General features: G+C 39.8%; 1 protein-coding gene and 1 non-coding gene across 3 annotated transcripts; one reads left to right on the top strand and one right to left on the bottom strand.

The window, feature by feature from the left end:
- Window positions 1–21,768: 21,768 nt before the first annotated feature.
- TRNAI-UAU (transfer RNA isoleucine (anticodon UAU)) lies at window positions 21,769–21,863 on the bottom strand. The gene is made up of 2 exons: window positions 21,826–21,863; window positions 21,769–21,804 (listed from the first exon to the last, which is right to left on the bottom strand). It is a non-coding gene; the product is annotated as a tRNA-Ile (tRNA).
- A 5,875-nt stretch (window positions 21,864–27,738) lies between these two features.
- On the top strand, window positions 27,739–69,338 carry HAAO (3-hydroxyanthranilate 3,4-dioxygenase). Of its 2 annotated transcripts, XR_010070250.1 has the most exons (12): window positions 27,739–27,893; window positions 31,920–31,998; window positions 41,147–41,230; window positions 42,860–42,966; window positions 45,881–45,970; window positions 46,645–46,688; window positions 57,674–57,819; window positions 58,975–59,043; window positions 60,214–60,296; window positions 61,710–62,445; window positions 62,747–62,773; window positions 68,480–69,338. XR_010070250.1 is itself a non-coding variant. In XM_063328580.1 (10 exons), exons 1-10 carry the CDS (start codon window positions 27,739–27,741, stop codon window positions 61,786–61,788), a joined length of 936 nt encoding a protein of 311 aa, XP_063184650.1. In that variant the 3' UTR covers window positions 61,789–65,054. The 2 variants fall into 2 exon arrangements, 1 of the variants encoding a protein (XP_063184650.1); XM_063328580.1 differs by lacking the exon at window positions 68,480–69,338 and having other exon boundaries at window positions 61,710–65,054.
- The last annotated feature ends 2,751 nt before the right edge of the window (window positions 69,339–72,089 follow it).

Raw genomic sequence — 72,089 nt, 5'->3', positions numbered from 1 at the left:
GTTTTAACTAGATGTCCCTTTCTTTCTTTTAATTCCTCCAGCTACCTTAGGCCAGTCTCCTCCTTGCATCAGTTCTACGTCTAAGTTGATAAAATATTTGTTCTTCATTTTGCTTCTTCTTTTGCAGTCTGCATCCAATATAGAGAAATATTACAAAAGAAACTAGCATGGTGCTTGTGGCATAAATTTGGCTTGTGGCTGCATTTTCAACACTTCACTTTTTCAAGTAAAACAGAGATATAGGTGCAACTTTGTCTGACTTTCATAGCAAAGACGATCACTCCAACGAAGAGCTTTTTTTTTATGTTGAAATGCATAAGAAAATTAATATTACAGGCTGAGAAAATACTTATTGTCTGTCCCTCTGTTTTCCATCAGATTAGCAGCAAGTCTGACTGAGTTAAAGAGTCTGCATTGTCCATAATTTCTCTGGGATAACTGCATTACAGTCAATAGGGTTGTGCCAGAGAAAGAGAAGCACCAGTTCTCCACAAATATAGAGCATATTTCAGAACATGGTGTTCCGAAAGATGATAGGGAAGTAAAATTTGAATCTACATCAGCTTGCTCTGCTTTGGTCAGACCAATTTGTCTGTAAAGAGCATCGCTTTCATTTCTTCCCAGCACTAAAAAGATACAGTACAGCCGTACTGTAAACTCAACCCAATCCACAGCTGACATGACTAGGAACACTTTGAATTCTTGTCCATATTATTACAAGCTTTATTTTTACACATATATACTTAATAAATACAGAGATATTACTCTCTACTCTATTGCATCAAAACACAGTATCAGACTATTCTCCAAAAGACAGTTTCACATTTTTTCTTCATTGATCTTTTCTTTCTATCTATATCCAGAAACCTTAGAGCAGACAGGTATTGACAACTACTGTACAAGGGCCAGAGATTCCAGTTGGTACTAAAAAACTTCAAATGTGGGCGCTGTCGACTGCTCAGGGCACCCTCAACTTTCACAAACTTTGAGACTTTGGAGATCTTGTATTTGAGATGTGCATTTACTTGCAATTAGAGGAACTACCATCTTATATCTGTGGAGGTGACTTGCACCAGTGCCACTGCTCTTTGACTGTGGCACACACGGGCGCCTAGGGAGAACACAGACCAAAGGAGCAGCATTTGTGGCCAGACGATGGAACATTAGCCATATACATTAACCCATGCTGCTGGGTCTCTCTCTCTTAAGGATATCTGAGTGGTAGCTCACTGACCCACCAGCACAGCAGAGTACTGTGCTTACTCCACTGTTGAGAGAGGCTATACTAAGGCACCCTGTTCTGTAGAGAGGCTATACTAAGGAAACCTGTTCTGTAGGAAGACCAGGCACTGAGGTCCAAAGTCAGTGCGAATAGCCACGTGGCAGTTCCTTGCCAACACTTACATGTTCAACACAGGACCATTAACTAGCTTGCAGAGTTTATAAAATAAATCCAAATTAACAGGGAAATTAACTTAGGGAAATAAAGAAAAAAAGAGTTATTAATGAGACCAACATCCTGTTAACTCTATTTCATCTCAGTAAAGCAGTTTGTTAGATGCTCTGCTGAGCTTTCCACAGAATACCTCCAGTGGATGCAGAAACCAGAAACATGACCTCCCAGGCTTTCCAGCAGAATTTTCCATGAATTTGAGTTTTGGACATCACTAGGCTCATTACTGAAAAGATACTAGCCAGAAAGACTGTACAGTATTGGCATTACCATAAAACAGAAATGCGAAAATAAGTTTTGCTTGGAGTCATATGAGGGAAGGGGGAAAAAACCAAAAGACTGGAAACCAGAACATTCTGTAATTGTAACTGGAGGATTTTGGAAAGAAAACAATTCGGAAAAGAAACTCTAATCCCATCATGATCATTCTCTCATAGAAGCTGAAGAAATTGCTTTCTGTAAAAATAAACAGAAATGAACATTTCTGTATAGGCCATAAATGCCAGAACATTGAAGAAACAACTTTAATTTTGTAAGGACTGAAAGGATAAGTAATAAGTTGGCAGGGCTACTTAGACATTTGTGAACTCTCATAAATATTACCTACCACAAGTCTAAATCACTGCCAGCTCTGGCTTATATTAGCCTATTTTAATATCTTACCAACTCCTCTGCCAGAGGATAACTGACCTTTTAAAGATTTTCTTCTAGTGTGTACAAGATAGTGTCAAGGAAATGGTTATCAGTTCTCTGAGAGACTGGAAGCGTACGAATTTCATTTCTAATCTTTTGGATGGACCATTACCTCAAATCATGATTTATTAGCTTTTTAAGAGCTTTTTACATTGATAAAATTCAACATAAAACTAAATGTTTTAGAGTAATAAGTCTTGCAACGAGTACCACTGTCCACAGAATAGATGAGCAGGCATTGGCTTTATTAAAGTTGTATTACAGATTACCTAGAATAATAAACTTGTATAATAGTGGTCTCCACTTTGCAGCTAGATTCTATTTGCTAAGGGAAGATGACTGGCGTACACACACACAAATCTATATGGATTCAAATATATACTGCACCCCCACCAATTTAGACTAAAATTAAGCAGTATGATAGAACTTGAGTCATCAGCTCTGTTTCCTTTTCTGAATTTTCAAACTATGTACCAGTATACCTGAACTGTCTGAGAAAAAGAACCACAAAACAAACATACAGAAAAGACATATTTTAAGACCACCATACACCAGGTTGCAGAGCACATCCATCAACAAATCCAGTAGCATGCATTGAGAGTATAAAAATGGCTGCGTGTTGTTTAGGATTCTCTACCAGAAGAGGAGAAAAATGTGACTTGGAAACAAGAGTATGTGTCTGGATCTTGGGAAGTTGCTTTAATTCTGTTGGAAAAAATCACAGAATCGGGAGGGACCTCTAGAGATCATCTAGTCTAACTCCCCTGCTAGAGCAGGATTGCCTAGAGCACATCACTCAGGACTGCATCCAGGCGAGCCTTGAAAATCTCCAGAGAAGGGGACTCCACAACCTCCCTGGGCAGCCTGTTCCAGTGCTCTGTCACCCTCATCGTAAAGAAGTTTTTCCGTGTATTTGAACAGAACTTCCTATGTTCTAACTTGTGCCTGTTGCCCCTCGTCCTGTCACTGGGAACCAATGAAAAGAGTCTGGCTCCATCCTCCTTCAACCCACCCTTTAGATACTTGTATGCCACAATAAGGTCTCCCCTCAGCCTTCTCTTCTCCAGGCTAAAGAGTCCCAGCTCTCCCAGCCTTTCCTCATAAGGGAGATGCTCCAGTCCCTCAATCATCTTAGTTGCCCTATGCTGGACCCGCTCCAGTAGTTCCCTGTCCCTCTTGAACTGGGGGGCCCAAAACTGGATGCAGTGTCCCAGTTGTGGCCTCACCACTGCAGAGTAGAGGGGGAGAATGACCTCCTTCGACCTACTGGCCACACTCTTCCCTATGCAGCCCAGGATTCCATTGGCCTTTTTGGCAACAAGGGCACATTGTTGGCTCACGGACACATAATAATCCCAGTCAAATAAGCACAAATAAGCACATAATAATCCCAGTCAAATAAGAAGATGTAGTTTTCCTCTTAAAGCCATATGGTAAAGTAAAAAAATAAATAAAATAAATTGTAGGTTAGCCCCCATATGTTTCCCTATCTGCAGCAGAGGCCTGTGGCAAACGCAGGAGTTACACAGCAATCACTGTTGCATCCATTTTGATTTCTAACTGCAGAGAGAGAAGACTGATACTCAGAACAGAAAAGCTCCGCAGCTTCTCTGAAGGCCAGCTGGATCTGCCTGCTTCACTAAAGCAGAAGAGAGTCCCTACTTCTATTTCTGAGAAAGCTTTGGCTCTGTAGATGTGTGCAGCCACAAGATTTGTTGGGGCTTCAGATCTGCGTATCTTTCCATAGTACCACTTCCCCTTGTCCATTTCCAAATTAAATGTCAGAACTAAACATCAAAACTGTCATGGGGGTGGCATAATGCTCTTTTGTTTGCCAAGGAACATATTCCTTAAGGTTTATGGAGGGGTTCTGTTGTTGCTGTTTTCAATTAAAGGGAAAGGTAAAATGGTTGCTACCCCAAGCAGTTATTAGATGGCAATGGCTTAAAATTTTATATATGTGAAAAAGGAATACAGAATGAATTGCAATGAGGGTTGGAAGTAGTACAATTATAAGAAGGTTCTCTACACAATGATTTACTTTGATGCAACTGGGGGGTGTGGGGGTGGTAAAAAAGAAGTCAGCCCCAGAGTAGTATCTACTATTACAAATTCACCATCCCAATTTACAATTTCACTATTAAGATAAGCTTTAAAGTTCCCATATCTTACAAGGATAGCAGTGTAGGCATAGCCTCATATTTCTACAGAGTCCTAATGATAAGAGTTTCAGATTGCCTGAATTTAGATATGAGACACGTGGCTTTATTAAGACTTTAAAACAAATAGTCTAGATATTAAAACCACCACATTAAAATGCAGGGCTAAACAAGTTCCAGAGCAATTCACTTTAAATACATGCTCCCTGCTTTCATGCTACACAACTGAGTTAACAGAGTGCTCCAGCTTCTCATTTAGAAGCTGAGTCTTCATAAAAATGCTTTCCTGCTAGTAACTGGGATGTTTCAGAAGATACAAGCAGTCATCCAACTAAAACTTTAAAGACCCTATGTTTCTAGAGTGATAAATATTACTTTTGTTATTCCTATCCCCACTGCAACTTTTATGTACAACTGCAGATTGCAGCATAAAACTTAAAGATTTTAAAAGTGTAGTAAGAAAAAAAAATCCTGCATTGAAGCAAATACTGTATTTTACAATGCTTGTTCTGTTCTTTCCCAGAAAAGTTTAATATGCTTAATATCTGACTTCAAAGAAACAAAGATCCCTTTGCTTTCTCCCCCCTGCCTATCAGCAAGAAGGGAATATTATGTCTTTATTTTGAAGGGATGCTATAAGATAAATCTGTGAAATATTTGTGGGATGTTACAGCAGTGAGCTAACAGAGCCAACGCATAGAAAATGTCCGCAGATAAGACAAGAGGACCACAGAAACAAGCCTGACCTACTGCGTTAGCTGGAAGTTAACACTTAAAAGTTGATCCAGTCCATGTGGTTATCTCTTTTTCTATTTGAAACATGAAACACTCCTATGCTTCACCTCTCATTGAGAGTGAAACAAAGACCATTTCTGTACACAGCACCAGAGTCCCAACCAGACCCCTCCATCGGTGATGACTATAACTTTTCTTACTGCAGATGAAACAGGGTAAGTCATTTCCTTGATTCCACCAAACTTAAGAGTAGAACATGGATGTTTTAAGAATCCTTTAGATTTCCTCATTCTATAACAAATGAACTGATGTTATTTATATGTTACATCATGACTTCATGCTATTACACTGAACAGTAATCCTGGAAAGTCACAACTGTACTGGATACTACGCATCCCACTTGATAAAGGTGTAACATGTCTCCTCAGCTTTCCCACGTACAGCCTCTCCTCCATTCCCAAACAGAAACTGTACACCTTTTCATGTGTCAGAACCCTTCCTCACACTACAACAGCTACCTCCTCATTACCACCCCTGTCTCAAGCATCATCTCTGCTCCAGAGGTACAAGCTGGCCCCGCTTACAGACATTATCTAATCAGTCACGTTCCCCCACGTATTTAATTTTGAAGCCTAACACTTCCCATACACATGCAGGTGCCTGGCCTTAGGTACCCAAAAGCTTGGCTGCTTTTACCAGCTGTACCAGTCCAACTACTGGGACATAACATCTGTCTACAAATCTTGTCTTTCCTCTTCGTGTCCTTAAACAGCTTTTGCCAAACACACACCACACCACAACAAAAAAATCCCAGAACACCATGATTTACTCTCTCTGGAAAGATAGAACAGATTTTGAATTTTGTGAATGTACTTGTCCGATTTCAGTATGTTAAAGGTATGTAAAGTAACTAGCCCAGTTCATGGTTTTAGCAGCTATAAGGATCTCTCCTTTTTCCAAACGCTGGAGACAGTCTTCCTAGCAGGCTTTTAAAAGTCTTATTCTGAAGTAGTAGTGTTGGTTATACAGGTCAGGAAATCATTTCTTTAGGCAAGTTTCAAAGTACACCAGGACTGAGATGCTTTGAAAGCCAGTCCGCTAGCTGACTTTGTCCCACTTTGAAAACAAAAGCAACTCTTTAGAAAGCACTTTCTTAAAGCTGTTAATCCTTTAAAAAGAAACAATTCTTAAATTATCCGCCCCATAAAAGCAAACAACAGAGCCCAAGGGAGTCTTTCTGAATGGTTTACATAGCTATTTGAATAGGTCCCTTCTAAAATGTATACAATATGCAAATAACTATTACAGAGCTGTAACACATGAAAAAACATCTTTTATTCTGTTTTCTTCAACATGTAAATGAAGACCACTTACTTCGTATTCAGGAAACAGGCAACAATGACATATAATCGACTAAGAAGATATTTAGCAAACAAAGATCAAACTCATTGCCTTCAGAATTGGAGGCTTATTTGCTATGAAAAAAACCACACTACAAATTAATTAATTGGGAGTATTAAAAAGGAAACTGGCGGCATCTCCTGTCACACTGAGAATACATAACCTCTACATGCTGAACCACTGATGTTCCACATTCAGTTACACACCCAGAACTAACTACCCGCAAGGTATGATGAGTATCATCTAAAGTCATCTGGATCAGTCCTTAATTACTACATCAACCATATCAGCTGCAGCAGGGACTTCAGGAACTGATAGATTCACACATCACACACATTTTCACAGTAAGAGTTGCTCGGCATCTCAGAGAGAAGCCAGATTATTTAAGCAGTTTATAATATCCTCTGGAAGACCAGAGTCACAAAATCCAGTATTTCTTTAAAATATGAAAACATGGTCATTCGAGCAGACCAGAAGCAAGTGTGCCATTCAATCCTGAAAAAGCACAGATAAGCGCATATTGCGGATGAGGAAGATTAAAATAATCTTTAAGATTTTTATCTCAAATTCAGGACACACTCTACAGTGTTACTGAAGTGACACCAGGAATTAATGAATCACTAAGCCTATCGTTACTGTGGTGCAACTTTTCTTGATATAAAATGCTGTTGCAAAACCAGAGCAATAGAACATGGAAGACATTCTTCCAGACAAAATTCCAGCAGCAGAAGCTGCCCAAAGTAGCTGCCCTCCCCAGAACTGCTCATTCCAACACAGCAAAGGAAGAGAGTCCGGATAGCTGGAAGGACAAGTCTCTCAAAGCGAAACCTGACTTTTGCAGTTGGTTGGGAGCTTTTCCGGTTCATTGGTTTGGTTTTGGTGTTCTTTTGTTTGTTCGGTTTTTTTTTTTTAAGGATCATTTGTGTCTTATTTTTTAAAAAAATAATTTGTGCAACACACTGAAATTATCTGTGAATGCTGTTTTAGGAGTGACTTATCTCACAAACTTAATACCCAAAGAGACATGGGAGATTGATTGTCTGGTTTGATTCCAAGACCAAAAAACTCCTGACAGTTATTTGGCTTTCTGAAAGATCTTTGGAAGGGCAGATACAGTTAAGAGGTTCTCTCCCCCCACCCCTCCCTGCTTTGCTCCCTTGCATGAGAATACAACAATACTATGCCTTTAACTGTAGAGAGCAGAAAGTAAAGGATGACTCTACTCAAAGTATCCAAAATCTTCACACTGAAGCTTTAAAATGTGACCAAAATGAAAGATAATTAATAATATCTTTTCACAGTATACGCACACAGGCAAGTGAACCCTAGTCTCTCAATGCACCGTTAAAGGACAAAATACTAAGTTTGCTGATCTTTTCAAAGTAGTTCCTCCTGCAACATTAACCAAGCTTTTTTGTTTGTTTTGCATTTTGTTTTAAACAGGCTTATGCAAGCTCCATTTAACCATTGATGAAGACAGGAAATTAATTCCAATTCTTATTACTCTGCTCAAGTTGCAACGGAAGTCCAGGTAGGCCACAAAGTCCCTTGCCACAGATTTATACTACATAACACGCAACTTTTGTTCACTAATACCTTTACGTGGTTTGAAAAAAAAAAAAAAGTGCATTAAACTGCTCTGACCACCAGACCATGTTCTGAGGATGTGACTAGTACAGGGGAGCCCGCTCAATTCAAAATACCAATTCCCATGCTGTTGATATTCCTGAAATTCTCCCATTCAAGTGAAATTTGCATGTGCTTAATTTGTTCCAGAATACTGAGATGATCACTTACTGACAGAGTATAGCTGAACAACTATTCATTTATCTCAGCAAAACAGTCTGGTACCTGCAATATTCTACTTTGATGTCAGAAAACAGAATAATTCTAAATTTTCATTGTGGTGCACTTGCGTGACAGAAGGCATAATTGTACCAGAGTGAAACCCAAATGATTCAGCCTGAACTTTGGTTTTACTGATACTATTACTTTGTCCTGCAGGGAGGGGGGGGGGGGGGGGGAAGGACAGGGAAAGGATGAAGGCTTCTTCATTCACTCTGAAGCCAAACTCTGAAGTAGGTGCATAAAGCTTCCTAAAGATACCACTAATTTAAATTGATGTCCAGATACTTGCTTCTACCCAGCAGTTGCAGGGGCATAATCTGCAAGAGAAGTATGTTTTTTAACCTCTTTCTGAATGGCTGCAATGGTTGACCTAGTTTCCATTTATTATTGCCTTGTGTTTTGTGTTGCCATTTACATGAGCACTAGTGGTGGTAATGCAGTACTCTCAAAGGGCACCTTGTGTCAAACCTAAGACTAGTCTTATATTCTCCCTATGAGAATACATAAAAAAATGAAATCTTTTATACTGTTTAGGATTACATATATATAGTAGTACATCACAGGCAGACGTCTATCTGGAACTAGAAGGTTTGTTTCTGAAGAGGTCTCTGAAGTCAGCTCTTTCCTTTAGCAGCAGGAAGAGCTTTCATTTCATCTTACTGGAACTCCCGTGAATCAACGGGGGAGCTAGGGCGGGGGGGGAGAACCTCTCCAATTTTGCCATAATTGCTGTAAATTGACCAGATTGAATGTACAATCAAGCATGTGCTTTGTATACAATGCAATATTCTTAACTGAATTCCCACAGATAAAAATTAACTATTGCATCCGAACCTTTGAACACGGTCCAACAGTTGATAACTTTTAACAAGAGTATGTCCACTTGTACATCTGCCTAGTTATGGACTCTGGTGATCAGACTGCATGTTGTTTAAAAAGTATAGTACAAAAAGGACTAGAAAAGTCAGCATGTCTTTTTCTAAAGAAGGAATGAGGGAGTGTTCTAGTCTTAAAGACATAATATGCAGGAAGTCACTTACAGCCGTACACACATGGTTCCAGTTTTAACTCTTGCATCTTTGAGTGATTTGCTAGTACTTTTACAAATAAGAACACTTTTATCAAATAGCCTTCCTCTGTCTCAAAGCAATTACTTAAAGAGTTAACATAAAAGATTTGGATGTACTCGCATTGCTTTAGTATATTTTCTTATGCAGCACAATGGTATTTTCCATATGGAAGCCCCGACTCTGAAACAATACACAATTATCATAATCCACTAAGACCTGTATTTCAAAACATTTTAGAAGTGGTTTTGGATTACTTCTTAGCTGTCAGCCTCCTACCAGCCCAAGTAATAGAGTTGCAAAACCACTGCTGGAAAAATGAAGTTACAGAGTGCAATGCTGCCATCTGCTGAAATTTGTGTGTCTTAATGGTCTAATTACTATTTCCACAGATTCAGCTATAGGCTTTTGAATACTCAAAGCTATTTAGACCTGTTTTATCTGACCAATTTGAGGAAGAGTAAAAAATATTGTTGGATCAAGCATTTGTGCATACAGATACAAGGTCAACTGTAGTCAAGTACAGTAGCTCTATTTTCCTCTAACCCAACACTTGGTAATAACCCACATTTCCACGTGTTGCGTACAGTGCAGCACCGCAGCCTTGCAGAAGGCTCCCCCTGTCAGCAGCAGGCCCCAAAAGTAATGTTTCATGCATAGTGACAACTCTAGAATAGGACATCCAAGCCTGCAGGTGCCTCTGGCTATGCACAAAGGAAAGCTGCATGTCACGGTGGACAGTGACATGTCCACATGTCCACCACCCCCCTCCAGCAGCTTGGGCTGGTGTTCCAGTTACCAGGGCTGCACCCAAGGGTGGCAGACATGTTGGAAAACTTAGGAGTCCATATTTTAATTGTTTTTTATTTGCCTGTATCTAGTCATGGAATAATGCGTTGTCTTCTCTTCTAAGTGATGGATATGGCCTGCTGTAATTGCCAAAATACATATCCAGTTTGCCAAGAAACAACATTTTTCATCTGTGGGCCAAACCAAAGTTGTTTGCATAGCAAAAGCCACTAAAGAAAAAAAAAGAACTCATGTGAAAGTACCACAATGTCATCTTCACTGTGACCTAGATTAGCTGTGGTAACTAAATTTAGGTACTCATACAGAGCTCTCACGTAGTATGGTCTGTCTTGCACAACCGCTACCAATGAAGCGGTCTGACATTCATGCTCTGTCCTCTACTGTTTGATTGGCACTTCTCAGATAAATGAGACTGAAGAGTTTATCCTAGTACAACACTTAAAGCACACACCAGATATTTTTCTTCCCATTTCATCAGTATAAATCTGAAATAACTCAGTTTAGCTGAGCAAACATGGATCTCAATTTCTGTTAGCATAAATAAATCAGGGATGCGAGCCACTGCACCAAGTTTAGTCACACATGGCTTTACCAGATACAGATGCTTAGCAGTACAAGCCTGATTTATCTATGCCTTGCACTGAAGTAAACAAGAACAGAATACCACTACTGTATTAGAATAGTAGTTAATAATCACTTTGAACAGATTGTAAGCAATCTAATGGGTCTCTTCTGTATACAGGAGGACAAACACACACATCAAATGAGGAGTGTTACACAGCCTGCCTCTCTGCTACCAACTCTCATTTCTTCAATAAAATCCATTGGAAAAAACTCAGCCTCAATCATATCATCTAATTTGGTGCAGCTCAACAGTATTATGGATTCATACCGCATCACTTACACTGATAAAGGAAACTGACGTCATCTACCTGGACTTGTGCAAAGCATTTGACAGTGTCCCACATGACATTCTTGTCTCTAAATTGGAGAGACGTGGATTTGACAAACGGACCACTCAGTGGACAAGGAATTGACTGGATGGCCACACTCAAACAGCTGTGGTCAACAGCTTTATGTCCAAGTGGTAACCAGTGACGAGTGGCATTCCTCAGAGGTCAGTACTGGGACAAGTACTATTTAACATCTTTGTTGGTGACATGGACAGTGGGATTGAGCACACCCTCAGCAAATTTGCCAACGACACCAAGCTCTGTGGCGCGATCGACACACTGGAGGGAAGGGATGCCATCCAGAGGGACCTGGACAGGCTTGAGAGGTGGGGCCATGCGAACCTCATGAAGTTCAACAAGGCCAAGTGCAAGGTCCTGCACCTGGGTCACAGCAACCCCAGGCATAAATACAGGCTGGGCAGAGAATGAATTGAGAGCAGCCCTGAGGAGAAGGGCTTGGGGGTGCTGGTGGATGAGAAGCTCAACATGAGCCAGCAATGTGTACTTGCAGCCCAGAAAGCCAACAGCATAAAGGCAAAAAAGCCTTTGCTCAGAGATTAAAACATTCACCTTTAGCTTAATTTCCGTATAGGATAAAGGCAGCCAAATTTTATGAAAAAAATTAAATGTTAGTCAAAAAAATTAGATGTAGTAAGCTGACATTTTACACTTAAGTTGATAATTTGTGAATGTTATGTTAACACAGACACAAGATGAAGAGAGTTTATCAGTAAAACAAGACACAAACAGAACGCGTGTGAAATGCAGTCATGGTGATACCAAAGACTTATTTACTCAGAGTAGCTCAAGAATACCCATTCAGTAAAGAACAGGCAAGAAGCATTTTTGCCAGATCACTCATGTTTACAATTCCAAGCCAAGGAAACAGTAAAGATACTAGATTTGATTACACAAGAAAGAAACAGAAACAGCTATTTTTCTCCACAGTGCAATGGGCAACACAAGCTTGAAGCTGGAGCCACCAGTGCTACAGGACAAAGGTTCTTAGGTCTGAAGCCACCTCAAGATTTCTTGTAGACTACCAGCATGGTTAGACTGATGCATGCTAACTTGAACTGAACGCTATCCACGACTTCACGGACCACTGATAGTCCGCAAACGTCAAGGAAACATCTGCCCTATCAAATCAAAAGATCACACGAAATCCAAGTGCAGGATGTACAGCATACAAGGAACTGCAACATTAAAACATAGGGCCAAGCTCTCCTATGATTTCAGTGGACGCAGTTCCACTAACAGTGGGCTTGGTGGGTTTTTTTTGTTTGTTTTTTAAAACCTCCCACAGAAGCCAAGCCAAATGGCTAAACGCTGCTACTACTAATGCTGCTAATATTCCTTCAGGATTATTTATTGAATGGGACAGCTAGGACCAGCATTTTCATAGCTTGTAATCAACTACAATTTTTGCCCCCCAGTCTTTCTGTATCAGGTATAATTTTCTATCAGGATATGACCTGTTAGTCGCCAACATGTGTTGTTCACATCTACTCTGAGATTATTACTTAGCCAATGCAAGTAAAATTGATAGATGTATTGTTCTTATTTCAACTGTACCCAAACCACAATTCTTATTGGAAACTTCTGGTCTAAGTTACTTTCCAAATTGACCCTTAAACTCCACTTTCTTATGTTGTCCAGCAGTCATTTAATGGAGTACGCTACAGAAATTTTCACCCCATTATCCCATGGATTAACTTCCAGAGAAAACAAGCAACCTAATAAGTAGAAATATTCCATAAAAAATTAAATACCGTCCAATTAGTATTTCAAACTAGCATTCACTGGAAACATCAAGGAACTGTAGTTTTCCAATTATCATACTGCACAAGGAAGCAATCTTGAAGCAACAGCTCACCATGGTTCACACCTGATCAATGCTGCTCGCCATTCTCCTCAACTCCTGGCACTACAGAAGTCACATACCAGTAATGCCCCTTCCCATTGTGAAATGCCCGGTACACATTAAGCCAAGGCAATCTAAACTCCAAGAGCAACTAAAAGATGCCCAAACTAGAGAAGTTACTGTGCTAGTGGTTGATCCTGCTATTTGCCTTAATTTGCACTCACTTGTGGAAGGGACCTGTTGATTTCTGAAGGTCCACCTCATTCCAAATGAAGCAAGCAGAAGCCAGATCACTCAGCCACAGTGCTAGCCAAACACTTATGTTGGGACTACCTTGGCTCTGTTTTTTGGCAGAACAGAAAAATATCATATCAAATGACATGCAAGAACATTGCTTAGGTGGCTCTCTATGTATAAAGTAGGAAACAAGCACTGCCTTATGTCAGCAGCCAAAACTATTTAAATACTAAACAAAATGCAAAGTGAAAGATGAGAAAAACAATTCAGTATAAAGAAGTTCTCTCCTTCTAGTGCATGATGAATCTATAGTCCAGTGACCGCAAAAAATAAACGCGACAAAAAACTTTTAAAAGTCAAGTCACAGACGTTTATTAGATCATCTACCAAAGCAGCATTACGCTGATTATATCCTCCAACCCAGCAGCCACAGAACAGAAAGTCCCCTCCAAAATGATGCCTGCCAAGCGCAGCAGTCTTCACATGATTTACTGGTCAGTGCACACACATACATACAAAGGAGATGATTATGCCCTTCTGATTTCAGGTGTCATCCAGGAGGAGCATTTCCACAGTTTTAGCTATGGATGTTCCAAACTGCTGCTGTTCTTCCCAGCAATTGTATTTTGTGGTCCTACTGCCATTTCCTTTACTATGTATGCATAAGCAGGAGGAGGCCTCTCTTTGGCCTGAATTATTTACGCTATAATTTGTGCTTCTGTTTTCAACTAGTATTTACCGATGAATCATGCCAAAAATCACACATACTGAATACTGCAGTGGGTAATACTTTAAAGCCCCATGAATTTCCTGGTTTCCTCACAGCCAGACATAAGCTTCCCATTACTTTGGGCCAATCCTTATCCTCTTATGGAACATGAAGCAAATTCACTGACATCAGTGAAAATGTACCCATTTGTATTATACATTAATACCACATTTCAAAAACAGCCACCTCCATCTTGGTTCCTTGACAGTTTGGCTTTTACTTTCAGAGGTATTTAGACGACAGAGGCTACTCCTGCAAGAATACTTCAAATCTATTACATTTGCAATAAGAGATCTGTTTGCTAGATATTCTTTGCAACATCCAGATGCTTAGAAGCAGGTAGACAAACATCAACATCAGGCAGGCATCCCTAAACAGCTCCTGAAAATTTGGCCAAGCGTCGTAAGAATCCTGTCAAAGGGCTATGATTATTAGGAACGTAAAAACAATGAGGCAAGTACCCTAATCCTCTAGTAACAAATCTGCCTTCAAACACAAAGACACACCATAGCACTCCTTCTACCCTTACTGATACAGAAGTCTCCAACTCCAAAAAAAAAAAATTGATTTCCATGGATACTACATGTTAAGAACTTAAGAATAACAACACAGCCACAACAAACATTTTCTTTATCATAATAAATAGCAGCAAGTATTTTTTTGGCTAGGTTACACTGCAGGCCCAGAATAGCTAAATGAGAATGACAGAGACAATTAGATACACCCATCAGTTACAGCAGCATTTTAAACAGATGTAGGCTACTACAGGCCTTGCAAACAGTTCAGTATTGGCAGTCAAATTCTCAAACCTATTAGGGACTTAAATACATATGCAAGCACCTTGCATGCTCTCGTGGCAGAGATTGTAGGTTGTTTGGTTGGACTCGATCTCAGAGGTCCTTTGCAACCATGAAGATTCTATGATTCTATAAATCTCAATAGATCTGAATTATTATTTTTTTTTTTAGGCATTTTTTTACTGGCATTGATTTCAGTGGGACACAGCCACCATGCTTAATTGACTTTGCAAGTCTTCAAGAAGGAACAAGCCCTCCTGAGGTGTTAGGGCTGGATCCAACAAAGGGCTTGGCCACTGAGTTGGCCCAAGCCACTACGACCTCACAGCCACCCATGTCAATGGAGCCCCCTCCTGAGCCCCCCGGGGAAGCGCAGCACCTTCTGCTGGAATCCCTGCCATTCCACAGGGATCTAAAGGAACACGTTTGCAGCTGCACTGAGACAAGGCGACTGGCAGAGATCTCACCCTGCAGTGTGAAACCCTTAGAGCACTTGAGCAAAGTGCTATCTATTGAGACTGAGCCCCTCCATGAGGGGGAAGGTGGGGCAGAAGCAAGGTCAGTAGAGAGAGGCAGAGCAGCCCAGAGCACGCAAAAAACAGTAACACCCCAAGCATGCATGGGGGCACTTAACAGACAACCCCCACTCACCTTGGCTGAAAGCACCCTCAAAATCCAGCACCAGTTTCCTATTTTCACTTCTGAGACATTTTCAAAACAACATATGAGTTTTTGCAAAACTGACAGAGGCATTTCCCAGGACCCAGCCCACTGGCAAAGCTTCATAAATTTGCATTATTAACAGCTTTTTAATATTAAATGGCCTTCATACATGCCTGTCACATGTCTGATGTGACTTTCCTTAAAGATAGAGGTGTTTACCTTTTCTTTAACATCTTAATTTTCAGCACTACTTACATGCTATTTAAAGGAAGAAGTTAGTGAAGTCAAGTGACTCTGAGACCATGCAAATAATTTTGGATGTTTATGTTTGTCGTTAATTTGACAGCCTCTCTTCACAAAACCAGAAAACCATCTAAGTCTCTAAGTCACACCATATAGCAACATGACCTGTAGCACAACTGCCTCTTAAGAATTATATACAGTCTTTTTGGTAGACAAATGTTTAAAAATTGTTGCTTTATCCTCCCCCATAATCTTCATACCTATAACTTCATAGTAAAATTTCTAGAAGTATTTCTTAGCACTACCATAAACCTGTATAACCGCGTATAAAGATCTCTCAACTAAAGCAGGCAGTACAGGCTCAATTGCCTCCTTCAAGGGAGCATCCCTCCTCCAAAATTTTTAATTACAGACTCTGTGACTATCCCCTGCCATTTCAGCCACTTCCCCAGCTTGTTCTTTCTCTGGGTCTGGTTTAGTTTGTTTTGCTATATTTTGAGACTTTTCCAAGGTTTCAAATATTTAGGCTTCACCAAAACTATTTGAAGAAACCAAGAGTCTTTTTCCACCTTAAAAGCAGAGCCTAACACAGCAAACTCAGCATAAGCAAGAAAATTAAGTGGGCACTAAATCCACTACTGATTGTCCATTTCCTTCCTTTTCCAAACCAGAAAGCTGAGCTCTCTAGCTCTCCCAACACCAGCTTCAATCCCTAGAGAGACCAAGGGGTCTCTTATATTGCCACACTAAAGTAACCACTCCAAACACAGAGAAGAAAACCCTGCCTCCTGAGATCACTCTTTGCTCAAGCAAAACGTACAGGCCAATTCACTTCGAACAGCAACTCCATCTTAGATTGGCTGGACTGGCTAACACTCATTTATTTTTCACTGACTTACGCAGCACATTTATATAGCTATAAGCCAGACAACCCAATTTATTTATTTATTTGTTTTTAAAGCTTCCTTACCTATGTTCTTCTATCTGCTCCCTTTGTTCCCTCCTCCTTTCCTTTCTCCCTCTCTTTTTCTTGCTCTCTCCTTGTAACATCCACATTCCCTGTTTCAGAGAGCAATGCACTAATTCTTTCTCATTTTTTGCTTGCTTTTTTACAGATCTTACGAAGTTATTCTCACTTCTTCTGTCAGTATGTCACCTTCACTTTTCAGCCCCTCTTTTCAGCAAGCAAACTTCCATGTGACCATCTGACTTCCCCCCACCCCCCTTACATTATCTTTCCCCTCACAAGAGCAGCATATTTCTATTTGGTTTAATAGAGTCCTTCCCCATGGTTTTCGAGCACCTACATTTTGGTTCCCCCCCCCCCCAGCTGCCGCTTCCAAGCCTAATGCCTCCATAGCACAGGCACCCTCAGAGGGAAGCAGCCGCCTGGGCTTCAGGAAACACTGCACAAAAACCTCTGACACCAGCTACTCTTTAAAAACTTTGTTCAGGAGAATCTAAACTGGGCCTGCTATACTGGCACTTGGACACAGTACTGAATTCATACAGACTTAAAAAACATGATACACCCCAAACACCTCGGTTACTCCAAACACAATTAATCAATAGATTTTAATTTCAGAAAGGTCCTCAAGTTGTTACATACAAAGACAAGGGGGGAACACAAAACAAGAACCAAAACGCATCTATACCTCCAGCGGACTTTGTTTTCCAAGCAACCCTTGGAATTTTTGCCTATTGTTCTCTGCTGTGCACAGCAGAGCATTCGGCAAGTGATTTCTATTTTTAGGATGTCTGGGAATGCTTTGCTTTAGTTTTTCTTTTTCGCTTGGCAGGACCACAGTGCCATCTATTGGAAAAGTCATGAAGAGCAGACTCTTTTTACTATTTGTAAAGTCAAGACTAAAAACATTTATTACTTTGGTTTAAAAACAATTAGGTAGGCCAAGTCTTTATCGTAGGCTTTTACAGGCATTTGTTAGGACATGCAAGCCCCAATATTATGGAAAGTTCCAGACTGATGCATTCAAAGAAACAAAAGTTGCCATACTTAGAAATAAACTCCAGGAAAGGCTATCCTGCATGAGCCTGTCTTTGATTCTACTAGATCCTACATTTGACATTCCAGTGGGACTCCCTGTTTGAGCAAGATCATATAGGGATAAACACAAAACCTGCTCCCTAACTTGATTACTATTAATCCTCTAAGATGAGGCAATAGCCAGATCTTTGTAAATCCTGCTTGCAGCAATAAGCAGCACACATACAAAGTTTCTCTGTGTCTATATGCAAGCCCTCTTTCTTTCCACAGTCAGCGAGAACTCAGAGCAGCCAGAATAAGCCCATAGAGTATGCACAGTCCATACTCAACATTAAATGAAGAGCAACACAAATTTTAAGAAGAGAGACCTTTTTAAAAGACTCTGAAAAGATTTCAGAGGAGCTAGGGAGATACAGGCCTGCAGCCATGCCACACCAGGCAAATTAATACAGAAATAAAGAACACAGCATAAGCTAGAAGAGGCAGGGCCCTAGATAAACTGGGCAGCATGGAGGACTCACCATGGGGAAACCTTTCTTCCTAAGGGCACTTCCAGGAGAACCCATGGCCTGTCCAAGCCCCTTGACAGCAGCCCCCAGGCTTCTCCCCTGGACACCTCCTAGGAGGACAATGATGAATGCCAGACAGTAGCTCAGAAAGAGAGCAACAAGGTCTGGCAGCTGGTTTTTCAAAAGGAAAACAAGGCACAGGTGAACCACGTTATTATTTGGGGAGGAGGCGGGAGGGGGAAGGAGAGGTGACCTCTCTCTAGATCACATTAGCCCAGCTGTCACTTGGCATCACTCACACGCAGGTGTTTTCTAAATACATCACCTGAGTACACGTAAGATTTAGAAAATACGACAGCACTCACACACGGACATTGGGAACTCTCCCATAACGGTGTAAAGGTATCTTTACACATACATATATTGGTATATCTACATATATAAATATACATGCGTAATATATAAGCCATTGCTAACTAGCATTAAAGCATGAACCAACAACTCAGGACCAAAAAGCCCAACAGCAAAACACCTTAGTGTAAACAAAAACATATATTTTCTTTTCATATGCCTGTAAGACACCTAGTTTTCAAGAAAGAGTTGCAAATGGAAGCAACAGCCCAGGGCACTCCACCCACTCAGAGCTGGAGAGGCCGCAACGGCGGCGCCATGGCAGCCCCAGCTCAGCTCCACGACAAGGACGGGCTCCTCGTACACCTGGGAGAAACCACTCCAAGGCCCAAACCTCGACCCCCTGCCCGGGCACGGCTGCTCCCCGCAGCAACCCCCTGGTGGAGGAAATAAAACAGGGGAAGGGAAGGAAATAAAACCTCAGCTCACCGTCAGAAAAGGACCTGGGGGTGTTGGTCCACAGCCGGCTGAATATGAGCCAGCAGCGTGCCCAGGTGGCCAAGAAGGCCAACAGCATCCTGGCCTGTGTCAGGAACAGTGTGGCCAGTGGGACTAGGGAAGTGATCGTCCCCCTGTACTTGGCACTGGTGAGGCCCCACCTTGAATTCTGTGTTCTGTTTTGGGCCCCTCGCTACAAGAAAGACATTGAGATTCTGGAGTGTGTCCAGAGAAGGGCAATGAAGGTGGCGAGGGGTCTGGAGCAAAAGTCTTACGAGGAGCAGCTGAAGAAACTGGAATTGTTTAGTCCGGGGGAGAGGAGGCTGAGGGAAGACCTTATTGCTTTCTACAACTACCTGAAAGGAGGTTGTAGAGAGTTGAGGGTCTGCCTCCTCTTCCAAGTAACAGGCAATAGGACAAGAGGAAATGGCCTCAAGTTGCACCAGGGGAGGTTTAGATTAGGTATTAGGAAAAGTTTTTTCACGGAAAGGGTTATCAAGCATTGGAACAGGCTGCCCAGGGCAGTGGTTGAGTCACCATCCCTGGAGGTATTTAAAAGACAGGTAGATGCGGTGCTGAGGGACATGGTCTAGTGGTGGCTTTGGCAGTGTTAGGTTGATGGTTGAACTCAATGATCTTAAAGGTCCCTTCCAACCTCGATGGTTCTATGATTCTCTAACATGGCACCCTTCAGGCTCTGTGAGGCCTCCCCAGGGTGGGGGCCGGAGGAGGCCCCTGCCCAGCTGCCCACCGTGAGGCCACAGGCACCCACACTGCTCCATGGGGGGGTGTCACGTCATCTTCTGTCACAGCCCTGCCTTCTTCGGGAAGCCCTCATGCTTTAGCAGGGGTTCACTTTATTTTGTAAGTACCCACTAGATAAATAGCATTCTTTTGTCATACAGGGATTTCTAGCAAATTCCCACAAATTGTCCTGATTTAGCACGATTTTCAGTGTGAAATCCCTACCTCAGAACATGTTTCCCTCAGGTGTCAGGCACAGGAGTCAGTCAGGAGGTAAGCCCTCTGTGGACGGACTGCAACAAGTGTCGCCTCACACAGTGATTTTGGTCTTTCTTTTTTCTTTTTCTTCCCCGCAGAAGCAAGACAAAAATCATCTTGGAGCGAGAGTAAAAGCCAAAGCGGGACCAAGGGGATGAAGGAGGTCTTGTGAAGAAGGCCCCAGTGCCGTGCAGCTCGCGCTGCTTGTCCCACCGGTTCTCTGGCACCGCGAGTCGCAAAAAAGCTGTAAACACAACGAACGACATCTGCTTCATGGTGCACCTTGTGTTTGGCACAAATTGCACAATCGCACACACCCCCCAGCACACCAAAGCAAGACCCCAAATGCAAAATGGTGGCTCCTCCTTGGGGAGGGAGCGCAGGAGCCTGGAGGCACACAGGGGAAGGGGGAGAGGCAGCAGGGAGCAGCACTGGCCTCGCTCAGTCCCTGAAAAAAGTGGTCTCTGGGTGGGCAATGGAGTCCCGCTCCCTCTGCTAGGTTTCGTTTTCCAGCTACACAAAAGCAGCATTTTCATTTTTTAGGATTTCCAGTAGCTCTGCAAATACACCTCCATACTGTCCATACCCCTCACCACTAGGACATGGCACTCCATCATGAAGAAGAAAACGCAAAACTCTGCAAGCAAAGGATGAATTTTGTTTGTCCTTCGATATATTACAGATGTCTCTTGTTGATTTCGACTTCCTTACGCTGATATGGCACACGCTTCAGGCATGACCGTACTGTCACCGAAATCAATGAAGTTAATGCACAATTCAGAGGGGACAAAGCGGTAACTAGAATAGGGAAGAAGTGGTAATTAAAAGCCTTGAAGTGGCACTTGGAGGAGTTAACACCTGCATACAGACATTAAGGGACTGATCTGGGCAACGAAGGGGCCTCTGGCTGCATGATCTCAAGGGTCTCACTGAACTTTTTAGTATAAATTTCACTGCTGCAATAGTAGATTAGATGTTAACACAGGTGTTCACAAGATCTGGGCCTAAACAAACGTTCCAGCAGTGTCCCCCAGCCTTCTTTTTCAGGAAGCTGTGCTCTTCCCGTGGCCCGGTTGCCTCTCCAGTTGTGAAAAGAAATCTGAAATTACTTGAATTATTTTCCTTCCTGCTGCGGCCTACACATTTGTGAAGCATTACCAAGGTAATGAGCCGTTGCAAAGACTGTCACCGCCAAAGGCAGCAAAGTAAAGGGGGAAGATTTTGTTACCTTTGTTAGTTGTAGGCAGCACCAGTCAGTATTTACAGTGCCCCACTTTAAGCGGCACAGTGTAAAATAACTATTACTTCCTACAAGTTCACACGAGCAGCTCTTCCCAGGAAAGCGCCCATTATTCCACACCGACGGGCTGCCCCGAACACACCGCACTTGGGTGGATACGCGAGTCCACACCCGTATCGCCAGATACAGCTTGAAGGCAGGCAGCCCCGTGCATGTTCTCACTCCGTCCGCTGCTGTGGCCGCCACCCGACACTTTTCACGGCGAGGCGCACACACCCCCCCCGCACCAAAAACCCCACGGCGCCGCCAACCGGCAGGCACCGACCCCTCGGGGCGGCGGGGTTCACGCGTGGGGGCCCACGCTGCCGCCAGGGCTGCATAATGTTTCCGTCAACTTTTTTTTTTTTTTTCCTTCCCGGAGAGAGCGGGCGAGTCCCAAAAAAGCCCGTTTTCGCTCCCAAAAAAGCTGTGTGCTCCAGGTGAGGCTCGAACTCACAACCTCGGCATTGCTCGGCTTTAGTACTGCTGTATAAGTACCGCGCGCTAACCGATTGCGCCACTGGAGCCCTGACACCAACTCCTCCCGAACGCTTTATCAAGCGCTGCCCCGGCCCCGCCGGGGGAAGGACGGGGCCCCACGCCGCCTGCGCCCCGCGCCGGGCAGCGACCCCGGGACGCCCCGCTTCTCTGCCCAGGGCCGCGCTCTCGTCGTTAGCGGCCGTTAACAGCGGCGCGGGGAGGGGGAGAAGGGGGTTGGCGGACGCTGCGCCCCCAAGCAGGGGAGGAAGGAGAGCGGCTGCGGTGCCCGGGAGAAAGCCCTGCCGCCCCGCCGGGCGGGCGGCCGCAGCGACGGCGGGCCGCGGCGGCGGGGAGAGCCCGGCCTCCGCCGCCGCCAGGGCGGGGCCTGCCGCGCCGGGCCGGGCCGGGCCGGGCGGAGAGCGCCGCCCGCTGCGCAGCCTCCGACCGGCTCCGGGCCGGGCCGCCGGGAACGGCGGGGGCTTCCCCTCCGCCCCTTCCACCCCCGGGCGTTGCTGGCGGGTGGAGCGGCCACCGCCGGGCCGTCGGCCGGGGACGAGGCGGGCAGGCCCTCGGCCGCAGGGCCAGCGGAACCGGGGCTGCTCACGGCCTTTGGTAAAAGGCATTAGCCGCTGGGTCCGCGAGATTCATCCTCACGGTGATTCACATCGGCGGGGAAATAACGCACCTGCCTGTCGTGCGCAGGTTCGAGGCAAGAGAGAAAAGCAGTTAAGTACTGCCAGTAAATTAAATCGTTATCCCTGTAGTATTTTGGGCTTTCAGTCCACTTGCTATTCCACCACCGTTGTGGTGGAATACGAGGGATGCCCTGGCACTTCCAAAACAAGTAGTACAGGTTAAAAAGAACCATACAAAATTATTTTTGCATGATGAATAGAAATAACCAGAAATATTGGGGTTTATCCCATGCAGACAATGCATTGAGGGCTGGCTTTACCTCCAACTGACTTCATTTCACTTCACTGTAGTAGAAATACTTTACTAAGTACAGACCGCTCATAATATAAAGGCGTCACATACGCAGAGTCTGAACTGCTTGTTTCAATACCTGAAGGTTTTGTCTTGCTGTTCCCTAAAATTCAAGGATGGAATCGGGTGTTCTGATATGAAAATGCTGAGTAGATCTAAAAGGCTAACATGACTCATACACAGAAACAGCACAGTGCATATATGAAGTACTGCATGCTCAGAAACACTTACTGGAAGAAAACACAGGTTTATGCACGTGTTTAAGTATACCGCTAACATGGATTTATTTTGCAGTCAGATCCTTCTTATCTTTACTTGGCAGGAAGATGGTAAACATAAGTGGCATCAGCAGCTATTTAAACCCAAGCAATGCCCCAACACTGTTACACAGTTGAGAAGGAGACATACTCGTTCTTTTTTTCCACCCGTGGTAAAGCACTGTCACCATATTTGCTTTCCCTAGACAGCTCTGTCAGGCTACTGACGTAAGTACTAGAGCATTTTCCTTTTTATGGCTACTTTACTGTGCAACAAGCACTGGGCATTTCATGACAGGGTGGGTGGTTGCAGAGGGTGCTACACAGTGGTTGGATTTCCCTCGTCTCTAAAAATGAACTACGGGTGGCCCAGCAGCAGGTGACAGGCCCTCAGCCAGTTTCAAGTAACAAGCACTGATCTCCCAACTACTTTTGGCAGATTGAGTGGCAGTTGTGTGTGACTTCATTACCTCCTCCGTCCACCTCTGATCCATAAATGAGCTGAAACCTTTTGAGAGTATTTTGAATGAAGAGAAGGTGCTCCTCGCTTGTCAAGGAAGTTGTTCTGCTGTTGGGCATTACTTAGAATACGTTTCAGTGGTATACACCATTGACAGGTGAAGTAACATGCAATTGCTGTATCTGACCGGTGAGGAAGGTAACTGGCATGGAGAAAAAGAGAAGTGACAGTTCATTTCGTAGAGAAATTTACCATCATCACATAGCTGGCATACAAGAAAACAGCAGCTGCCTTCATTATCCTTAGCAGTGCATCATTACACTAGAAAAAAAATATTCTATGCCACGCAAAGATTGCTGTGCACATAATTTCATCCAAACAAGTGCTTTTTTTGGCAAATACAAGAATGCCGGGAAGAATCAAAGCTGAAGCTGTGAACATACAGACAAGCTCTTTATTGCAGATTTAACCTTAGAGTCAGGCAAGAGGGAAGACTCAGAAAGTCTAATTTTGGTGTTTATATAGATGATAACTCACTGCTTGTTGTATTTTAATGAGCCTTCCCATAAAAGTAACATAGATAACGGTGAAGATTCTAGTAGTTTTTGTGGGATCTTTAACTCTTCTGTTGTGCTATGTGATTCACTTCCTGCTCATGTTTATCCTCACAGAGACTGAGGCCTTTGACAGTATGTTTATAGCAGTGAAATTTGGCCACGTGAATTAGTTTGTGGGAACATAACTGTGCTTGGGTTCAATAGTAGGTTTGTTACTGATTTGAATTTTTGTTTTCAGAAACTATATAGGGGTTTTTAAGATAAAAAAAGTACTTCATTTGTCATTGTTCTCGAAGAACAAACAGAAAAAGCACAGAATTGACCAAAAATTGGAAGCACGTTCAAACGGGTGAAATGGATTATTCAGTCATATCTATGCCTTTGTTTTTCCTTTTTTTCACAATATTAAAAAAAAAAAAAGGAAAAGATAAAACACAGAAGTTAAAGCTGTCCTAATGCAGCAGAAAGTTACATGCTTCCAGCTGCTTGCAGAATCTGCAGATTATCACATCAGTGTAGCTCCACTATTTTAACACCAATGTAGATAAATCAGTCTCTGCATTGCATATCACCAGATATCGAAATTATACTAAAAGGATTTTGTCCTCAAATTGCTCATGAGTGCAAACTTCCCCTGGTGAAGATTTTTCAGAATACTTCTTCGCACTAAGTATGAAAAAAACCTAAGTCTTAAGAGCCACTTTTCACAATGCTGTTTGCTTTCAAGAGTAGAATGGGCAGTGCAGAGCAGAGCAGGCAGCATCTGTGCTTGCTGGCTTTACAGTCTGTTTCCCTCATCCTTTCCCATGGGCTCTAGACCATTCTAGGTCTTTATCACCAGTTCTTTAGGTGAAAAAAAATGAATACAGGCAGTAATGGAAAAATGACCAAGTATCACTTTAATACAGATAAAAGTCCTGGGCAATGAACCTGAATACCTCTTCTGACTAGAAACACAATATTTAGCTTATGTGCTTTTTGTTAACGCATGCTGCTTGCTGAACACCAGCTAGTAAATTTAAGTCTCTAATAGGTCTGGTGGTTGAGAAAAGTAGAAAAATAGAGTAAGTGCTGTCCTCAAGTCAGTTTTTTCCGTTATCACTTTTTTCCTGCACCCTCAATGCAAAAGACGGATTATTTTTGTGTAGCAGTTTTGTGCTTCAGTAGCCTTGCACCTCTGTGGCCGCAAAAGCTGACAAATGAACTCCTTTTGCATAGAACTGAAAGTGAAAGGAGAAACCCCAGCTGCTGGAACAGGCTTTGATAGATGTGAAAAGTCATTGCAAAGTAGACTAGCAAGAAAAATCCAGGCCCCAGCCAGGTCACAAGGCATATGTATTTACTTGAGGTCTCACGGAGCCTGCAGTGCTGGCTCTTTTCTTTGCTTCTCCAGTACATTTCACAGAAATGGGGTTTCATGGCCCAGTACTTCCAGGCCACACACACCATTTCTCATTCCTCCTTAAAAAAACCCAATGTTCCCTTACACCTCTTATATGCATGGAGAGGCCATTAACTGCATTTTTCAAAACCTATTGATTTCAGAAGGTTGCAGAAAAATGCTACCCTGTGATAATAACCTCAGCTTCACTAATGGTGAATTTTATAAGTGAACTTCATTGGTTTCCTCCCTGAGTAGGTCTGGCTGTCGGGTTTTCATACCTCACTCTAGCCACCAAATGGATTTATCAGCCTGCAACTGAGATAGTTTTCTCTGCAGGTAATAGTACCTTGTATTCTGCCTAGTGGAAAAAGTGGAGACTAGGGATTAGAGTAGGGGTTGCGGACAATAGCCCTGCAGTGAAAACTGGCGCATTAATATTGTGGTGAACAAGGCTTGGCTCTGTCAATTCCAGGATCTGTTTCCTGCTGTGGCGTTGTAAAATCTCTTGGTTTTCATGGCCGACAAATGGAGCCCTGCTCTGCAATACATGTTAGTAATGATGAGATAAAACTTTTACAAAACCATGGTCATTAAAATAGAGTGCCTTCAGGTCTCCTGGTCCCACCAGGCTGGGTCACAATCCCCCAAGTGAAAGTTTATTTTAAGCAGAAGTTCTCTTTCCTTTGCAACTAAATAGTGTGCCAGCAGCTTACAGCACAAAAAGCACTGAAGTGTTCCTGTCTGTAGGTCCAAAAAGGCCTAAGGACTTTGCTATGCACTGGTGTCTCACTACAGCTATTCCAATGGCAGAATTTTTGTGTGCTAAATAATTATAACACACACACACACACACCCCCATGATTTGAGTGAAATAATAGTTACTTTGGGCTTATTTCAGAGGAAATTTTTGCCAGTGCATTGTGATGGTACTAACATAGTGGAACTGTAATCTGCATGTGGATCCTGTTATCCCAAAATAAAGGGATTTCTTTTGATCAATTATGTAATTAGTTTAAACTAAACTGCAAAGAAGCGATAGAGATGAAGGTAAAACAGGGTCACCCTTATACATACTGGAAATAGAGCATGATATGAGTTCAAACTCACACTCCATTGCTTTTTTCCATTGCAAAATTATAATGGTATAAGCTAAAGAACTCCTAAACTTGCACTGTCCCAGCGAACCGACCCTTCAGTCCAGCAGCTGCACTGCTCATGCGCAACCCATAAGGATGTACCACTCACTTTTAACAAATCATATTATAACCTTATACCCACACGCACTCACCCACTAAGCCCAGTGTAGAAGCAATTAGAAGATGAAGCTATGTCAAGAGCAACTGAAAAATGCAAAAATTTTTTAATGTCTTAGGCTTTTTTGTTTACCACCCGTTTCACGTGTTTCAAGTCTGAAAATAACACGTTTATACATTTTCTTATTAAAAAAATGGGGGTGGCAGGGAACAGAGTGAGCAATCCTGTAGGAACTATGTAAATGTTGAACAGAAACTACTGAGGGAATAAAGACTAATATGGATCTGGAACGTCTGGTGGGTCTCAGTTTCTTGTTTCCCTGATAATTTGATGGCAATATGCTGCACGTTCCCAAAGGGCATCACAGAAGCATGTTCTGCTCTCCAACAAGCCCTGCTGTAACATTGGCAGAGAGTGCATCAAATTACAATGAGCACTTACAGACAACTGCTTTTGGTCTTAGAAATGCAAAAGACATTTTTATTTTTGTTATCTGGCAGAAGATGATCCCAATATTTTCAAACACCACTTCCCCAAACATTCAGCTTAACAGGGTTGAGGGGAGGTGTGAAAAGGAAATGGGTCTCTATTCTCAAGCCTGAAACACCTGTATATAGTTATGCATGTATTAAAAAAACCCCCTTTTTTATATATATTATATGTAACTAAAATTTGAGCAACTGCTCCCAGCTTACATTTAGCTTTGAAACCTGTTTCTGCATTAGATTTCAAGAGTGTGCAAGCCCAAGTCTTGCCCATTTTTCTCTCAATTTATGTAAAAAGGCAATTTCTGTACAGAGGTAGCACATACTCCAGTTGATGCGTAAAAGAATTAAGAAACCTCCTTTGGGCAGAATGAGTCTCCGATGAAAATATATATTTTAAAAGCACTGGTCAATTATTAGCTAAACTGCTGGAGCATTAGTACTCTTTATGAAATAACCTTTGGCTGATGGACCGGTCCCCGTGGACGCTCAAGCCTGAAGACACCTCTTCTACCAGCCAATCCCCTGAGCTCTGGGCATGAAGTCACATGCAGTTTGCCCACGGAGAGAGCCCTCTGCAAACTTTCATATCTCTGTCAAAAGCTGGTGGACCATGGAGCTTCTTGTAAATGTAAGAAAATGGATAGAAGAAAACAAACCTGCCTTTTTGCCACCTGTGTGCAATAAGCTTATGTAAGTAAATGAAGATTTTTTTTTTTTTTAACTCAGTTCTCAGATATACGCAGATATTCTTAGTTATGAGGAAGCTGCTAAAATGCATAGATGGCAAAGATTAGTGAGGAACTGTAGTTCCTCTCAGACTGCGGTCAGAGTGCTGTTTCGAAACACAGAAAATGGTTGAAATCTCTTATGTAGTAACTCTGCAGAAGCTGTAAAGATAAACCTGAATACAACTCAAAGTCTCTTGTAGGCACACTTAGACTGAATTAAAGGAATTTGTGTCAGGCCCCGAGACAATAAACTCATAGAAATAAAAGGAGATGGCATCATATCCACAAATTGTAAGATTTAGCTAACAAATTAGTGCTACCAAATTACAACCTAAAACAGCTGCCAGAGCTGCTGAGAGTCATTCCAACATTGCAGAGGAGCCAAAGCTGCAAGAGCAACCAAAAACAGTAGGACATATCACTGAAAGATAAGGAGAAAGGGAAGGGCAGGAGCACTGGAGAAGCAGATTTCCAGGGCATTTCCAGAGCTGTCAAGGCAGGGTAGGACCCTCTGTTCATCGTGAGGCTGACAAGGCAGCGTTTCAGAGCACTGACTGGCACCTTAGAGCTACAAACCATATTCTGAATGAGACAGCTAATATAAGAAAAAAGCGTGGGCATTATGCAGTTGTATAGCATGCATGTTCTCAGTGTCAAAACTCAAGCAAATTCCAGTGTAGATGGTCCAACGTGTGGCACTTTCTAGTCACAACATTAATAAGGATTTGTCAGTGAAGTTGAGGACAATATACTTTGTCCAAAACCCTGTAAGCAGAAGCCTTTCATATGAAAGGATTCTTTGTAGAGAGCAATATAAACCCAGGTTTTATAAAGAAAATGGAAAGCATTTCTCTTTCTTGTAAATTTTTTTTTTTAAATTTTGCTTTGCAACTTAATCATTAAAAAAGCACCAAAGAATGTGCCGCTTGCCCGACTCTGAAGTGCTACCTCTAATCAAAAGCTGAATAGGCAGTACTGTAGCAGTGATATTAATTTCCATTCACAGGTTCAAGGGTTACTTTTGAAAGTAACGGTTGCAAGACAAAAATAAGGTAAAGGGTACATCCTTACTGAGATAACTGTGTTGAAACTACAGTTGTGTGTTTAACTAAGAAATTATGAGATTTGAATCACTACAATAGTTTCACAGTGGGAAAGAATGAGGAAAGTGTCTTCTCCTTATGAGTGTTTTAATTTCTTTCATTTTCAAAGTGGATTTAGGAAGCATTTTGTTAAGCGTAGCCATTTCTAAAGCTTAGCAATGATGGTGGTAAAATTTTAGTACTTTACAGTGTGTGTAATATTCATAGTTTTCTTTCTGCATCAGTAAGATGAACCTTCTTGTCACTAGTGCACTGTTTGCACCCCCTACCAGCAGTTCTGTGTAATCCTGAAGTAACTCTGGAACATGACCTGTGTCAGAGGTCAGACAGCCACCTAGATCGCTAAATACTCGGTGGTGACAAGTCTTCCCCATAAACACTGCAAGAAGCCACAGTGAAACAAGGAACAATTTTTTGTGATAAAAATTGCGTCGATTAAAAAAAATAATCCTTCTTCCACCGTAGCTTCAGCTTGTGAAGGAGAGGAAAGCCATCTACTATATGGATTCTGAGTCTCTCACCACTTGCTCCTGGTGCTATATGAATGTTTTTCAGGATTTTTCAAAAAGGTTTTAGGCGATTTTCCAAAAAGCGACTAATAGATTTCCACCATTTTTCCAACAGTTTTGATCCTTTATGTGCTGAGTAGAGATTTATAAGGCAATTTTTTCACTTCTGCGTCACTGGAAGGCAACCACCTCAAAACATTTAAGTAACTTATGATCCTGTGTTTCAAGAGAGAATTAATGGTTAAAATCTACATCTTACAGCAAATCAGTAGGACTTTTGGTGTCTAAATTTATTACGGCTTTCAAGCTTTTATTCAGTTGCATTCCATACACTTGAGAGAATCCAAAGTTTTAAATGCCTATTTGGGATTTCAAAACAAAACCTCAGTTCGTGAGTCACCACCTGTTTAAAGTTTTACGAGTCAAGAAAAGGATACAATGTAAGAGCTTTCATTAGATTTATTTTAATGACACTATCTTGCAAGTTTAAATGCCTTTTAACCTCAACAGTGAGCAATTAGTGCAAAATCCTGTGCAAGAACCCTTAACATAGCTGATTTTTACAGGGTAGCTGTGGCACTTTTAAAGCTCTTCTTTGAGTTCAGAATATGATGCTTACTATAAGGAGACCTAACTGTGGTCAAGGACTATCTGATTCTTCTTGGTCTTAAGGCATTTTTAAAAGGTTGCCTGCTGGCACCATTTCCTTTATGTGGTCAAGAAGAGAAGTGTAAGAATATATAAAACTTATTAGACCGCTGATTAGCACCTCATTCTAAAAACAGTGCAATCAAGTAATTTTCACACAGCTGAAACCATTATGATACTCTTAACTGCATTTTGGCAGTCCTAACTGAAACTGCTTTCCTTATGATTTTTCTTCTTAGCTTAAGGCAATTATTTTAAGCAGGCAACTTTATTTAGCAATATGGACAAACAAACCTATTGGCGTTCCTGCTTGTATTTCATAGCTGGAATTTTTTGATGGTGTCATTATATTAATGATAGGAATGATGAACACATAGTTAGTTGCCTGTTTATTATGTTATACCCAGCTAAACCCATAGGGTAGCAGAATTAATGGTAGATTTGCCAAACAAAAAGTTAAGCAACAATGATTTTTAGAGCAATATTTTAACTTTTAGTTATTGAACTAATAACAAAACTGTATGGGTTTCTATAAAAAATTTAACTGATCTTAACCATAGGCTACAAGATACTCATAGATTGCCTTTCTCTTATTTTATTCTCCAGTGTTGATTTTAATGCATTTCATTAATTAGCTATGTTATTACTGTTTTGGTCTTCCTGCCTTTCTTTAGTAGAAGTGTTCATTAATGCAGAAGTATTACAGTGCATTCTTGAAAACGAATATTAAATCTGCATGGTACAAACAGTTCTGATTTCGGTTCCTTATTTTAGGATACAGGCATGAAGCCAAGTGCTGTAATGTATACAGCTTCCTATGGTGAAAATAGTCAATTTAAGAGTTGTAATCTAATTTAATTCTTTAGACTTTTATTTGGCCAACTGATTTGTCACTGTTACTTGTTATTTCTGCTTTACTAGATCCTACTGTGTTGTTCATTATCATTTAAATACTCTTCAAAGTAAACATGATAATGATGGCAGATCAAATATACACGTTCAGCCATTCAAAATAGCTTCTCTCAGTTGAGGCTTATGAGGTGCTGACACAGAGGCACATTGTTCTTCCCCATGTTGCAGGGGAGGGTGGCTTTGCTGGTTTTGTGTTACTAGGATCTCGTTTGGGCTCTTAAAAGGGGCAGAGTTAAGATAAAGGGTCTGAATCTCCTTTTCTGAGTTAGCCACAACTGCAATGAAACCACCGTGTGTTGTTCCACCTTAGCAAAACCAGTATAAATAGAAGAGAAATTAGCTGATAATTCCTACCATCAGTATCCCTGGCAATTCTACCAATGGGGAAAAATGTATGTTTTTACCTTTGTTAACCTTTAAAAGTGTCTTACCTTTACAGAATCCTGATCTAATCAGCTCAGGTTGAAAAGACGTTTCCCTCTCATTCCTTTCACTTTACCTAGCATTCTTTATCTTTACAGTTCAAAGCTCTTTCCACATTTGGTGACTATCATTGTCCCCCTTTCATAGCTGGAGGCATTTAAACACCAGGAGGGAGGTAGCTGGCCTCAGGTCACCCAGCAGGACAGTGGCAGAGCGGAGAGCTTTTGAGTTCTCATTCTGGATGTTGCTTGTCACTCAGCATTGTTTCATTGACTCACTGTCCTCAAAGAATAAAAAAAAAAAAACAAAAAAAACCAAACCAAAACCCAAATTTATGTGAAATAAAGAACATCATGGTTGGAGATAGCTGTAAATTGTCATTTTCTTTTCTAGGCATCGCCATCAATTAAATGTGATGTTTGTTGGAGGGCCAAATGAAAGGAAGGATTATCATATTGAAGAAGGAGAAGAGGTAACCTATAGGCTGTTTATATTTTACTGTTTTAATTGATCTGTCATGATTAAAACGCAGCTACTTTTGAAGCTACAGCTACAGATTAGCAGTGCCAGGCTCAGTGATGTTGTATTTATTAGATCTATTCAAAGACTCAAACAGAATCATTCACCAGAACCATACACCATCTGTGCATTTCCTTTGAAACAGGCACATGAGATCAGATCTATTTTGCTGTAATTCATTTCCAACAGGAAACTAGAGCAAGTGTTCTGACACATCAAAATGTCTCATTTCAACATTTTGGAACAAAACTTTGGAAAGGTAATGGTATTTTTAAAGTGATATTTTGCTGCAGAAGTTCAGTCTATATTTCAAAAGTAACTTTGAAATTCAAAAATCAAAATCAGATATTTTGATTGGCTTGAAATTATATTTTTCTGGACTTTGTGAAAAATAGCAGCATTTTCAGCTTTCATTCAGGTTTGGAAGGTTAAAGAATAGACTCTCTAAATATGTTTCAAATCAGTCCCTTTCGCTGCACATCTTCTGTATCAAAAGAAAGCCATCCCACTGCTTTGAGTTGTGAGTAGCCATTGTGCCAAAGGCAGAATACAGGAAGAAAGAGTAGAAACCTATCAAAATTGTAACAATTTGCACTTACTTTGCTTATTGCCTTTTTCATGGAATTGTCTGCTTGGCCTGAAGATTCCTCTGAGTCAGAGGTATCACAGCTGGCTCTGAAGGAACCCTAAGGGAAAGGGGACACTAGAGGCCTGGCAGTAAGGATTTCAGGATGGGAGAGAATTTGCCTTGCTTCCCAGCAGAGCAATTTAATTTCATGTAGTTCCAGTAAAATTTGGTTACTGATTTTAAGTACCTTTGGAAACCCAAGCCTAAGAATCTACATAGTTCAAGGCAGAAGTGAGTCAAGTTCAATAAATCCTTCTACAAAGAAACAAAAATTTGTGTTTACTTATCATTGAATCATTTCTCACAAAACCAACCCAACCATTTCACAAGAGCCTTCATGAATTGTGTTATAATTGTGCCGTGCAGGTGTTTGTACTCGTTATAACCATGCTGCTCTGAAAGAGCAGAGATTACCGTATCGCTGTCAGACTCCGCACGGCTTTGCATTGCTGCCACGGTCTCACAGCCCACCCGTGGCTGTGGGCACAGGCACCTCCGGTCACGTACCAGGTTACCCGACATGCGCCATTATGTCCCTTCTCATCGTCTGCACAGGGGGAGCTCTGGCAACAGCCGGCACCGCGCCAGCAGCTTGCTTGCGCTGGGAAGGAGCAAGCCAGGTCCCAGGGCAGTGCCTGTGCGGAGATTGTTGCTAACCAGAAAAATTTAGCATCCATCATATATTTACAAGAAAATTCCAGAGATACTTAGCTGGGGAAAACAAAATGTGGTTTTGTCAACGTGAGCAAATCCCTGGGAAAGGAGCAACCACATCTGTAGTGTGACTGCTTAGAAAGCACTGAGAATAATATCTAATCTTTTTGCTGCTGTAATGGTATATTGTTAAGTATTACAAGTTAGATTAAAAAAGAGTGAGTGAATTTTGTTATCAAGGTCAACGACATCAAGGTTTGGCAAAGCATAAAATGAAAGTACGATGAAAGTACGTGAAGATACATATGGAAGGTTAATGATTCCAATTTTTCTTTTTCTGTAACTTAACCTTTTTGGTTTTATACAATTAATTTATTTTCTTGCTCTGAAGAATACGTTAGAGCTACACGCCAAGAGAGGAACACACAAAAATGAGCTGAAGTTTAACTGCTACAATAGTTTGTACTACAATATTAAATAAATCGTTGGGTTTTTTCTTTTCTTTATAATCTTGTCTCTCCCTGCATCTCCCAGTTCACACAGGATTATCCTTCATCCCCAACCCATTCCTGGGCTGTTTCATTTTTTAAAAATTTTATTTCTACCTGCCCTTCCCTTAAAATGAAAGTTAGATTAATATAATGACCTTTTTTATTTCATTTTGCAAGATGTTCCAGTGTTTGAAGAGAATTTGTCCTACCTTTAATAAGCCTAAACCCATTATATAACTTTCCAACAACATAAAAAGTTAGCCATATCAACAAAGGCATCGTTTATATCAGTATGCAACAGTGTAGTAAATTATTGCTAACTCAACTGGGTACAAGATTTTTTAGGTATCAATACATCATCATTTACATAGCAAATTTCCCACAATTACTCAGCAGCCAAAACCAGAAACATCAAATTCCTATCAGATAGTAAAATTGGCACTACACACATCAGAAGCATTATCAGTTACATATCAGTTTAACACATGGGCCAATTTTGTCCACTTTTATGGAGGTACAATATAGTCATACGTTGCATTTTACCACAGCTTTTTATCAGACACATTCGCACCTTCCTGTGATCTAATTTAAATCCACTTTTTTCCTTAGAGAAGAATTGTGAGGCAGAGAGTATCCTAGTAAAAGCACATATTCCTAAATTACACTTGGGATTAAAAAACCCAAACATTCACGACCATGTTCAGCTCGTTATTTTGGCAGGCAGAAGGTCATTTATAGTTCTGAATGATAATTTGAAAGACAAGCTATATAGGCATACTCGTAACAGGCCAAATCATGAATTCGAAAACTCACAAATCCTTTACGCAAGTTTAGCTGATGCTCTTCTACTAGTAGTATTTTGATAGCAAAGAAGTGTTGGCTTAGAAGAGAAAGTTAAGTTTAGGATTGCTTATGTCTGTTCACTCATTATTCTATGCCTGTTATGACACAGCTAATAGTGTGTCCCATGGCAGGCACAGCTGGCACTTGTCAGCCTGCAGTTCACAGCAGCAAGGGATTCACATGCAGAGAACAGCTTAGGAGCATCCTCGTGCTCCCAGGCTGTTCTCTGCGGGTGCCATTAACGTGCAGGTGTATCAGGAAGATCAGTTCTGACTGGCTAATTATGAGAAAAAATGGAGGCTTGATTTGGACTGTCTGCAAAGCCTTTTAGGATTTGAAGCCTTTGAAATCCTTTTAGGATTTCAGCCTCATTTAGGCTGAAACGACAGCTAGTCTGGCACAATTTTTTTCCTTCTCTCAACAAACAGGAGTTTCCTGAATATGTAACTCCACACTTTCTTCCTTCTTAGTTTTCTCTGCACTACTTCACTTCCTTCTTAATTTTCTGTGCACTATTTATTTGCCGTCGTTCTGCACAGAAGTACTGCCTCATACCTGAGACTTTGTTTTCCATTGGACAGGTTTTGTAAGGAGCCAAATCAAGCTGCATCTTACAAGAGATAAATCATTCACATTCTTTGGCTTGACTTTACCACTATGTCATGTTCATTCTTTTTCCCATTTGTAAATGTTAAGTTCCCCCTTGCCTCGCTTCTCCATCAGAACAGAGATAGGGTCAACAAACATCTGCTCAGGTGTTCTTTGCCTCTGAATCAGATTCATTCTTAAAATGAAACTGAACTGCTTTTGGAAATGCATCTTCTGTTGAAAAATGGCAAAAAACCTGCTGTGAGAATGCACCTACATAGCTATATAGACAAAACTTTCTTAACATGCACTAAAAAAAAAGTTTGTGATATGTAGCTAATTTTTTGAGTTTTTGTAGGAATTGTTATTCCAATGTACCCCACTTGTCAAGAGAGCTTCAGATTACGCAGACTAGTGACTACAATTCTTGTGTGCTCAGGTTGATGAGACCTGTGAAAGCATCTGTGGCAGCCCTGACGTGATGGCTACAGGGTAGCAGATGCATTCCAGGGACCAGGGAACAGTCCTGGATGTACCTTTGTCTTTTGAACTTTTCACCATACAGTGGCATTTCTGAGTTTCAGCATTGCAAAGCCTGAGGTGTGTGTGGGAAACCCTCTAGTCTTATGTTATAAACTCACCATGTAATTTTCAAGAAATAAGGCAAGTGAAAACTGAAGGGGACTGTATGTTTTGGAGGAAGTTAATGACAGATAAAAACCATGATCGTAATAAAGCTTAGCTATAGTAAAACCAATTTCAGGTTTTATTTACTGCATCGTGTGGGCTGCTCTGGGGGAAAGTGAGATATGCTAACAGCTAAATCTAGGATCACAAAAGTAGTTAGGCTCCTGTCTCTTTATCCACTTCAGTCCACCAGTTAAACACAATGAATCCCAACTAGCCAACTTTGATCTCTTAACAGTTTATATTCTGGTGTTGAGTCTACATAAAACAGTGCAGTTCCATGCAGAGAAATTCAAATCAGCCTTTCATCTACCACCTGCAACACACTTCCATCGGCACAATATTCTGCTGGGTTTTAAAACCCCTGCTTCTCATTTTGCTGTTTTTATTTCACCCTAAGTTTCTGCACTCAACATCTAGGGTTTTTTTCCTATGGATACAGCCACCTAAGTAGTGATGCAGCCCCACAGATCAGAGCCTAAAGAGGACTCTCAGAACAGAACAGAACAGAACTTCCCTCTCCTTTGATCATTTTGGCCATTCTCTTCAGCTTCTTCTTGTGTATTTACGTGGTCTGATTGAGATGTAGTAACGTCTTGCTCTGAAACATCGTATAGATTTGAAGTCACATCTGCCACAGCTCATCCAAGTTTTCTAACCCAAGTTTCGATTTCTCTTTTTCTCCTCCTCAACGCACACACACCATGAGTAAGACTTGCTTCCAGTTTCTGAGTAAATTACCTGCTTAAATGAAGCCTGACCCCTTCTTCTACCATGTGCTACTCTCTAGGCGGCATGCTTTTGAGAAACTCTTCCCTAGCAGCTCAGTTTTCCCTTTGCATTGTATGGGGATCCTGGATGCCTGAGAAGGAGGGGAAAGGGGCTAGGTGAGCATTTCAGTAGGTAGTTTTGTGGTGCTTATCTTCCAAATAAAACTGACAACATGAGTTGCAGCAAAGCAAGAGAAAGCTTTTTGCTTCTTTACATTTAAATAATCCCACATTTATCTGGTGAAAACTCTTTGAATATTTTAATAAGAAACAAAGCTCCTATTACAACATAGTAAGAGTGATGATCCTTTTGCATCAGAAGGAGATTGTGTCTTCAGAAATAAGTTTGATGCATAAAATAGTTGGGATGAATCTTGGCTAGTATTCAGGTTTCACAGATGACATGTAAATGACCAGAGGAAAAAAAAAAAAAAAGACAAAACAAACCCAAGCCCACAACATAGTTTTCTCTACCTTCCTCATCTGTTTGCCTCCCAGACTTCTGATGCCTGAAAAGCCTTGTGATGAGAGAGGACGAAAATTGGTTTTCTGTGCTCAAATAGATCATTCACAACCGAAGTCTGGAGAACACCCAGGCTCTACTCCCACACCAGAATTTTATTTGCTCTGCAAATTAATTTAGTATTTAGCAATCTGACAAGCAATACTAGCCAGGGTATGCCAAATCAGGGCCTAATCCCAGAAGTGGCTGAGGAATCCCAAATTACACTTTCAGAAGCAGTCAGTACTCAAAGTACGCTGCAAATTGCGGGTATCTTTAGAGGCCCATGAAGAAGCTCTCAGCTACATAAGCCCTCACAGAGCTCTGAGCTCCTGCATCTAGGCAGAATTTGATATCAAAGGTGGATCTAAATCAAATTACATACGCTGCTGTACGTAAAATAAAATAGACTTGTTTTTTATTGGCCTGTGCAAACCAATCAGAAATACTGTGTTATTCCCCTACTACATGCTTCCTTCTTTACTCTGCTAGGATACGCATACCTGGATGAAGGAGCAATACAGTTCTCACCACATGAATATGGTGAGGATGATAGTGTTCTTTTTAAGGTTGTATCCACACTTTCTACTACCCTGTTGAAATGAATTCCTACCAAGACAGATAGTTTCGGTGATGCTCCCACTGAAGGGAACAGTGAACTCCCACCTCTCTGTATCTTGACCTGTTTTCTCCAGAAACACCTGCATAATTTATTTTATGAGTCTACATAATTGAGTGAAATACCCTTTTACAGACTTGACAATGATTTAGCATTGGTCATGCTGCCTTTCACTGCAGGTTAACGTTATCAGGTTTGAAGCATGATCAAGAAGGGTGAAGCAGACTAAGGAAGGAGGATGTAATTCGCCTACAGTAAAGAGAATTTACAGAAAACTAAATGAGTCAAAAAATAAACTCTCAATATTAAGGGGCTTTCATTTTATTTTCATAGGTATAACTGCAGTTTTAATGATCATATTGAGCAATGTTATGAAAAAAATGTTATGCTTAGCATAAAGAATGACTTCTATGTGGCTCTGCTTCTAGAGGTAAGGTGAGAATTAATAAGGAGAGGTGTTTTTAGTGTAATCGTAACAAGAAGATGCAACACACTAAGCAGAAAAGCTAAATGAAAGGCAAAAGTCTAGAAAAGTGAAAGGGAGAAAAGAGGAGGGATAAAAATAATAAAATAAAAAAAAAACCAAATAAGCATATGTAGTAATAAAAGGGACAAAAAGAATAGTCAACAACCTTTGTTTCTTCCTTGAGCCACATTCTTCACCCACAAAGACAAATCCGTGTCCGATTTTGACCCATTATGCAGTAGCAATGTAAAATGTAGGCTTTTTTTGCAAAGATACATATATATATATATATATATTTTACACATAACAAAGAGACCCTGTCATTAATAAGATGCTAATAGAGCAAAAATGTTATACATTCCTCAGTTTTCGGTACTAGTGTGGAGAATGGGTACCAGATTATCCCAGTAAAGACAGAACAACTAGGAAAGTTTATATTTTCAGGTGGCATGAACTCTACTGGCATGCTCTGTATATATGCATACATATTTATGTACATACATATACACATGTGTGTGGGCGCACCCCTACACACACACCAGTACTTCCTTACTCAGGCCTTGATATTTCCAGGAGATACTTAGGAAGAGGTTAGATTTGCCCACAATGCGAAGCTCAGTCAGCATTTAATAAAAATAACATTCTAGCAAAAAGACAGTACAATCCTGCATTGCCAATCTGTCCTGTGAAATAGGCATGGACCGTAACTCACTGAGAAAACAGTTGACAGTTTTCTTGATAAAGGTTCAGGGTATAATATAAGCACAGCAGTCGAATCAATAATTACCACGACTTGTATTAATCACAGTTACATCAGATGATTTATGGATGACTGAAGCATTCAGACATTTTTCAAAAAAGAGTTTTGAAAATAGCCCATAATTTATAGTGAAAGGTACTGTTTAAATTCAGTCAGAAAAACACTTTTATTGACAATGCGTAGCCCACCTCATTCCTCCTTTCCCACTGCAAAACAAGTCAGTGTTCAGAATCTGTCCTTATAACAGTGATGCTCAGCTACTGAACTGGAAGGGCCCCTTCCCCTCCCCAGTCTCTCATTACCAGAAAGTTGCTTAGCCTTGTGATTCATGGTCACAAGCAGAATAAGCCTCTGTCTCTGTTATCCTTTTCCTCTCCTACGTGTTCTGTACATGTGTTCAGTAATAGCTCCCTCGGTAGTTATAGGGAAGACAACACTCCAAACTTGATGTTTCAAAAAGGATCTTTCAGCATTACCAGTGCCATATTACCAATGGCCTGTGTGATAATCCATCAGGGTCTTATGGTGTTTGATGAGTCTTTTTTTGAAGTGAAGGAGACGTCATTTCCCCACTCAGATCACTTTATGTTGTACAATGCGCAGTTAGCCTTGCCCAGTGTGCTCTGTAATGAGGGCTACGATAGCATTTTATACGGTCATTCAGTAACACCAAAGAAAATGACAGGAAAAGAACACGGGGAAATGGAGTGCAAGAAGGATAAGTAGCCCGACACTGTGGCCATCTAGACAAGAGTTATCATTTATCCACAGTGATGTCCCCGGCACAAGGTGAACTTTTCACTCGTGTAAGAGCCCTCAGCTTGAGAGCACATCTCAGCTCTCAGCTGCCGGTGCATCTTCAGTTCTCTCTAACATTTCATTCCCTTGGCAGCATATTTATTCTTTCTTATGTTCATAGAGGTATTCCTTGAATTCTCAGGGGTGTGTATTAATATTTCAAAACTGTCCTGAAAACAATCCTAATTCAAAAAACTGATTAAGCTTTTCTAATGTTGGAAAAGATCTAGTTCAGGGGTTTTTTGTATACATCGGTGGTTTCTTCTTTCCCCTATTTATTTTCCATTTTGCTAAAATTGTAGTGAATTACTATAAATAAAATAATTTTCATTATAGTTCTAGCTTTTGATCAGGTTTCATACAATTTCAGTTGCAGTAGCAATTATGTTAATTAATCCGTTTGGTTTCTAGATATGCCAAACAGAACATGGAAAGCCTATAGAAGCCTGGTAGAGAGTGGCAGAAAATCAAGGTTGACTTTTTGAAGTATTATTGCCCTGTATTATATAAAACGAGAAAAAATGTGCCCATTATTCCAGGTCAAAGAGAGATCTGCTTACAGATCATAGCACAGTCCTGCCATGAACCACGAGGCTAGGTCTGGGCACCTCAGAGCCCCCACAAAGCTACCCTGGAAACAGAGCTGTGGAAAGGTCACTGAAGACAGAATTATGAGTTCAGTGGTTCTATCCTTATACATGCTTCAAATGTAATCCTTTTTACATACACAGTAGGAAGAGGAGCAGCTGTTCTCAGCTTCAAGGGTATCCACAGAAATAAAGCAGAGCAGCTTCCAAATGGGCAATTATTCCCATATGAGAAATCTCCATTAAAAAATGAGAAAACACACAAAAACCTGTCTGAGCTTATTTGGAAAACTGACATTTAATTTGACTGAATGTAATAGTGAAGACCCTGATACATCTGAAATGAAGATTGTTCATATACAGTCTAATCAATGTATGTCTGAACTGTAACATCCCAGCCCTACAAAGAGTAATTCCCAGGAGTAAAGACCGCGTGATGGAATTCCACTGGGTTCACAGCATAGCTCTATAAGCAGTTACAGACCTCTTAGATAGATTGTCAAATGTATGTAACGTAATGGAAATAATACATATTTAGTAACATTTTCAGAAGCAGCAAAGGTTGTAAGTCTGTTATTGTTAGAAAAAATCTGGAAATATTTGCAATTATAGATTGAATGTATTTGTACATGTGTCCTTTATATACAAAATATGAAGTACAGAATGTTTTGGAGTAGTTGCCTTAATGTTATTTTCCTATTCCTTCAGCTTTTTTACCAGGTTAAAGGAGATATGTGTTTGAAGATAATTGAAAATGGGAAACATAAAGATGTTGTCATCCGAGAAGGGGAGGTAAATCAGGGTTGTTTTTCTGTTATTGTTGTACATAGGTATGTTAAATGGGTATTTTATGAAGTATTTTAAAGTCAGTTTATCCCTACTGCAAAACACGGCATCAGGAAAAAAAAATCTTGAATGCAGGATAGTAAATTCCATGTAATTAACAGCAAACTATGATATCCTGTCTTCAACATTTCATAATTTCAATAACAAATAAAAATCTCTGTGCGCATTTGGGATACCCATTCAGGTAGTCAGGAATACACTGAAAGGAGTTCTTATTCGCCTGCATGGCATGGAATCTGCCATGTGAATTCAAGTGGATCAGTATTTTATTTACACACCGTCAGGTACGTACCAGCCACCCACACCATTAAGCGAACTGCCCACAACTTAGAAAGTTAAGAAATTCAGTTATTTTCAGCCACCTTCTTTAGTCCTCACAGCTGGCCTTCGCAACCATCACAATATGAGAACAGCTGAGAAGAGTGTATCCAGCTACCCTCGGTTGTTTTTCCTTATAGTAGTGGACTTGCTAAAGCGTAGACTGCAGTGCTCTTAATGAGAGCGTGGCTCGGTGTTTTACTTGGTGTTATTACAAGTTATTAGATGTGCTACAACTGCCACTCATTGTTATTGTCACAAGCTTGAACTGCACTCAGTCTTTGAAAGGATTATTCGATCTAGTGGGGCCAGCCTTTAAACTGGAAGACATGTATTACACCCGACAGCTTGATGTCATTAAAAGTATTACAACATTTTCAATAAAGAAACAGATCTACGTTTTCAAACCTACGGACAGTGAGATTCTGGTAATATACTTCACATTGGAGAAGTACATCCAGCTGAGATCTTGGCATGTGCCAGAGCATTAATGAAAAGGAGCACACAATAGCCTTAGTGGGAAGACTGACACTAGCCCTGGTGAGGCACTGTCATTAGCTCTGCTTTGCAGACAGAGAAATTGTAATGACTTGCCCAAACTTAGCCAAGAAATCTGTAGCGCTGAAGAACAGTACAGGCTTACCACCTTCCCACATAGTCAGATAGCTGCTGGGAAAAGGTTTATTCTCAAACTTCAGTAATAGACTTCTCCCAACTAAATGTTGCCTATTCACTTTGTCACTTGCATGAGTAAGTAGTCCCTCATACCTGTTAATTATTTCTGGAGAGAATAACACTCCTCATCATGCAACCACAGGTGCTCACTGTGTTGTAGGGATACATGTGGTTGGTTAGTTTAGATATTTCCTTGAGCTGACCAGAAAAATATCGCTTTTTATTTTCATTTCTGCTATTCAGAAATTGTAGTAAATTTATAAATTCCAGATGAGGAACCGGTTAGATTTTCATTTCAGTTGTGCTTAGCAATGATGATCAAACCAGGAGCAGAGCACCTGACTGTCATAAAAGCAGTGCTGATTGCAGAGTCATCATTCACTGAGAAAGCAAGATACAGCATCTGCTGGGCTGTTGGTACCAAAGTGGGTGCAGCTGCAAAGGAGCAACACAGGATCAACAAAGAGTAGGGGGAAAATGGTGCAAGGAGCCAAGGATTTTGCAGGTTGGGGGGCAGAAGGGAAGGACAGCACAAAGAACAAAGACTTCCTGGAACTGATGCTTTCCCATTTCTTTGAACAGATGTTCCTCCTACCTGCTAGGATACCTCATTCTCCTCAGAGATACGCAAACACTGTGGGTCTTGTGATTGAGAGGGAAAGATCAAAGACAGAGATTGATGGGCTCAGGTGAAGTATAAACCATTGGCTAATTTGTTAGGATTCAGAATATAAACTAATTCCTCATGTCCATACAATACTGTACTTTACTTTCCTGATAATATATCAGACTCACCCTGGCAATTTTTTAGTAATTTTATCCACACATCTATACACATATAAACAGAGATCTCATTTAGCATTTGATTTAGACCAGGAACATGTTGAAATGTCTTAAATGCATGTTGTGGTTATAGCTATCTACTTACGTTTTGTCTACTACAGTCACCTTAAGTTTTAAAAATCTCAGAGCTCTGTAACAACACGAATCAAAAAAGATATTTTTTTTTTTATCAATTCTGGCAAGCAGAACATGAATTCCTTTGTAAGCACTAAAAGCTAAAAGATGAAGAGGCTTTCTTGGTAAGTGTGTGGGAAGCTGGAAACAAAAGTCAATTTTCTTAGCACTAACCCCTCTACATTGTACACACTTCTGCCCGGTTTTTATTGCCTTATGAGAACAACATCTTCAAAGAAATGAGAGGTTTACCTTTGTATTCTAATGGAAGCAGGACTAAGCTGTGTCCTGTGGTCATACAGGAGTTATAAGTCTGAGAAGTCAAGTCACATCAGTAACTTTAGCCAGGTTAAAAAAGCTGTTTTGATATTAACCAGATATGACTGACCAATGAGTTTACAGCTATTCATGTAATTTATAAAGATTTAAAACTGCAGTAATATCTGTAATGTGCTGGGTTTGTCCTTTTGCCTACACTTTTGATTGTTGCGTGGGCAGTGTCACAGCAGGAAGATTGCGAATATGGAGAGCTAGAGAGATATGCCTTTTCATTCAAACAAAAAGAGTAAAGAGAGAAATAAGAAACTAAGAAAGGGACGATTCAAAAAAACCACCTGATTGGATTCCAAGCTAAAGACAAATCCAGTTCTTTTAAAACATTGCTCATCTATGCACTTGTCCCTTTTTTTCCTTTCATAGCAGGTCTGTGGATCACAAGCATTTACATTATTAAAAAGATATTTTGAGCTAGAAACAGTTGGCCAGTGATTCAGTTAACAATGTTTATTAGTAATGAAGAAACATACGTAGCTGTGGGTAACTTTAAGCAAAATAACCTATATCTTGTGCATGAGGTCTGTGAGTTAGAGAGTTGCTGAATGCCTTTTTAGGAATCCCAGGTAGATCTAGGGATTTGCACTCCAATATAGTCATGCTCTTGTGAAGAAATTAAACTAAAAGCTACCATATGGTTTGCAGGTGGAAAAAATAATTGAATTAACAAAGGACCCTCTTAATTGAAAATACCTAATCAGGTGCCTGAAAATAAATCACTTAGAGGTTTTTAGTGCCCTTGTTTTCACACTGACATGATGAACAAAGACACCTGAAGTTTTGGAAGTGAACAATCATGTCATACTTTTTTGAAATTGCATCGTCTCTCTGTGTGCTCCTGGGAGAGATGGGGATTTACAAACAGAATCTCTGGTCTTTTCAAACTTTTTTCACTCCCAGCCACCTGCAGCAAAGACTGTACAAGAGGAAGTCATAATAAACTTTGAAGTATGCTGACTCAAGGTCTAATATTACATTACTGTTCCATTATTTATTATGCCTACAAGCCTCAGTCATAAATCAGAGCCCCCAGCATGCTGATTATTGTACAAGTGAAGAATAAGTAGCCTGCCCTGGTGTTTCAACCTAAGTAATGATTACATGCTTTGTGCTGTAAGAAAAATGCACTAGCTAACCTTAATCCTATGGCAAACAAGTACAGAAACAACTAAGTTTGATGTTAGTTGTGTGGTTGGGTTCTTTAACACCTAGTAAGGTGCAAAGTCCTTCCCAGGTGCAAAGCCTTTTCCCAACTAAGACATTTGTAACAACTCTCTTTTCTGTAGATTCTCTGTGTTCAAAACTTATGCTCATAGCACAGCTTTTTCCATATTGGAGGCATTAATAACATTACTCTCTTCCAAATACCCTGTTTTTCCAAAATTTGAGGAACTGGGGAGGCTCTTAGAACGTTTCCAGACAATATTTGTATAGATACATAAGACAGACGTGAATACACAAATACACTTACATGCACAGTATAATCGTATAAGACTTGTTTCCCCCTTCAAACATACGTTCCAGTGATGTTAACACAAAGGACACGTAAGACCTACTTACAATCAGTCGCAATACGAGTGACTGTACTGCAGCATCACTCCCTTGACATACCATGCTGCCTTTTTTAAATCTGTAGGTAAATTCTGTATTTGCCATTCCATAGATTACAGCAACTTTAAGCTATTGATCTCAGCACAATTTATTTATTTATTTGTTATGCCATAAAATAACGCAAGGGAAGAACAAAGTTTCTCTTCAGAAGAGTGAGCTAAACAACACTTCCCAAATTTATGCAGCTGAAAACCATTGGGGTTTTTCTGTTTTTGCAAACATGATTCTATAAGTCCATAAATCACCTTTTATTTTGATCAGTCCATGCATGGGCAAGACTCAAGCCAGCTCTCTTAAATATGAGCATTTTTCTCATAGCTGCATGGAAGCAGTTACTGGAAATGGTGTTTGGGGACAGTTATTTCTGCAGTAACTACATCCAAAGTGAGAGCTATTGGTCCCAAGGCACCAATCAGTTTCTAGGATTAAATCTGGAAAGTTTGCTAAAGGAATTCGGTGACTTATCTCTAGTTGAGCAACAAAACTATAAGGCCCTTGATAGAAGTTTGAGCACCCCACCCACCAGTCAGCTAATCAGGGAAACAGAAAGCTTCCCTAAATAACCCTTCTTCAGAATAAAGTACACCAGGATTGAGAATTAACATGCTGTTATATACGTCATGTAGCTGTTTTCTTGAAAAGACTGAAACTGCCTGATCAGTTAGTTAATAAAAGGATTGACTAATGTTTTTACTTTGTCAGATACTATGTTGGAGAGTCAACTAACGTCCTCTTTGAAAAATGGTTTCACTGTGAAGACCTTGGCACTCAACTTACACCAATTATTCAAGAGTAAGGTTTTTTCTGTGTAAATTTTAAAAGAATGCTTAAAATTATGTAATAGATCTTCACATAGTTAATTTTCTGTTTATGCTGCATTTTACATAGTCTTGTTGAAATTTAATTGCTGCTTTACAAATTCTTAATCATATCGTGTATACTCCAAACTTATTAAATCAGACTAAAAAAGAAAAAAAATCTAGTGTTCTTCACATCTATCTGGAACATAATTTTTGAATAAGTAAAAGCACATTGCTGCTAATTGCAAAAGAACTGAATGAAAAATTAACACTGAACTGATGCTAGGTTAACTAGGTAAAACAGTAAAATCGCCTTAGGGCTTTTTTCATTCCTGCTTTTATCCAAGTACTTTTAATCAATATTATTCATGAATAATCAAGACAGCGGCAAATTTGGTAGAGAGCTGCTTTTGAGGAAATGTGTGAATGTCATCAATTAACTAATGAATTTGTTAAATGGTTGGTAAAGGTGAACAAGGTAATTGTTTATTGGAGGACTCTCAATAAAATAGGTATAGCCCTGTTGAATGTATGTGACAGTAGCTGAGGATCTGGCAGATCCGTTCTCAGCACAAAGCTTAATGGCCAGTAATACTGCCTAGTCTTTATTACCCTACAGAACATGAACATGACTTTTTACTGGTGTTTAAATGTTTATTATTCCAGGTTTTTCAATTCAAGGCAATATAAAACTGGAAAACCAAATCCAGGTAATGAAAATGAATTTCGGAATTAGAACACTTACTGTATCTGGTTGAACAGCAATGATTCTGTCCACATAACATGACTAAGTTTCTGTTTTTCTTTCCAATTATGTAAATGAAAGTTACTTTGACAGGTAATTTCTTTCATTACCCCAACCACAGGAACTACCTGGAGAGTCTCTATGATGTTGCCAGGTTCTTAATCGACACATAGAAAAGTTCAAATCAGCACAAGCACAGCAGGAGCTGCTTGTGGGATCTCCAAGACAGCCTGAGGTTCCCACTTGGAGAGTTCCTCCATCAGGTAGCCAAATGCTGTTATGAAGGCCACCAGTTCAGTCAATCCCATTGCTCAACTAGGTCTGTTGTTTCAAATCAGTCTGTCATCTCATCTGTGCAGATGACTGACTGGGGGACATCCTGCACCAACCAGGAAGTTCATCGCTCAGGTGCTCTGCATGTGCACACATGCACAGCCATAATACCCAACAATGCTACTCCCACAACTACATTACAAACTTGAACGTCATCCTTCAGTCACACCCATAAATTAAATTCCATAGCTCTTGCCACAAGTTAAAGATAAATTTTAGTTCCCCTCTGTAAGAAATTTTTGGAACCAGTTGTCCTTAATCTCCATATTCATTCCCCGACGTCTTAAGACAATTTTTATGAATTACTCTAATAGAGACAAAAGTTCTAGTGAAACATTATTTCCACATCTGTCCCATTTCTCAGCTTGATAGTCACCATAAAACCGTCGCTGCCTGCCAGCCAGCTCAATCAATAATTGAAGAAAGTTCTTACTCAAATCCTAAAATCAGGGAAAGATGTTTTTTGCATGAACATCACCTTTCTTAAAAATAGTTAACTAAATCATTGTCACCCAAATAAAAAGTTCGCGGGAGGGTCCTACGTATGGGAGAGCAACCTTACAAGCCCTTGCAATTAGGAAATGGTAAGCCAGTCAGAAACCCTGCCTGAAAGACTTTGCAGCTGAACCAGCTTTGGGCATTGCCTCTTTGACTGACTAGGAAATATACTTCTCAGATACAGGCTCTGTGTTTCTTACAAACAAGATGTTGTCGTCTCCAAGATCTTACTTTTCTTTATATGCACCATCAAAATGTGTTTATTTTGAGCTTATTTTAATTTGAGCATGTGTGGCATGTTTGGGCGTTGGTGGTTTATTTGTTTGGGTTTTTTTTTTTTGTGGGAGGGTAAGTAGAGCAGGTGCTGTCTCTCACTGTGTGTTCATACAGTGTCTAGCAGAGGAAATATAATTTCAGATGAAGCCTCTAGATGCTGCTGTAATAAAAAAAATATAATCTCACACATACTGTCCTCGTTCAATACAGCGATTTCCAATAAGCATCCCTCACCAGTCTGAGCTAAAAGCTTATATTTCAGTAACGAAGTAATTATATCAGTGCAGAAAAAAGAAAGAACATTAAAGATTTATATTGTTAATATTTGTGCAGAAGATTAGAGCTCAAAAACAAACCTGACAATCAATCAGGAGCTATGATACATCTTGAAACTTTTTTTTAAACACAGAACTGTGAGAAATTGTTATTGATAAATCCAGTACAGAAGCTTTTTCCTTTTAATTTATTCAAAAGCTGTACAAAGGCTAAAAGGCGTAACAGACATCCATTACAACTGAAAAGAGTTTTTTTCAAGACAAAAAAAAAAAAAAAAAAGCATGTAAAGGTAGTTATTTTGCTCAGAGCTCAATACATCTTTTTCCCCTGAATGGATTCTCCTCTTGGATTAGCCAGTAAGTCAAGACAACAAATAACTTGAAATGCTCTTGGCTTAACTCTTGCTATAAGCAAAAAGCAGTCAACAAAGTTACACGGCAGGCTTTCAGCCTGGGGAAAAGCTCCATTTTTCTGATTCTCAGTTCTCATAGACAATAAGGAGCTCACAGCTCAGTGATGTCTTATACATGAGGAAAATAGCCCAGACTTTTAGTTACCGAAGTTTTAGCTAGCAGCTCCTGTAACTGTCAGTGAGACTTGTGGTAAAAATAATGAAAATAAAACAAAGTTTGACTTACATAGGAGTAAGCTGGTAATACATTCCTTCTGGATGCATACCCAACTGATCGAGAAATAACGCTTTGGATTTATTCCCTCAACAGCTCTCTCTTCCCCGCCCCCCTCTTAAGAAGTAGAATTCAACAACCATCAATGACATTTTTAACATAGAACAAGCTACCACTAGTTTCTCACTATGTTTCAGTCAAGACACATTTTAAAAAGATTTGATCTGACCTATGCATAAGGCTGGGTTTCAGCCTCTTTCAGTTTCTCTTCTGAAAATCCTGAATCCCCTCAGCTTAAAAGTGCCAGTTGGAGCACTCTCAGGTTCATCTCTGCATAAGCCTGAACTAGTGCCTCCCCTTTTTAGAAAGAAATGGAATAAAATTGAAGAAAAACATCTTGAAAGAAACCCCTGATTGCAGCTCACTCATATAGAGGACAGCTATAAATGGAATCAACCAAGATACAATTGCTTTTAAAAAAAAAACAAAACACCACACACACAAAAAATCCCCAACCCTAAATCCAGATTTTTTCTTGATTTACTTATGATTTCTGGCTCAGCCAACACTAGGGCAACTCCCTCTGAAAGCAGGGTGCTCAGAATGTATGAAGAGGCAGCATTAGCCATTAAAAAGATACATTTTTAGAAGAGGCACTCAAATATCATCAGGTGAAGTACAATCAGAAAGATGTATTGTATGCAATCCTTACTTGAGGCATGTTCCCTAGAACTGTTTTGTACTGAATTACTAGCTGCTTTTGTTACCATGTGGACAAATAAAGCCCAGTAAAACTCCCCCCCCCGCAGCCCTTTTATCAATAAAGGTGAATATATTTAGGATATAGTCTAAACATGCAACACGCAAGATAGGTTAGTTTGGTTTACACAGTTTTTGACAGAAGCAATCACAGTTATCAAAACAACTCTTGCTACTGTCAGTTCAGTCAGACTGGCAGCAAGATTCTCTCAAGGTTTCTATTTCATCCCAGTTTTATAGTCAAGAGGACAAGAGATCGCTTAAAACAGACAAATCCCAGTTCTAATAAACTTTGATGGCTGAATATTGTACACAAAAGTATCCAGAAGTTCAAAAGTTTATCCTGCCATGCTCACCAAAATAAATCATTTCATTATGTGGAATTTGATGGGGAAAAGGGCAAGAAAAGACTTTTCCTGAGTTGGCGTTGTTTAAAAATTATCTTTAAGAAAGTTAATGGTGTAGGTAGAATGTCAGGTTTTTGTTTATCCAAATTAATTAATCTACTTCTAATTATCAGTGAAGTTTTAATTCCCATAAAAGCTTTATTGTCAGTGGAAATACAGATATTAAATACAAATACCAGTCCTGTAGTGACTTCACTAGCAAAACTTTCATCGATTATAGGGGTATATAGGGTAATTTACAGTCTGGACTTTAAATGCGGTTAGTATAGTTAAAATAGAGAGCGGTTCTATGCCTGTGATTCAGAGCAGACAAAATCTAAGGATCTGATTGGGTATGAGAAATTGGGTGCTTTCTTCAGTCAGTTGGAGTAGGAATACCACACAGCCTAGGGCATAGTTTATAAACAAAAGCTTTTTTGCTTTCAGTAGTGCTATTAGACAAGTTCTAAGAGTGAACTCAGTGCTATAAAAATCAGCTTCTGTACTGTCATCCCATGTAGCTAATCCAGTGCAACCTCCGTACACAGTATTCACTGTTCAGTCTTGTTTCACTGGTGTATAAAAACAAGCAGATCAAAAGAGAAGAGTGTTAATAACTGAAAATAAGAAAAAGCTAAAGAATAAAGGTAACTGGCTAGCAGGCAATATTAATTCAATTAAAACTACCTCAGAAAAATCAAAACAGGGAGAAACACTGTCTTCATTTACACTAAAGCAAATATAGGGCCATTCTTTTGAACTTAAAACAACTGTATAAATATTTGTGTCTTTCTGTTGTAGGCACATTGAAATAATTCTAAAGATACTATCACTGTGGGGGGGGTTTAAATAAGGATGATGATTTTGGAAATACGTTTTATTGCTGTGAAGCTGTTTAGAAAACTGAATATTTGATTTTCTTTTCTATCATCTTTTAAGGACTTCTAACACATCTAGGTAGATTCCTCCTTCTATAATATGTTACTTCTTTCTACTTTGAGTCCGTGTATTAAAAGAAACAGCATATGACCAGTTAGATATTAAGGAGTGTTTGTCTGGGGAATCTATTTTGTAAACAGCCACCAGGAGGTCTCCAGCACATAGCAGCATGCCAGCGACACACGGAGTCAATCATTTTTAACTGTCTAGACCAACCATAATTGTACAGTTCTTAGAGACACTGTATAACTTTTGTCAGCAACTTGAATCTACTCCTTTTTCGTATCATCCTCATTGTCTCTATTCTGGCAAAGGTGCCCGCATAAATACACTGTTCATCTTTATCGTGTCCTACCTAAGTCCTTTAAGTAACTTCCAAGTCGTGTTCCTATCTCTCCTGAAGCCCACCCGAACTGCAAAGAGTAAAAGTGGTGGAGGAAGGGAATAGAATTATCTAATATACGCTTCCAATCCTCTATAACCACTCAACCTATTGCTGACCTCATGCATTTCCCCTCCCTTCATATTTAACAGCTTTCCACACCACACCAGTCCCCAATGAGTATGTAGCTGGTACAGGAGATGAAGAGCTCACGTGAACCAACCTAAGCCAGCAACATTTAATACACGAATAAAGTAGAATTCCAGTGTCTTCAGTATGGCTGCTATAATTTGCTGTATGAAAATTTCTACTAAACGTCCTAATCCCAAACTACAACACATCATCCAAAAGCCAGGACTGCAGGCTGCACGTTGTCTGGAGCCAGGAATGCTCCAAGAAGTTCATTAGGCTCCCAGAGCCCAGAACTGCTAATGACAACATTCACCAAACAAAATCCAAAAAAAGTCTCCAGGAAGAAGTCTGCTTCCCCCACAATATTCTCAGCTGAGCCTCCTTAGCAAGAGGCAGAACATAAACTGTAACCTCCAGGAGCTCTCCTAATGCTTCACCATGGGAACCAAGCCACTACTGACCTTTAGTACATAATGTATATAATAAATCTATTAGGGAAATTTAGAAGAAGTGCCCTATAAAGTTGTTTTCCTTTCTATTCAGATTTAGTGGGGGAAAAAAAAAAATCTAATATTTTGAGACTTCAAAAGCTCAGAGCAGTTTCACACAGCAGGTACATCTTCTCTAATAAGGTAGGTTCTTTCTTCCTTACACTCTTAAATGCTCCCCAGACAGCAACATCCGAAACAGAAAACTAATGGAGTCAGTCTGACATTTTCACTAGTGTTTCAGAGGCAGTTTAGTAGTAATAGCTCACACATGCCGTACAAATGCTTATCTCACAAATGTAGTGAGGTCTCACAACACTTACTGTAATGAAAAAATCTTATTCCTCTTCTATAGAAGCAGAAGTTATGTACAAAGATGAGTAATGAAATGCCCAATCATATAAAAGGCAGATTCAGAAATGAAGATTAAGATTCCTGATTTTAGTATTGGAGCAGTGGTCAGTATTTCTCAGTACAATTTATCATTCGTAATTACAGTGACCTAGCTTTATCATGAAGAAACTTTAAACAGAATTATGTCCTAAATCTTGCAATTTCGTTGTTCTAATATATTCCCTTCCTTCTGGCCGGTGATATCTCCTTTTGAAAAGGCTATATTTCTTTACTACAAAAGTGTTTTTCAAAGCTTTCATCATCAAACTTCTTTGTTTCAATTAGGGAAAAGAAATAAAATTGTTGTTTAGATACCAGCATATATTTAACGACACAAAGAAAAATGTGCCTAGAAATAATTACAGGGACAAATCATAAATTAGCAGTCATGCCAATTCTCAGGGCATGCTACAAAAACAAATGCAGTTACACAGGGAAAGGTATGATTATACCGAGTGAGTGCTGCATTTTCAGCTGAATGTTTCTGCATCTATACTCAACAACAGTGAAATGAACGAACTACCCCCAAAGTAATCAGTCATTGTCAGTGCTTTCACTCTGGATTTTTATATGGAATGAGCTAACTACTTGTTTTTTCAAACCCAGATGCCTGAAAGTCTGTCCCTCAGTCCACAGGTTTTATTTGCAGAGGTGTTAAACTCCTGCTAGTCTCATTGACATTTCTGTTAACATCGAGAATAAAGCAGAGTTTTCATAGGAATTACGTAGGCACGTATGGGAAGAACATCCTAGGGTATACATTATTGCTGGCATTGGCAATTAAATGTGAAATGCTGCCAAACTGTATTCTTTACGAGATGGAAAGGATGATTAGAAAGTGGACAGAAATAAATGACTACATAATTCTAAAATAATTTGTGAGGTCCTTATCCCTAGTCTGGACCTTTTTATGCTCAGTTAAAGGATTATAAAACAAAGAGGATCTAATCGCTCCGCTTTGGATAAGGATGTCTTCTGCTTTTACAGAGGGAGACACCATTTGCAAGGGACTTCCTCACGTCCTTCTGTGGAGATGGTGCCACAGCATGCAGAGACACGCTGTTCTGAGGCAGCACAGTAACTCGGGATGGAGGGGCTTTCATAATCAGTAAGAACATATAAGGTGATTTAAAGATTCGAAGATTGTTCCGTCTAGAGTGTGCTGCCTAGAAGTGAAGGATGGCATGTCATTGAAAAAAATACAGTTTTTCATAAAGCCAACGTGTCATCAGTTTCACAGTTGACACTGTTTCAATATATTGTATTTTGTGTGCTTTATTGCTCTTTTCCTTTGCAACAAATCTCAAAGAAACAAGGTTTGCAAGAGAGCTATGGGAAGAGCTTGGGGATGGTAGGGCTCCAGAAACACTCTGGCAGAGTGAGATGGTCTGATTTCTTGACAAGAAAGCTTAGGCATGTCACTGGGGTAGGGAAGGGGGAGTTTCCATGTAACGTGAGCTTGGGGTAAGCAAGTACACCCATGTATACCTGGTAGGCCAGTGGCAGTCCTCTTTTACCCATCCTCCGTATTGCTATCAGAAGTACATTGCTCCCAGCAAGTTCAAACTCTTCCTTAGATGGTCTCTCTTGAGGCTGTAACTACTTGTATGTTCACTGTCTGTTTTCTTGCAAGCTGTTGTCTCCATTTTTGCACGGCTTCGTATTCTCAGTCTCGGTATGGTCTCTATTATTTAACTGAAATCAACTTGCTCGAAAACCTGTAATTTCCTTTTTAAAATATTTACAAACTCATTCAGTAAACATGATGTATTTTTCAGCTTAACATGATATCATCACATTCTAATTTAAAGCTGAAAAGAGCTATAAAACCCATAAAGAATGCATTGCTGTGATATGAATATTTAATAGTAATGATCTACAAAAATGGACTTTATTGTTGAACTATTTAAATGTATCTCCTGAGCACGTAAGAAAATATTAGATTTGATGGTCCACTTAGCGATGCATTACTTGGAGATAAATACACAAGACTTTTAGCTGACTAGCTTAGAATTGCCATCTTCTTGCATTTTGTCGGCATGTTTTTACCCCCTTTAATCATTAAGCATGTTGTCTCCTTGTCTCACAGTATTACTAGAGCATAATACGAACTCCAAAAACACACCAACTCACACTTCCTGAGATATTGTTGAAAGCTAATGTACAGGCTAAGAAGAAATACATGCAACAATATCCAAATATAAGCCTGATAAGACAGACTCAGTTCCTTTGGAAGCCCCAAGCTTCAGCTCCAATAAGTGTGGGATCACAAAATATTGGATCCCACTCATTAGCTCAAGATCACAAGCGCTAAGGCACCTGTAGCTTTCAGCATCATGCAAAGGATAAGTATATCAGGGTTAAATGAGGACTCAGTCAAGTAGACCCTTAATAATGTCAGACGTATGTCACATACTTCATTGCCACAGTGCTCTCATATTTGTTCTGCGGTAACAGGTAATCAAATCATAGAATAGTTTGGGTTGGAAGGGACCTTTAAAGGTCACCTACTCCAACCCCCCTGCAATGACCAGGGACATCAGTCATTGTACTGGATCACACTAAAGGTTCTTTTCCTCCACACTCAGTTTTCAAAGGCTGTTATGCTATCACTGGGCAAGCATCATTAACATCAAAATTAGTAATAAACTAAAACCTCATCACAGACCAGGGCCTGCTGACAGGATGAGTGTCAAAAGACAGCTCTTGTCCTGAAAAACTTAAAGTCTGAATAAAAAAAAAAAGTCTGCCTTTACTTGGAAGTAAATGAAACTGTTAGGAAGTGTCTCTACATCACAAGCAAGCAAGAACAGTGAGTGCTCCATAGTAAGCATAGGACATGTTACACCTTACGTTGGCCCTAAGTATGCATAGGTTACTGTTTACTGTTGTCCCATGTGTATTGTCCCTGTTGGTCAGGGCAGCTAGAGTCAGAAATCACTAGAAAGAGAAAAACCAGCAAAATTACGTTTATGTGGAATAAATCACAGAAGTTAAGCTACGAACTTAGTTTATAGTTATTTTTCATTGTTAGATTTGTGCTGCTTCTTGGTCAAAACACAACCAAGTACTTTGGCTTTTTTTCTACCACCCCAAATTACTTGCACCTCATGGGGAGCATTCATAGTTCTGCTTGCATAAAACATTACAGTGCCTACCCTAGAGACTTGGCGTTTTGCTATTCATTCTCCAGCATATGAAGTCTAAACTTACTTGTTACCTTGACGCTGGAATTCTTAACCTGTGGAGAAGATGTATCCCCTTGAGCTGAGCAGGATACCCGTGGCATCTCAGTATGTCTCTCTTACCCCACTGGGTGCTATATATCAGGTTTGGTGTTTTTGTTTGTTTGCTTTGCTGTGGGTTTAGTTTGTTTTTAAATTACCTCAACTAGGATGTGCATTTTAGGAGAAAGCCCTACAAATGGGTAACTTCCTTGTATTCCCAGAGATTTTTCTAAATTCAAGAGTGACCTGTTTTATTCTGATAAGAGAAAAACCTCTATCATCTTCACGTTACTTTAGAAGGTAAAGATTGCTACTATAAATGAAACAAAACACTTAAAAATCTATTTGAATACTAATTGCACTGAGTACCTTCTGATAAAGTGTCTTAATTTTTTCTTCTTCTGTACTGTCTGTGTATATATATCATAATATTATAGACCTTTATTTTTCCTCTTGCCCTAGCCAAAAAGCAACGTTCTAATACAGCTAAAGTTGAGTATATCCATAATTTAAGGATGAAGTGTATAAGTATTCCTAACTACTTCCAAAATAAGTTTGATGAACCTGTGAAAATTAAGAAAAAAAAAAAAATCAGACATATTGCGATGTGAAAATAAATCACCAGTGACCTTAACACCAATTTTTACCAAACAATAAAATACAGAATGTTCAGACTAGATCTTGTTAATGTTTCCAGGCCCAGATTAGAATAAATATAAATTAAAGATTTTCTTTTTCTTTCTGGTGCTTCTTAATTTCTCCAGAGGAGTTTGCTTTTCAATAAAAGTGTGTTAAATATTTGAGTTAAATAATGTAATAGTATAATTCTTTTTTTAAAAGAAAGCTTGAAGGCAAAAAGCTTTCAAATAAAAAAATTCCTTCTTTTGCTGCAAATTTCTTCAGATTGCTTTCGGTATTTCCTGAAAGAGGCACTGCTGAGACAAATAGTTTGCAGAAACATGTTGACTTCTTCCATTTAATTTAATATAAGGGAGAAAAAATGTCAATGGCAAAACCTGTTTGTAGAATAAAAGGGTTAGCATCCCATCCAGATTATCTGGAGACGGATGTAGATACGCAGTGTTTATGATCCTTTAAGCAGCAGTAGATTATTCAGTACACTGCTATCCCTTGGATGCACTGACCTTCTCACGTAGTGTTCAAGACTGAATATGAAATGGCCTTCCATGAAAAATTGAAATGCTGCATTCAAAACACTGCAGAGCAGTGAAATACAGCTTTAGAAAAGAACCAGAAGAACATTGCAAAGTGAATACACTAGTGCTTTAAAAAGACCTACTGTACTACTAGTACCGAGACTAAGATTTGGCTGCAAGTTTATTACCTCAATGCATTTGGGAGACAGCCTTGTAGTGAGTTTTTCTGGCACATAGTTGGCGTTATTACTTGCAGTTACTCTATGGATGTTCCCCCATGGCATCTCAGAACAAACTACTTAGGATCACCAAGGCGATTGCGCTGTCTCTGTACTTCACTGTAAGCTGGTAAATGACTAATTTCATAAAAAGCTAATTTCATATAACAGCAACACACAGCACAAATCATGAATTTCACCAGCTACACTAAAACTGCATTCAGTCCTCCAGCTATTTTAAATCAAATCAGTTATGAGAGAGAATTATTGGAAATTAAGTCCAGATACGACTCCAGGAACACCACGCAAAAGGCATTTTATTAAATTTGAGGTTGTGATAACCTGTTTGCTTCACTGTGGTCAGTATATTTAAAAACACATAAGGGAGAAGAAACATAAAAGCCAGTAGTAACTACATGAAAGTTGTCGAGTAAATGGGTTCCATGGGCCTAATTCCACTTACATGGGAATATGTTAGGGGTGACTCAGCAAAGGCTCAGAGATGATATATCAGATTTTACCAGTGCAAAAGCAGGTCTGAAAGAGACTGAAGAATATGCCAGCAAGAAGTAGGTAGTCTGTTGCATACTGTTTGAACGCATTTTTAACAAGCGTGGATGCACAACAGCTCTGACAACAGCTTCAAAGAAGCAGCTCCATAAAGATACACAAATAATACATGCATTTTACAACTAGAAGGTGCTGATAATGACCATAGAACTGTTCACTGTTACAACTGACTTAACTAATTTACAGATAATATCTGTAAATTGAGCCCTTCAAACTGTAAAACAACAGTAAAATGTTTGCAAAGATTAAGGGAAGCAAGTGTCACTGATACCCCACTACCTTCCTTACAGATGAACTCCTGAAAGAAACACCTTTCCCACTAAATTCCACTTCTGTTATGGAGCCGTTTTCCTTCCAAGGCTGGTTAAATGATCATCGTGGTGAAATAAAACAGAAGAAATCCTTGAGTATGTTTGGAGATAACTTTGAAACAGAGGTAGGAGGGGTCTAATTTCTCTGAAAGACAGGAATATTTTTAAAGGTAGAGATAATAGGTGCCTACTGTTCAGACTGTGAATCCAGGCCTGGGAACAATATGTAGCCAGCAGAGAAAATTACGCACCCCTACAGAACAACTCAGTCCTAATCCGCCCTGTCCTTCGGAAGCGCCTGTCTTCATCCATTGATTTGACTAGCTTAGGACAGGGGCTTCCTAGCTGAGATTCTTCCATTTGCCAAATCAACCTGAACCTTATTTCCATTCATTTCCTTTAGGATTAAAAGGGCTCATTCTCTCCACTCCCCTACCTACCCATATTTCCTAAATCAGAAATACCAGAATAATGCAAATACTACTCACAAGTGTGTTTGGCTTCCCTATATGTTTGAACAGCATTCTTGGTGCCAAGTCTAATCTGGGTGTGTAAATACACTTTTTCCCCCCCCCTCAGTATACATAAAGTGAAAACAAGGAAAACTGGACAGCACCAGAGAGCCCGGGCTGTGCTAAAGCATCGCTCTTCCCAGTTTAGTCAAGCACAGCCTAGTTTGGGTGTAAATGAAGCTGTCACCATTTGATATCTGTGCTGTATGCACAATAGTTTACAAAACATATTCTTTCCCTGGGTTACGTGAAGTCATGCTCTGAAGAATCCAATACATTTTACAGCAAAATGACAGAGAGTGTGGGACCATCAGGAAGAACACAGAAAGGGCAGATAATGAGAAAAATAAGGTCTAATCTGCAGCTTTTTTAATGTTAATGGAAGAATCTTTTCTACTTCAACAGGCTCTTGACAGGGCCCAGAGTTCATGAGGAGGAAGTGCCTGTTCCAAGAACAGAAGTAGGAAGGATATAGATGCAAAGCTGAGAGTGGGAGGAGGCAGAAGGAATAGATAAGTGAGGATGCAGAGGAGCATAAGGAGTGGCAGGTGTGATCAGTTCCCGTTTTATCAGTAAGAATCAATATGAGAATACCAAACGTAATGTGAATTTTAATGTCTGTAAAAATAACGTCATCTTCTATGAATATTTTTCTGTAAAAATAGAATGTTTTTAATGCTGTAGGAAGATGAATATGTACACTTTGGTCACTGGGATGTATCTGTTACTTTTCTTCTCTGTTTCTTTTTTAATTTTTTTTTTTTAAAGGTTATAGCTTATGGACCAGGAACAACTGAGAAAAGTAAAAAGAATTCAGATATCTGGATATGGCAGCTGGTATGTGACAATTCACACTCGTGAACTGATGAGTTCATGTTTCAGTTCAATCTGAACAGTAGTAAAGCCTTCTAGCACCAGCAACAGAAATTAAAATTATTACCTTCCTTCTCATCAACAGGCACCACCCTTCAGCTTTAAACTATCATGAAAAATAACTGTGAACTACAGCTACCATAAAAATAGTCTCTTTCCTCATTTTGTGTGTTGAGGTCAGAGATACCTGCATCGTTCATCAGGTTTTGGTGGGGATTTTAATATATCCTACCTAGGGTATATCCTGTAAACACATCAGAATGCCTCCAAACAATAAAAGAGCATCACCTGTTACTTCTGCCTTGAAGCATTTTTCCTCCTACTGAAGTCAAACTAGAATCAGGTAGAATAAGCTAATAAAAAAGTCTTAACTGAGAACTTGTTTATACTAAAGCACAGTGGTAAGTAATCCAGATGCCCTTCATTCAGCTGGCTTCTAGGAAACATTTGCAGCCCAAGGGAAAAAACAGAGAAAAGCTACTTTTCATTTACACAAGTCAGGCTAGCTTGGGAGGCAGATATTTCTATCAGTTCCTGTTCTGTTGAAATTCACAGGGACCATCAAATACTAATTAAAGACATAATAATCTTGAAATACATTTGTTTACACTGCTGCTTACAGCAGCCTGTGCAATCAAGACCTTGTTGCTGGCAAGAACCTGGCTCCTCTGCTTGACAAGCTAATGACGAGTCCATGCCAGTGCAGATGGACTCCTGTTAGCAATTTCTATCAGTTCCCTGCTGACTTATGAACTGCTTTTCAACATTTAAAAAGATATTAGGAATCAGAAAAGTAGAAGAGGAGCTGAAGGACTCCAGGAAGTTATCTCCAATTTCCAGAGCTGTACCAACTTGCAGGCTGCTAGGTTAGATAGGTAGCAGCGTACGACCAAGAGTCAGGCAACGGGTTGCTGCTTTATGATAGGCAACAGTGAATCACGAAGCATGTTTTTATTGATGCTAATAGCGTTGAACAGAAAAGATCAACTGAATATTTAGCTAGGCCTCATGAAACAGAGCAGGTTTTAAGTGCTCTTTTAGTAGGAAATATTTCCATACTTACCTGCAGCATTTTCTTTCTGCTAGTGACAGGACATGGAAAATTAAAAGCTGGTTATCTTTCTTTCCCTTCAGGAGGGCACATCAACTGTTACCATGGATGGTAAAACCCTGACTCTGTCTGCTGGTGACAGCCTGCTTGTCCTTGCCCAGTCTACGTGAGTAGAGATGAACAGTGGTTCAATGTGTGATTTCCCAGCTTCCAACAACATAAATTCTGTGTATTTGGTCCACACCAGGCTGGGCATCAGCTGGTGCAGAGACACAGTGTCTGCAATAGCCTCCATTATTTCTCAGGGCAGAAGTGTCTTCAGGAGGAAACAAAGACAGACGTTCACCTCTTACTATTAAAGCTGGGAAAATAAAAGAGATAAGCAATACCAAGAAAAAGCAGCATGCAAAAGACCATGCATAAAGGTAGACGGCACAAATACACCAATCGGCAGTCACAACAGATCTTCTAAGCCTCAGACCAGGCTTAATCAACATCAGTGCAGCAAGATTTGGGGTTCAGACTAAGAACACAGGTCTCTTCCTGGTGTAGGATGCATATGACTGATTCATAATCTTAATCACACGTGATATATGTAAAGTGAAAAAAAACACAACGAAACAAAACAACAGTGAAAATAGTTTCCAGAGAGAACGGAAAGGGAAAGTACTTGCCAAGCCTTATGATGAGTGGCATAAGCTGATAAAGTGCCCACCCTGAAGATGAAGGATGATGTATACTCACTGGTAATGCAGCGCAACAGATTACAGGCAGATAACAAAAACGGCCTTCTTTTCTACAGGAAAGATCTAGTAAATAGTAGTGATGACTTGTGGCCCTCTAGTACACCTTTTGTACAGCACTGAAAACATTTGCTGAAAGAGCTGAAACCATCCAGCTGTGCACAGAACTGTTCTCTGCACCTGTGATCCAACATGTAGCCACCTCTTCCCTTCACCATTACTTCCACCACTTATGTGAAATCACTTAAATTAAATTAATTCCTAGTCCTGCAGTCTAGTCAATGAGCATGTGTTTTCAAAATCATGGCATGATGCATGTGCAGAGATCTACCAGCACAGTTCATATTGGATTAAGACGTTTATCAGATCTGCACAGCAGGCATCTTTTATTGTATGCATCACTATTGCACACTGATTGATCTCTGGCCATCTTTGCAATTGGCGCAGAAGCAGCTAATGCAAAAGCAATGACCACAAGGAAAATACCATTGAATTTGTAGATACTTATTTCATTAAAATAATATCTGTACTGAGGTGATTCCGTTTCAATCCTCAGGTTACTGAGATCAGAATAGATGCCTTCCCCCTTGGCTCATCCATAAGTAGATGTACGTTCATCTCTGCCGAGTCATGATGTTTGGGTTACGTTAGTGATGGTGAAGAGTAATTCCCTGAAATATCACAAGATATATCAACATGAAAAGAGAGCAAGCGTAATCAGAACAGAACCTGTTTGTTTTCCCCTACTTTTCAGTAGCATCAATGTTTTTAGTTGTTGGTTTGAGTGTGTGGTTCCCCCCATATGCATCAGATCATCTCTCTCTCTATTTTTCCAGGTACTGCTGGAAGAGAGCAGAAGAATGTGTTGCGCTCTGCATTGCTCAGGATCCAAAACGCAAGCAGCCTTATACCTAGGCTCCTGTGCCAGCTGACTTTGATGATAACTAAGTTTAACCTATTTGCCTTATCTTAATTAACTTTTAGCCGGAATGCCTGAAAATTTGAATAGTCTAGCACAATGATTACATTAAATTAAGAGGAGTCAAGTGCTGCACCCAGTTAAAACTTCCCCCCCCCCCAAGTAGTTAAAGTTTCAGCAAAATCAGTAATTTATTTAAAAAAATAGTTCTTATCTGAAAGAAAATGAAAATAGATTCAAGTAGCAGGATTACTTATGTAATAATATATATGATACTACCTAGAATAAGTTAAATCTTTTCAAATGCAATTCTCTGCCACAAGGTGTAGAAAATGAGATAGGACAGGTAATGTTATGCCTACTTAGGGTGCAGTCTTAATTTCCTTGTCTCAGTTTTGTCATTTGTAATAAATGGGGTATAACGTTAGTTACCCAGCCCACAGTAAGGGACCTTTATTGGCAGCAGCTCACAGATCTTCCGAGTTCTTTAGCTAAAAGGCCCTTTAAAAACCAAAACGAACTGTCCACTGCACTGCTCGAGGATCTCAGAGCTTTGTGAAAGAGAGAAACGTAAAGGGGGAAGCAGTATCTGCAACAAGCCGTACCTGCCACAATATCAAGCGTTACTTAGATCACCACCGTACTTGCTTCAGGTAATTTATCGGTTTACCAAATCCAACAGTGCAGTATCAATCACACATACCATGCTGGATGCTGTCTGTGCACTACGCTATCAAGAACATAGCACAGCAATATGACTTAACACAGGAGCACCCCAGTCACGGGTGTTCTGGTGCAGCAGCAATCTCCAGTCAAAGTAGCTTAAGCGTGTTGGAGGACACGGCAGCAGAAAAATTATTATAATGTTTCTGCTATGTGCTAATTCTTTTTGAACAATGATGTTTCTTGCAGAAATAACAAGTGTCAAATTATCTTTTCCTGCTTTTATTCCAGGAACTCTCCGGGTGGGGGGTGGAGGAGGTGTGTATGATTTTTTTTTAATTGTTCTTGACATTATTAACATCAGAAAACAAGTTGCTTAAACATCTGCAACTATTATCAATAGCATGTTTGAGAAAGCAAAGCATTACCATTTCTTGATTTTTTAAAAATTCTAATTAAGTTCAGAAAATATTTCTCTAATATATCTCTTGGCTACAAAGCTCATTAAACAGAGGTGTCATGCGTGGGTTTTTTTCAAGTGTTCATAAATCTGGTAAGAAAGACGGCTTGGCTTTAATCTATAACTTACATTTAAGTTCACTAGCTTTTCTAGTAAAGCATACAGCAGAATTTTGCTACATCCTCCTAATAACAGGGGACCTAATTTGAGATGTTGAGCCCAGTCCTTAAGGCTATATTGGGTGTGAGCTATCACACATGAAAAGGAGATATAACACTCCCTTTGAACAAAGGAGTCATTCTTCTGATCACCATCGGTATTGGTGTGTCTGTAGAATTGCCTGCTCCTTGAGTGAACATCTATGGTTGAGGGATCTAGGGTAGCAAAGTGTTATATTTTTAGTCCACCAGTTACAGGGTAACCACTGCAATGCCAGCTATGGATTTACTTCATATCACAGAAACGTTTCTATTTTTCACTCTGAATGACAAGTGGACAGAACACAGCAACATGTAGAACAACATCCAGAATAATCAACAGCTCTTTACCCACCAAGAGGCACTGTGAGCCATGGAAATTTCAGAATAAAAATTAAGGCACCTCTCTTCCAGCTTTAGAGACTTAAGGATTTAAAATAAAGGCTCCACTTAAACTACGTTTGTGCTGAAGTCCTTTTATCACAAATTGTGCTTGAACACCTGAATTCTACCCAAGTCCCATACAAGGCACCCAGACCAGAAGCATCAAGCCATAGCTCCGTCACCTGCAGTTCTGCCACTGCCAGTGCTCAGAAACCAGGGCTGAGCAGGTCGTCCTAAAGGCTTAGTTAGGCATGATGTCTGCAAAGTGCCCTAATGCACTCCTGTTGACAACGTGCTTGTGCATGGGTGTCCATGACAACACACCAGCCCAAAACCATGTCAAATGTATATACAGGACTTTTTCTTTTCTATGCAAAGTGTACCTGCACCCTGATTCGGGAACCCATTTTCCATCTGAATTGTACAGATATTGTGTCACCTCTCACTTAATAAACTTATACATTTTGGCAGGATTGTGCTAACCTCATTTTATGGTCTTGCATAGACTGTCCATCTGTTGCTTGCTGTTTCTCCAAGATTCAAAAGCAAAGCCTTTATAAAAATGTATATTCTAAGCAGTATTATAATAAAGCCTACACAGACCAGAAGCCATACCTGTACCATGCTGCATAAATGAATTATTACCTTAAATACACGGAAGACTGTCTAGAATCATAAGCTGGAGCTGACTTGAAAGCTTAGAAACACCCACAAAGGAGTTTGAGTCTACCTACAAGCATCCACAGAGATTCCAAGCCTGAATCTCACCTATCCTACAAGTCAGCAGGAGCTTTCCTCTTCACTTCGAGTGGAAAAAGGTGATGCAGAGCAATCCTGCCAGCTCTTGAGAAAAGTATCAAGGGAGGCTATCATGGTTCAGTGCCTTTAAAATGCTTAATCCCAATGAAAAAACTGGTAAATTTCGTGAACAGAAAGATAAAACATTCCTTTTTAACTATTGATATATTTTGACTTCTATTATTATAGCATTTAAATGGTATAATGAGCAATATAAGCATTATTACAGTACTTCAAATCGAGCCAGTATCTTACATCTTACAGTCAGTCTTTCAATTCATGCAAATTAGCCATATAGATCAAAAATATTTAAATCATTTAGTGTCTCCTCCTATTGCCACTAAGCTAGGCAGGTCTGACCTGATAGGGTACTGATATTCTTATTTTGAGCTATGCTGACTTACATGAATTATGGAAATAAATTGATAGTGTCTCACTATATTCATCCTTATTAAGTATTGAAATATGAGACTATAACAAAAATATGTTGATTAGCAAGGTTACATTATACATTAGCACCAGTTCAAAACTAGTATTGATTGAAGTAATCATAATACTTAAAAAAAGAAATAATCCTGGTACAGTAAATAAAGCTTAATCTTCACCAGCTATTTCTATAATATTGAAATAAGACCTATAAAAAGCAACTTTATGCAAAACACATATATTTGTGGTTCCAAGAGAACTACTAGAGGAAAACAATGACCCTCACAGATCATGTAGTAAACATATCACAGATCAACAGCAGAGCTCAAGAGTGTCCTATTTTTTTTATTTTTTTAAATAACACAGTTAAGGCAAGACAATGATCTAATGGTAACTACATTTCATCTTGCAGTGCATAAACTGACAGCTTGTAAAAGTCAAGAGAGGAACTCTTCTTCCTCCATGCTTGCTTTATTTTTAGATCTTGCTTGTTCCTTTGAAGTAACAAACCCTACCAAAGGCAGAAAACTGGACTAGGTGGATCAGTAAACTAGTAAAATCAGGTGTGTTATAATAAACTCTTTCCTCAAATCTATGCAGCATTTACTCACACTTGTAAACCAATGTTATCTTGTTGCCTGAAGATAATAAATACTTTCATTCTGTTGTTAAAAACATTAACCATACACTGATTTCAGTTCTTCAGCCACATTGATTTTATAGAACAGATGCACAGAAAGCAACCCTCCCACCATCACTGCATATAAGTAAAGGAAGAAAAATGACTTAAGCTATTTAACAAATTCCTACAAAAACAGCTTGTGTTCATAATGCAGACATCTTAGGGCTTTGGGGTTTCATTTTATTTATTTTATTTTCAGTTAATAATCCAGAATGCACTTGAATGAATGCTTCAGGCTAATGAAGGTCATCACCTCCTGGTCTGTTTCTGATTGACTACAAAAGTAATTGTAAATCTACTCTTCAATATCAAAGTATGCAGAATAATAGCTGATGGGACCCAAAGTAAAAGTGGTGATTTTAAAGTAATAATGAATAAGACAAAGTTAATATCTGCCTTGCAGCTCATAGTAAATACCTGACGTACGGGCCCTAGCACTATCTGGTACAGAAGGATCTTATGCAGGATCCCATCAGCAATATTTTCAGTGACTGTCCAGAAAATATGGTAGTGCATAAAAACTCTCCCTTTTAATGTTACTGGAATTTTAATTGAAGCTTGAAAGCTAGGGATATAAATATACACACACACAAAGTCAGACATTTTGGCGAAGTTTCGCCTAATGGCAAAGTCATCAGGCAAATCAATCCCAACGTACACATCAGATTCCCTTCTGCAGACAGCTCTCCTCTTTCGGGTCTGCAAATTGTAGAACAATTCTTTCTCAATTGCTGTTTCTCTAGGTTAACTACATCTCCAAGGTCTTTGGCCTGGTAATTCATTATAAATTGCATCAGGACCACATGCTGGAAGATTTGAACACTGCTTTGTATTTTTAGAGTTGCTAAATAGGTGCATGTATGTGGCCATTACATAGCTAAATAAAAAATTATGTCCCTGGTTTGGGAGATAAATTGCACTGAAATTGAAGCAAAATTATCTGGGTTCTAAAAGCACTACATTATATAACCTCATAAGCCACGGAGAAAGATGTCATGGCTGTGACAAAGTAAAGTAAGCATAAGCACGCTGGGAGCTTCAGTGAGGAATTTGGGTACATCTTTATCATGTCAGAGAAAGATAGGACTTCTGCAGTGCTGTACAACTATATGTACCAGCAAAAAATATTAAAGATGTTCTAATGTTTTTCCCCTTGAAGGAAACTAGGTTGCTTAGAAGGCAATACTAAAGCACATAGGTGATGAAGCTTGTACTTCACTCATAGCAGTCTTAAACCTTCTATGTAAGTTGCCCGTAAGTTCAAACCATATGCTTTATGGTTTGAAAATAAATTTGACAATCCAATTGAACAAAGCAACTAAACACGTGCCAATGCGTAGAACTGAAGCTCGAAAGCTTCAGCATACAATTTCCAAACACAGCTGGGGTTTGATCCTGAAATACAGTCATTACACCTTACCTAGCTCTTTGGTATCTCTCTCTCCCTCCAAAACCCCCAGGGCAGCATCTGGACTCCACGCAGAAGGCAGATTTGGGCACCTCCAAATAGGCTCCACAGTAACCAATGTGCTGAGCAGAGAATGGCACACACAACACACAGCTGTCCACAGCTGAGCTGCAAGGAAATGCCTGGAGGGTCATTTAAATGCTGTGCTCTGCTCTCAGGGTGCTGCAGAGAGCCACCTCCACTGAGGAGCCACAGGGCCCTGTACTTTACTTTTTCTAAGAGCTAAACAAAGCTCATTCTCTTCTTGCAAATCACAGCCAGAGAGCTATAACTTCATTTTACCCAATTGTCCTGGGAAAAGAGCAGTGTAGCAAGCAGCAGAAGCCCCAGGGATAGCTCCCATCTCCACACAGGAGCAGGAAGTCAAACTCAAATTTTTGCTATCCCGCAGGAACATTTCAGACACAGGTTCTGCTGTTAGGGGCATTTCCACTCCTTCTTGGTGCAGCTCCGCAGTATTGTGGCAAGATAACTGAACCCTGCAGGAAGCACCGCAGTATTGCTTGTGAGCTAAAGGATAATTCCTACTCCCCAAATGCAGTTACAGAAAATTTAGTCTATAAAATAAAAGCAAGTACTGACAGAAAGCACATATCATTACAAAGCCATTGTTCCAGCAGCAATTATTTGCCTGAACACATTTGTGATCTGAGCTGTCTATAGCATCTTGGCATACATTACAAAATGAAGGTGAACAACACATTTTGACTTGGGAAAAAATCATCAGCAGATTGTCGAACCACAAATAGATCAGCTTTGTTTATGACAACCTGAGAAAAATGTTAACAGTTACTGATAGCTGCCTGATATTGGCAACTAACAACCCACATGGTTCAAACCCTATATGCTTTACTACCGAGTGGCAAATAAACATTCAATGCACAGGTCTCCTCATTAGACAGTATCTTGTTATTCTCTTCAGGAGGAGAATGGTAAACACTGAATGAAACCGAGTAAAAGCTTCACGGAATGACAGGAATTCATTTAATTTTTTTACCCACCAAAACCTACTAGATTAGCTTTACTTTTAAACCAAGATAGGAAACTGTATGACAGCACTGGAATCAGGAATCAAATTGCCTTATCCTATCAGACAGAGTTTAAAATGAAAATTAACTAATTCTGGCTTCTCTTTCCAGTATGGATGACAACGTTCAGTTGTCTAAAGCTATTTCTTCCATCTTTTGGACATAATGTAGGCAATTTACACCCAGTTCTTCACTGAAAGCGATTTGCCACCACTTACATCTTTGCCATTTTAGATGCAGCTGCCCTGATTTCTGCCAGTATATAAACAGAATCAGGCTGCTGCACTACAATAATGCAAATGTTGCTTTGCTGTGTTCTGCATCCCCTAAAATTCCACCGCATAGTTTCATAGAGTTTATTTATATTTTATATACATATGTAAACACACAGACATATATACACACACACCTATATATGCCTTATGAGTATTTTTATGGAGTAATTAGTTGTATCTTGCTCATACTGGTGAAATTTGTGCCAAGCATGCTGTGCGTGCTTGGCGTTTTGTAACATGACTAGCCCATTATTGGCAGTCAGAGAGATAGAGATTGATACTAAAGGTCATTTTTATTTATGTCAGACACAGGATGTTTCAGAAGCTTTTACGGAGCAGCTACATCTGTGCTCTCTGGTGGTTGGAACCACTCCATACATACTGCTGGAGGACAGAAAAAGCAGATTGTACAAGAGGGAAGCGCTATCCTGGGCTTCACTGGAAGATGACTACACTAAACGTTCCACCTAACCCAGCTCTTTCACAGCATCCCAGGCAGCGGGGCTGTGCAGCTCACAAACATTCCTCATTAAAACCCAACCTTTGGCCCTCCATATCAGTTTTAATCTAATAGAAAGGTTTCGTGGCATTTATTTCCTCTATAGCAAAATTAACTCTACTTGCAAAACTTCCTCCCCCTCAGAGGGAAATAAGATGTAGGCTTGGAAGACCAAATCCACAATGATATTTAAGTGCCTGAGGAACTGTGCCAGATCGTCTGGCAGGGGAAGCTAAACAGACTCAATTTTAAAAAGGAGTATAGTGAATGGAGAGACAGACTGAAGGCTCAGGAGAATGAAGTACTCTTGTTATCTACTATGGGGGGAGCTGTTAAGTGGAAAAGCAAACTTCTTTTCTATTCTTGCTCATCTGTGTGCTTTAACCTACCATTAGTGCCATCTCCACTCGTATTTGAGACTGACTGGCCTTTGCTGCAGCTGGCACCAAGTTAGTCACAGATGCTATTTCCATGACATCCACATGACGGCAGTGGGAGCTGGACAGAGATAAACACAGTTTGTATGATCACATGAACAGTCATATTCAAGTTCCTTGCCATGCAGGACTAATAAAAATACTCTTTATGAAAGGTATTAATATTTGTCTTGCTTAAAAATAAGACACGTAGAAACAGGAGAAAATATTTTGAAACCCCATGTTACTGATTATTTTATACAGCCTGTGTATTTTGTCATTAAACTGTTATTTTCCATAATTATTCCTTAACATTTTGTATTGAGCCCATTTTATTAATTTCCTCATATGTCTGTATTGGGACAAATGCTATTTTCAGCTGTATTTGTGTAAATATGTAGCTAACAGAAGTACCCTGATCTCACAGCACTGGAACAAGAGGACAATTTGGCTCTCTATCTACATAGGCATTATAGCTAAAGCCTGACACAATGATGGAACTGCATCAGTTAATGAAGGCTCCTTAACACAAGGTACACTCCAACGCGACATTTCTAATCTGCAGGTTGTAACTTCACTCTAATAGTGCACCTTATTCAAGATAAAAGAACAAAACACTTGGTGCTTTAACACACTTATTATAGATGAGTTAGTCTTTACAGAAATGCTAGAAAAACAGATATTATTAGCTGCATTCTGTTGAAAAGGAACAGCTTCCAGATGCCAGTGTTAACACCTAGATACATGCAGAAGACAGAACTGGAAATCAACGAGAACATCTAAAAAAAAATAATAAAAATCTCAGTTCACTAACTTCTTACTCATTATTTTGGAATTCAACTAAAAGTTAAGTGTAGTTCAAAGCAATCTCTAAAATTAGCTTATTAATCATCTAAAGATAGAGAGTTATGAATTGAAACTGAAAGACCATTCATTTTAATATTTTTTTTTTTTTTTAAGATTTGACCCTGCCCTAGCAAAGATTACACCTGCTCAGAGCAGAGCCTGCAGTAGAACAATGGAAAGCATTCAAATGCCAGTAACGTCTCCCATATTTGTATTCCTAAAAGCTCAGCATACAGAAGTCTTTTAAAGAAAAGAAAGAGGTTCGGTTGAAAATATTTTAGGGTACTAAGAGCTAAAAGAGATTTCTCCAATTCGTTTTATTGCTTTCTCAAATAAATGCACACTATTAGAATCTGACATTCATTTATCTGATTTGAAGAAGGTTAGGAAACATATGCTAGAACAAGCAAGTAGTAGTTCTTGTGCACGTGTTTTAAAGGCACGCAAAACCCCTTTCACTCTAGTGCCTGATGTGTTTAGGGAAATAATAGACATAATTTAAGTTATCTGCCATAAGGTCTTCACTGAAGAGGTTCATGCTGTGAGGATTTCCATGGCAACTACTTAAAGTGGCATAAGTGTTCAATTTTGAAATTGATAGCCCAGGGACATGGTTAGCTACAGTAATAATACCAAATAAACCACCTAAACAGAGATCTTTCATTCAGGGCCAAGTAAACTAACTTTCTTCTGCCTCTATGGGAACCAACTCCAGAAGCATTCATTAAGTTCAAAAAACTTTGTGTTTTCTTTTTTTTTTTTTTTTTTTTACAAGAAACAAGAATGCATTTGCATATACACATATAGCTGAAATAATGAGTTCCTTAAATTCCCTAGTATACAGTACATCAGGCAGCATATAGAAAGTCTGTATGAAGATTATACCAGGGTCAACTCAAAGAGGCACAAAATCAGATTTTGTGGAACATTTCCAAGTCTATTGAAATTGACCTGCAAAGAGATTCCAAAGAGATGACAATCCCTCAACAGTTATTAAAATATTTAGAAAACAAGTACTCACCAATCTATTGAAGCTGCTACAACAAATTGAAGTTCTGTCATGATATAGCAGTAAAAAGGGGAACCTAAATTAATAAGCACTGCTCCAGAGTGAAAAAGAAGAAAAAACAAACTTATACCTGCCTCAGCAAACACAAAACTGGATCAGCCAGATCCTTTATACCTGTTTCTATTCCCTCCAGGTGCAGTCTTGATTTTACCAGGCATGAGTTAAGGGCAGGAATTAAGCACACTCTGCCAATCCCAACCTGCAGACACTTTAGAGATCACAACCAACCAGCACAGACGCAATCCAAGGTTAATTTATAATGGGATGATAGGGAACAAGTCCTAAAACCACTTGGCCCCAACTAATTCTTCTCAGCCCCAGTCTTCATGGTGATTGCTTGATCCAGCTGAATGTATTCATCTCACAGAGCTGACGGCTGATACCTTTACTTGTCAGCTTAAGTCATACTTTAAAAGTTCTCTTTCTGCAGTATAGTTCAGTTGATACAGATCATTAAAGCTAGCTTGGAAAATACAGTTTACTTTTATGCAATCATCTGAAAGAGAGAATTTTATATCAACTCAAGTAAAGCTCCACAGAATACCTAGGTTTTATAGTCTCTTTAATTCTCGCATCTATTTCAGACCTCCATTAAAACTGCGTAACATTAATTTATTCAGGAAAGCTTAATAGTCTCCTATTGGAAGTTTTCTCCATTAAGTTGATATTACTGTCACTTCATGGAAGGCCTGAACAGATGTCCTTTTTTTCCTATAAGCACTTGTCAGAGCTATGCTCACAGAGGCAGTTTCTTACAGTAAAAGTGCCTGGAAATAAATGTTCTCTGTGATATACTATCTCATCTTCTTATCCTCTGACTGGTCAAACAATGACAAAACCATATTGTTCCCTTTAAAGGACATTTAAGGACTCATTCATGAAAGACATAATAGTGGTGGAGAAATGTATGAAGGAAGAGCAATGAGTCAGACTGTCCGCAAACACGTCAGCTGGAGGAAGCCACGTTCATCCAGGCTACACATGAACTCCCTGAACAATTCTACTCTGCCTATTTTTAGCACTGAAAATACTCTAACTTTTATTCTCTTGGGAAAAAGGAAGATGGGAAGGATTAAAGGGACTTGC

Source organism: Chroicocephalus ridibundus, chromosome 3 (assembly GCF_963924245.1).
Source record: "Chroicocephalus ridibundus chromosome 3, bChrRid1.1, whole genome shotgun sequence".
NCBI classification, from domain to species: Eukaryota; Metazoa; Chordata; class Aves; order Charadriiformes; family Laridae; genus Chroicocephalus; species Chroicocephalus ridibundus.
Note: the sequence above shows the minus strand (reverse complement) of the source record. Positions and strands in the feature narration are given on the sequence as shown.

Bases quoted from the DNA above. Each gene is read 5' to 3' on its own strand.
- HAAO (XM_063328580.1), top strand. From the start codon at position 27,739: ATGAAGTCACATGCAGTTTGCCCACGGAGAGAGCCCTCTGCAAACTTT. The intron at 31,999-41,146 runs GTAACCTATAGG...CTATTCCTTCAG, and splicing joins ATATTGAAGAAGGAGAAGAG to CTTTTTTACCAGGTTAAAGG. The intron at 59,044-60,213 runs GTATGTGACAAT...CTTTCCCTTCAG, and splicing joins ATATCTGGATATGGCAGCTG to GAGGGCACATCAACTGTTAC.